Raw genomic sequence first — 58,789 nt, 5'->3', positions numbered from 1 at the left:
AAGCCTGGCATGCTGCAGTCCATGGGGTTGCAAAGAGTTGGAGATGACTGAGTGACTGAACAATGACAACAAATGTGAAGGCTGGCAAGTGTGAATCTATAGGGCAAGTTGTAGGTAGGGAATTCAGAGAGTTGTGACATTGAAGTTTTGAGTCTAAAATCTGCAGTCTGGAAACTCAGGTAGGGTTTCTATGTTGCGGTCTTAGGATAAATTTCTTCCTTCTTTCTTTGGGAAACCTCAGTCTTTGGTCTTAAGGCCTTTGATTGGATGAGGCCCACCTCTGTCATGGAGAGTAATCTGCTTCACTCAAAGGAAGGAAGTGTTAGTTGCTCAGTCATGTCTGACTCTTTGCGACACCATGGATGGTAGCTCACCAGGCCTTCTGTCTATGGAATCCTGCAGGCAAGAATACTGGAGTGGGTGGCCATTCCCTTCTTCAGGAGATCTTCCCAACCCAGGGATTGAATCTGGGTTTCCTGTATTGCAGGCAGATTCTTTACTGTCTGGGCTCTTTCACTCAAAGTCTACCCTTTAAAATGTTCAGTTCAGTTCAGCCACTCAGTTGTGTATGACTCTTTGCGACCCCATGGACTGCAACACAACCAGGCTTCCCTGTCCATCACCAACTCCCAAAGCTTGCTCAAACTCATGTCCATTGAGTCAGTGACGCCATCCAACCATCTCATCCTCTGTTATTTCCTTCTCCTCCTGCCTTCAATCTTTTCAAATGAGTCAGTTCTCTCGCATTAGGTGGCCAAAGTATTGGAGTTTCAGCTCCAACATCATTCCTTCCAATGAATATTCAGGACTGATTTCCTTTAGGATGGACTGGTTGGATCTCCTTGCAGTCCAAGGGACTCTCAAGAGTCTTCTCCAGCACCACAGTTCAAAAGCATAAATTCTTTGGCGCTCAGCTTTCTTGATAGTCCAACTCTCACATCCATACATGACTACAGGAAAAACCATAGCTTTGACTAGACAGACCTTTCTTGGCAAAGTAATGTCTGTTTTTTAATATGCTGTCCTAGGTTAGTCATAAATGTTAATCACATCTAAAGATACCCTCACACAGCAACATCTAGACTGGTGCTTGACCAAACAACTGGACACCATAGCGTAATCAACCAACACATAAAAGTAACTGTCACATATGGAGAACTAATCTGACATTTATGCAAGCTATATGCCTTATTTATGTTTGTGACAAATTACATGCTATTCTTTCTTCCAACTAGGTGACTACTTGAGGGCCTTAGTAAATTGTCCAAAAGTGCAATATTAGAATGAACGAGTCTTTCTATAAAGAGTGCAACATCATGTACAGTTACTCCTTGGGATCCACAAGGAATTTGTTCCATGATCTTTGAGGATACCAAAATCTGTGGATTCTCAATTCCCTTTTATAAAATGGCATGGGATTTGGTTAAAATCTATGCAATCCTCCCATATACTTTTAAATCACCTCTAGATTATTATGATGCCTAATACATAGTAAATGCTATATCAGTAGTTGCTGCACATAGCAAAATCAAGTTTTGCTTTTTGGACTTTCTGAAATTTTAGGGGGAATATATTTGATTCACAGTTTGTTGAAGCTGGGATGTGGAACCCAAGGCTATGGAGGGCTGACAGTACTGTTGTCTTTCAGAATGTCAGTTGTCTGACTCTGCTGACTTCAGGTAACTGTCGGCTGCTGACCTAGTGCAATGATGAGGCCAACAGATGTGCACCTCTTGGGTTTGCAGCAAAAATACTTGATGGGTGGTTTTCTTTTTCCTCCATAAATGCACTGTCTACTTCATTCCGCTGGAGACAATTTTCATTTCTTCAGTTATGTTGCATATTTAATTTTATTCTAGATGATTTAATGTTACTAATATATCAGTATTCTGGGCAGCTCCTAAGCTAACTCAGACTATAATTGGCTCTGTTGTAATAGACTCAGTTGGCAAGTCTGACTAAAACACAAGGATTATTAGTCCTTTCTGATAGCAGAAGCACCTCTGAATTTGAGCCATTCCTGATCTATTTCACACATATCTAAGCTGAAGGCCTTAGGTTCCTGTCCTGGACAGAGGGAACTACCTTAGAGAATTTAGAAGGAGACCCTGTAAAGTCTTCATTTTTTCCCCTCTGATACAGAAAAGCCTTTAACAGACTTGAGTTAGGTAATTTTAGTGAAAATTTAGCGACCAATAATTATGAGAAAACCAAAATTATAAAATAATATACTTATCAATTTTATGTGGACACATCAGAGTGTTTTCATAGTTAATTAAGAGAGGTGAAATAGGGTTTAGAGTCACCTAATCCAGATCCTTTCTTCTTAGATGATGAATCAAGCCTAGAAATGTGGTTGTGTTTTGTCATTCATTCATTCATTGCTAGACAGTGGCCAAAACAAGACAAAAACCAAGCGTCATGGTTTCCAACAAGGACTTTTTTCTACCATGTGCCATGTGAAATTATTCTTCAGTCTATTTAGCATTTTTCTTTCTTAAAATTCCTTTAAGAATTAATTATAAAATTCAGCTTTGCTTCAAATTATAAAACTTTAGATGGAGGGCAAGGACATACAGTCAAAATACTCAAGATGTTTATATTTTTCCATCACTCTGCTTTCTCCAAATGTTTTTATTCTCGTGATTCGAGTGATTCCACTGAATACTTAGACTACATCAATAGACGAGAAGGATCTGAGCATACATTCCACTGAACACACTCATTCAACAAAGCCCAAGCAGTGTCCTAGCTACTGGGATTATAGAGATAATAAGAAGTGATTTTTGCTGCAAATGGGGCTTTGCTGAGTTGGAGACAAGCATATAAAATCAAATATACTATACAGATGATGCAAAAGCTTGGTAATAAGGGCCCAATATAGAGAAGGCGATGGCACCCCACTCCAGTACTTTTGCCCTGGAAAATCCATGGACGGAGGAGCCTGATAGGCTATAGTCCATGGGGTCACTAAGAGTCGGACACGACTGAGCAACTTCACTTTCACTTTTCACTTTCACACGCATTGGGAGAAGGAAATGGCAACCCACTCCATTGTTCTTGCCTGGAGAATCCCAGGGACGGTGGAGCCTGGTGGGCTGCCATCTATGGGGTCGCACAGAGTTGGACACGACTGAAGCGACTTAGCAGCAGCAGCAGCAACATGAATAAGGATCTTGACTCTGAATAAAAAATAAATGCCTTCAAGAGTGCCTTCTTGCAAGTACCGATTTGGAACAGTCTAAGAGGATGAATGTGGTTTACCAGGTGAGGGAGGGAGAGGCCTTCAGGGTATGAGGAAGGGGCCCACAGGGAGATGCATAGAGCATGGCTGGATTGAGAGACAAGCAGATGATAAGGTGGGAGAAGAGGGTGGAGAGGGAGAGCTTGGAGTCAGTGGGGGAAGGTCTTAGGTTGCATGCAGAAGAGCACTTTTACTATGGAGGGTTTTATTGTGAAGGTAAGAATATATCTAATACAATGTCCCATCTCAGAGACTTTCAACTGAGGGGACAGGGTTTGACACAGTTAGGTTTACTTTTCTGAAAGATAATGCTGATCCTCAGCTACTTCAGCTAGAAATGAGATAAAATATTCCTGCTATGACAGTTGATGTAGGAATCAAATAGTGTATGTGAAAGTGCCTGGTAAGTTATACCTCAGATATCACGTGAAATATTTATTCATGTCACATGATAGGAAAATCAAATGGTGAAACTTTCGTGAGGATGAATATTGGACGGACAGCACAATTCTGAACCTCTAAAGCATTTAGTCCTGAGGATATTTCTATCAGATTTTGCAAGACGTGACAAAAATGTAGCACTGATGTCTCTCTCAAAGTCACCTCGACTAAATAGAACCCTAATGTTCTACACTTGGCTTTAAATTAGGGTCTTTACAAGAAACAGCATAGAAACAGTGTCTTCATTGGCTGTGAAACCTGTTTCAAACTTTGGCCATTAACTATCTCAGTTTTTTTTTAATTTAGTAAGTGCATTTAATTAACTAATCATCATACATCATAATCATAATCATTAGTATAAGTTAATATCAATTAAGGAAATAACAGAAGATACACATAAAGATTTGTATATTAGAATGCTCATTGGAGTGTTATTTATAATAAGGTAAAATTAGAAAAGACTTGAATGCTTCTTGTAGGAGTTGAACTCAATTATGGTTTGTTTACATGGTGAAATGTTTTTAATTATTGAAAATCATGACTGCAGAGGCTAATGATATGAAAAATTATTCCTAAATTTAAGTGAAAAAAAATGGTAGGACATACCATTTGCTCCCTGCTGCTGCTAAGTCACGTCAGTCGTGTCCGACTCTGTGCGACCCCACAGACGGGCAGCCCACCAGGCTCCCCCATCCCTGGGATTCCTCCAGGCAGGAACACTGGAGTGGGTTGCCATTTCCTTCTCCAATGCATGAAAGTGAAAAGTGAAAGTGAAGTCACTCAGTCGTGTCTGACTCTACACGACCCCATGGACTGCAGCCTACCAGGCTCCTCCATCCATGGGATTTTCCAGGCAAGAGTACTGGAGTGGGGTGCCATTGCCTTCTCCCACCATTTGCTCCCTAGTTGAGGACTAAAAAAATAGTCAATTTTTACCTAAAGATTGAAAAGAATAGACAAGATTATAATGTTTAATTTTTCCTGCATAAAATTATAAAAGATTTTTCTTAAAAAATTTTATTTCAAACTTCAAAAAAATTGTTCCTAATTCTATAATGAAGAAAATAAGTACAGTTTAAAAATGTTTAAGTAACTTGTGCTTAAAAATTATTAGCCTTGATTATTCTTCTGTGGTTTACATTTTCCTATTTTTGATGGGGTTTCTGCTTCAACTATTACTTCCAGTCTGGGAGATTTTACTCTAGTATTAATAACTAGAAGTTTCCTGGGTTCCTCAACTCCATTTTCTCTGAAAGAAATGAAGGATCCCTGTACTTTCTCACCACTTTACTGTCAATTGTTTTATTAATAAAACAGTAATTTATTTCAAAAAACATTTAATCTGGCCTGCCAAAATATTCTGAGTGATATAAAACCAAAGATGCTGAAGACACAAAAGAAGTTTAATATGTTATTTCTGCATATAAAGAGTTTGTAATTTGTGTGGGAAGATGAAACAAATTCAAGGGACAACTAGGAGGTAAGAATCATAATAATTTCATAAGATTAATAGTGATTTTCTAAGATTAGTCCACCACTCTAATTTGGTAGGTGGTGAAAATGAAGCTGAGAGAATAAGTGATTTTTCCAGTATCACACAAGGATGTAGGAACAAGGACCCAGGTCTCCCAGTTCCACTGAACTGTAAAAATGCCATGTATTACAGAAAATCTAAGAGGAAACCCATGTCAGCCTCTGTGAAAGAGTTAAAGGGAGAAGGGAAGAGGAGGCTCGTTAATAACAATCCCCTGGGCTGTGACCCTTCTTTGGTAGGTGACAAGTCTGTGGAGTCCTTCAACCATTGAGACCAGTGTCATTGGTTGTGTCCCACTGACTATAGTAGTTAGTCTCCTACAACTCAGGAGATGCAGGAGACACAGGTTCGATCCCTGGGTTGGGAAGATCCCCTGGAGGAGGGCGCTGGCAACCCACTCCAGTGTTCTTGCTTGGAGAATCCCATGGACAGAGGATCCTGGCTGGCTATAGTCCATGGGGTTGCAAAGAGTTGGACATGGCTGAATCAACTTAGTACGCACATATAGTAGTTATATCTGTGATGTCAGACACTACATGATGTTATCCATGTATATCACTTTTTTAAAAATAAAAATCGAACGTTCAATTGGACTGTGAATTAGGATGCTTTCAGTTGTAAGCAACAGAAACTCAACTCAAATCATAACAAAGCAAAGAGGGAAGGAATTTGTTGACACATAATTGGGAAATCACAGGCTTTAAGACTGGCAGATTCTAGAAACCTAGATGCTGTTGTCAGGGCTCTGGTTACCTCTTTCCGTCTCACCTTGTCTCTGCTTGACTTCATTCCTTGGGCAGGTGTTCCCCAGGTACTTGACAAGATAGCTTCCAGATATCAAGACTCATACCTGACTGTTTAAGAACTCCTTGGAGATGTGTCTTTGGAAAGCTCTAACAGAAAAGTCCCTGGAAATAAAGATGCTTATTCTCCAGGCTCTGCATATGCTTGCCCCCAAGTCAGGCTCTTTTGGAAGAGAATCTGGTTCTTTGAGGATTCCTAACCACCTGAAAAGGATTTCCCTTGGTAAAGAGGTATCCTATTAATAGAATGGCTGGGAAAAGCAGAGAGGGTTCTCGTCAGGTGTGCACTGTGGGATGTAGTGCCGATGACCTAAGTACTGGCCATGTAATATAGATGATAAACACAAAAGGAGACAGAAGTATAATAATAAGGCTGCTAGCTCAGTTTTCCCAGAGAATTTAGGTGATGACACACCCTGAAAGTGTGAGATTTTGTTGCTCAGTCGTGTCAGGCTCTTTGTGACCCCATGGACTGTCGTGGGCTCCTTTGTCCATGGACTTCTCCAGGCAAGAATACTGGAGTGGGTTGCCATTCTCTTCTTCAGGAAATCTTCCCAACCCAAGGGATTGAACCCAGGTCTCTTATGTTGCAGGAAGATTCTTTTCTGTCTGAGCCACCAGGGAAGCCCATCCTAGGGTAATACAAAATTCTGTTAATAACAGACTGTGCTGTGCTGTCGCTTCAGTCATGTCTGACTCTTTGAAATGCTATCGACTGTGGCCTTCCAGGCTCCTCTGTCCATGGGGATTCTCCAGGCAAGAATACTGCGGTGGGTTGACATGCCCTCCTCCAGGGGATTTTCCAACCCAGGGATTGAACCCATATCTCTTGGATCTCCTGCCTTGGCAGGCAGATTCTTTACCACTAGCACCATCTAGGAAGCCCTAATAATAGACTTAATGAAGTCTAATGGAAAAGGAAATCTCCTTTTAAGAAAACTCACACTATATTCACAGAGACAGTATGTTATGACATATGTTTCTAGGGGCAGTTGTAGTGACCAGGGGCTTCCCTTGTGTCTCAGATGGTAAAGAATCTGCCTGCAGTGAAGGGGACCTGGGTTTGATCTCTCAGTTGGGAAGATTCCCTGGAGAAGGGAAAGGCTACCCACTCCAGTATTCTTGCCTGTAAAATTCCGTGGATAGAGGAGACTCGTGACTAAGTGGTAAAGAATATACTACTGCCAGTTCAGGAGACATGGGTTCAATCCCTGAGTTGAGAAGATCCCCTGGAGTAGGAAATGGCAACCTGCACCAGTTTTCTTGCCTGGATTATCCCATAGACCCAGGAACCTGAAGGGCTACAGTCCCTGGGGTTGAAAAGAGTAGGACATGACTGAGCACGTATGCAGTATGTAGTGACTAACCCACTGCACCTACAGCTATTAGGAACAAGATACTTTTTTTTGAACAAACAAATTGGAGTCTACAAGGCAGAGTTTTGATAGCAAATCTCTTTAGATAATGACTCCAAAAACTAATACCATTAATGGAGATTTTAATTAGGCAGCATAATTTCTAAAAGCAGTAGAAAAAAAAAGCCCCTGGCATTACCAGTAAGTGAAAGCAAATTCTCTTATCACCAATGGGGTAGTTGCAGAATTTATCACAATAATAATTCCTCCTGACATTTGCATTATGCTTTCCACTTGTCATATATTAACTTGGTTGATCTTTATAACATTCCCAGGAAGCAGGCATTATTATACTTGTTTACACTTTATAGATAAGAAAACTGAGGGATAGAGAGGTCACACAGCTAATGAGAGGTAGACTTGAATCCTCCCATTGGTGCTTTTCCATAGATGTAACAGGAAGAAAACAGGTCTGATGAAAGAGAACTGAGTTTGAATCCTGCCTTCACTACCTACTAACTAGGTAACTATGTCCTTTTGACCCTTCTTTTCTCAGGAGTAAAAAAGTGATAATCATATCTAACATAATGGGTGTGATATTAAAAATCATTTCTCATCTGAGGTACTCTGTGGGTTTTCTTCCCCCAACTCCATGTCCTTAAGTTTAGCCTTGAGATGGAAGTGGGGAAGAAGAAGGAATACAGGCTGTCCTTCTGGTGTGGGTGTAGCAAAGGAAGAATCTCTCATGGGAAAGGGAAGTAAAAATGTACCCTGCATCTTCTGGCTTGAGGGGTTAAAAAGGGAAATGGAAGTGGAGGGAAAGGCCAGAAGCAAAGTTTTCCTTTTCTTCTTCCATTTTCTTAGGGTGGAAGGGATGTGGGTGAACCCAGGGACTGCGGGTCTTCTGTCTGCCTCCATTTACTTTCACACCGGAAGGAAATCCCCCTGAAAGCTGGTCTAGCCCTGTCCTGAGTGGTCCTGTCAAAGAAGCTTGTGCACATGTAGTCAGGCAAAGCCCCTAGGCTGCTCATGGTGGGAAGATGTGTATCTGGGAATTTTACTAGTTTCCCCAAAATTGCGGACTCCAGGTGGACAGAGGTACCTAAAAGATGCATAGGAGTCAGAGGTGGAGATTTAGATTTGGAAATTCTATATCTGATTGAATATGCTTGCTTTTCCTTGTGAAAATAGATTTGTGTTTTTATTAGTGAATTTTCTCTTTTAGAAAATCTTTTGGGGGCCATTATTTCTTTACTCTGAAAACAAGAAATTCCATAATGTCCTTCAGAAGGATTGACTCAGTTCAGTTCAGTCGCTCAGTGGTGTCCGACTCTTTGTGATCCCATGAACTGCAGCACGATAGGCCTCCCTGTCCATCACCAACTGCCAGAGTCCACCCAAACCCAAGTCTATCGAGTTGATGATGCCATCCGACCATCTCATCCTCTGTCATCCCCTTCTCCTCCTGCCTTCAATCTTTCCCAGCATCAGGGTCTTCTCAAATGAGTCAGCTCTCCCCATCAGGTAGCCAAAGTATTGGAGTTTCAGCTTCAACATCAATCCTACCAATGAACACCCAGGATTGATCTCCTTTAGGAGGGACTGGTTGGATCTCCTTGCAGTTCAAGGGACTCTCAAGAGTCGTTTCCAACACCACAGTTCAAAAGCATCAATTCTTCGGCATTCAGCTTTCTTTATAGTCCAACTCTCACATCCGTACGTGACCACTGGAAAAACCATAGCTTTGACTAGACGGACCTTTGTTAACAAAGTAATGTCTCTTCTTTTTAATATGCTGTCTAGGTTGGTCATAACTTTCCTTCCAAGGAGTAAGCATCTTTTAATTTCATGGCTGCAATCACCATCTGCAATGATTTTGGAGCCCAGAAAAATAAAGTCAGCCACTGTAGCATGGAATAAATAGTAGGTTATAAGGCAGGACAAAGGATACACACTTTTAAGACTAGCACTGTATGATTTCATTTATATGTGGAATCTAAAAAACACCAAACTCCTAGAAACAGAGGACTGGTGGTTGCCAGAGGGGAAGAGATAGAGGTAGGGGGAAAGGTGAAGGTATCTAAAGGTACAAACTTCCAGTTACAAAGTAAATAAGTTCTGAGAATGTTACATACAATGTGGAGACCATAGTTAATAAAACTGTATGGTATATTTGGGGGCTTCCCTGGTGTCTTAGATGGTAAAGAATCTGCCTGCAATGGAGACCTGAGTTCAGTCCCTGGGTCAGGAAGTTCCCCTGGAGAAGGAAATGGCAACTCACTCCAGTGTTATTGCCTGGAGAATCCCATGGGCAGAGGAGCTTGGCCAGCTATAGTCCATGGGTTTGTGAAGAGTAGGATACAACTGAATGACTAAGTACACACACCGTATATTTGAAAACGGCTGAGAGAGTAGACCTTAAAACTTCTAATCACAAGGAAAAACAACATGCTTTTCTGATGTTAACAAAGTGATGATGTTGACTAAGACCTACTGTGGTGATCATTTTGCATATCATTTTGCATATTGCAAAATATATATATATATATATATATATAATCGTTATGTTCTATTCTGTAAACTAATACAATGTTATGTGTCAATTATATCGCAGGAAAAGGGGGAAAAGAATATATGACGCTTCCCAGGTTGTGCAGTGGAAAAGAATCCACCTGCCAGTGCAGGAGATGCAAAATATGTGGGTTTGATTCCTGGGTCTGGAAGATCCCCTAGAGTAGGAAATGGCAACCCACTCCAGTATTCTTGCCTGGAAAATTCCATGGACAGAGAAGCCTGGCAGAGTGGCAGTGCATGGGGTTGCAAAGTTGGAACACAAAAACACAAAAACAACAATGTTCTTTACAATCAGTTATAGTGATTTAATGCCTATGTGTGGAAGGCAGTGATGCTGTTCCAAAAAAAAAAAAAAAAAAGTTGTTACACTTCTACCTCTGTTCTGATGGCTCTGCATTTTGCTCTAAGGGCTGGTGTGCCCAGGTTCTAGTGGGAATGGTTTGTACATAGTTAGATTGTCAGAGTCACCAAGTCAAAAATCCAAACAATTACCAGCAGACAATATTTTAAATATGCGTGTCTTTCCAGACTTCACTTTAACAAAGTACGGTTCCTTTGGCCAGACTGTTATTCACAGACAAAAAATGTTCTTCTTTTGAACATGATCTCTCCTCTCAGTGTATGTTCATGGAGGGCAGAGTTTCTTAACCTCATCAAGGTGGCCGTTTGGGGCTGAATAATTCTTCCTGTGGAGAGCTGGTGTGTACATGGTAGAATGTGTAAATAGCATCTCTGGCCTTCACTCAGGCTTCCCGGGTGGCGCTAGTAAGGAACCCGCTTCCCACTGCAGGAAACATAAGAGATGTGGATTCAGTCCCTGGGTTGGGAAGATCCCCTGGAGGAGGGCATGGCAACCCACTCTAGTATTCTTGCCTGGAGAATCTCAGGGACAGAGGAACTTGGCAGGCTATGGTCCATAGGGTCACACAGAATCAGATGCAACTGAAGTGACTTAGCACACATGCATAGCCTTTACTCATAGATGCCAGTAGCAACGATCGAAATGTCTCCAGACATTGCTAAGGGTCCCATGGCATGGAAGAGAATAGGTGCTTGGAGGAGGGTACAAAGCCATTGGATTGAGAATCATTGAAGCACAGTGACACCTGCGTGTTCTTTGTCACATACAGTTCATTGACCATCATCTTTGCTGGGGGACCCCACCCATCTGTGATCCAGACTCAGCCTTACTGTAGAGCTTCAGCCAGTAATTCAAGAGAGTCTGGCTAGCAGGTGGTTGTGGGTGTACATCGCTGTGATGCGGGTGCAGTGTGGGGAAGAGGGTAGAGTCCCAGCTTCTAGCAAAGTCCATATTTGCTTCTTCTCTGCAGAATTCAGTTAATTATGGTAGAATTACCATGATAATCCAGGAATTTTCCTCCCCTTGTTACCTCAGTTAACCCTTAAAAAAAGTACATTTCTTCATTCCAGTGTGTGGTGCAAAGACTCATTTGTAACATGTGCCACGACATCAACAAGACGGGGAAGTGCTGCGACAGCTGTTTAGAAGGATGTCTTTCACACTCAGAGCTCAATGCCAAGTGTGTTGAAAATGCAGGTTCCTGGCTCTCATCCTAAACCTACTACAGTAAGATCTCCTGTTAGGAGACCTGGGAATCTGCATTTTTTAAAACTTGCTGATCTAGAATTTTCTATAGTATGAAAAAGACATTTCTACTTTCCTTCACAGTCCAGTGACCAAAACCAAAACCACGGGAGAGTAATGAACAAAGAGAGGTTCCCCTAGGGTATTCTTGACCTCTAGTTTCTAAGGGAGCACTTGCTCCAGAGAGGAAGGAAAATCATTTCCTATTCATTCGTCAGTCCACTGGAAGGAGGGATTTATCACTTTCCAATAAAAATCTGAAGAGATGGGGACTCTCACCCAGAAATGACTTGTTGGTTATTTGATTCAATTTCCCTCCCCAAATCAATACCCTGGGCTGTACACATTTGTAACCTTTATTTCCCCTTGAAAATTAATGTGCTTGACTCAACCAGTTAAAAAATGAGAACTGAAACAAACAGCTGGGTTCATTTAAGACGCTTCCTTTTTATTTTTATTTGAAAGAAACCTTTCGGCAGATCGCCTTTGTGGCAGTTGAAGGCCAACATAAGTTTAAACAGCGGGTTGCTTGCCTTTAAGAAACTAAGACTTCCTGGTGCCCGGGCCAACAAAGCCTAGCTGTGAGTTAGCAGGCAGCTGCAAGTGCAGAATTCCATCAGTTTCCCACACAGAAGGGGGATGCCTGCTGTTGGGGAAGATGTGACCAATTCAAATCCAACCTGGTGGGGGGACTCTGAGGATGGGCTCAGAAGTTGTCAATTGATCCCATACCCTGCTATTCACCATGGCCCCCTGACCAGTCCCTGGCCATTTCTGTCCATTGCATACCTCCTACTTGGGCAATAGCAGATTGCTAATTTTCCAAAGGGGAAAAAGTAATAGCACACTGTGAAAATCTCTGTTGACTCTTCAAAAGCCATGTTTGATTTCTCAAGCCTCAGCTATTGTTCAGGTTTATCATTTTCTCAGTGGGGACAAGGCTGCTTAGATTACCAAAGGATTTTTGTCCTGAATCCAATGCAGGTATACTTGGGATTGTATCTAGGGACACCAGCCAACAAAGCGAGATGAGAAAGTTTGAATGGGTATAGTGATCTTGTCATTTGTTAATTCATTCAATGAATCCGTAGCTTGAATAGTGATTATGTGACATACTCTGTGCTGAATGCTGGAGACACAACGGAAACCAGACTGGGTTTCTGCCTTCATTGTGCTCACTGATATTATATAATCATCCAAATAGGTGTATCAGCACAGGTGTGCATGGAAATGTGGGAGACCTCTTCAGGGAATTGGTCACACCCAGGGGCCAGACCGCACAAGTTCACATTTAGTTTTAGGTCTTTTGCTACAAGCAAAGAGCTTATGGGAATGTGAGACAATCGTATTTGTTTTAGCTCACTCTGTGCTCATGAACAGAAACCCAGGTACACTTTAGGACTTGCTGTTTGATTTATGTTTGATGCAGAAGGTATAATTGTTAGTGCTGCAATTATTTACCTGTCTGACTTGGAGAAATTAAGATAGTAATGTCCTTTAAACCATCAAAATTACTGACACTCAACATGTTAAATCATCTTGTCACCTTTAGCAGATGAAATGAACTAAAGATATGAATTCAGATATAGAAATTGCTTTTATTTTGGTTTCTGTAGGCTTCCCTGGTGGCTCAGTTGGTAAGGAATCTGCCTGCAATATGGGAGACCTGTGTTGGGAAGATCCCTTGGAGAAGGGAACAGCTACCCACTCCAGTATTCTGGCCTGGAGAATCCCATAGACTGTAGAGTAGGACACGACCGAGTGACTTTCATTTTCATTTTCATACTCTACATGCAGTACTTATTAAATACAGATGTTGTTGCTGTTCAGTGGCTCAGTCGTACCTGACTCTTTGCCACCCCATGGACTGCAGCACACCAGGTTTCCCTGGGCTTCATTATCTGCTGGAATTTGCTCAAACTCATGTCCATTCAGTCAGTGATGCCATCCAACTATCTCATTCTCTGTTGCTTCCTTCTCTTTCTGCCTTCAGTCTTTCCCAATATCAGGATCTTTTCCAATGAATCAGCTATTCACATCAAGTGTCCAAAGTATTGGAGTTTCAGCTTCAGCATCAGTCCTTCAAATGAATATTCAGGGTTGATTTCCTTTAGGACTGACGGGTGTGATCTCCTTGCTGTCCAAGGGACTCTCCAGAGTCTTCTCCAAGACCACAGTTCAAAAGCATCAATTTTTCAGCACTCTGCCTTCTTTACGGTCCAACTCTCATATCCATACATCAGTTCAATTCAGTTCAGTTCAGTTGCTCAGTCGTGTCTGACTCTTTGCAGCCTCATGGACTGCAGCACACCAGGCCTCCCTGTCCATCACCAGCTCCTGGAGTTTACTCAAACTCATGTCTATTGAGTCGATAATGCCGTCCAACCATCTCATCCTCTGTCATCCCCTTCTCCTCCTGTCTTCAATCTTTCCCAGAATCAGGGTCTTTTCAAATGAGTCAGTGCCATACATGAGTCATAGCCATACATGACTACTGGAAAAACCATAGCTTTGATTAGAGGGACCATCGTTGGCAAAGTGAAGTCTCTGCTATTTAATATGCTGTCTAGGTTCAGCTTAGCTTTTCTTCCAAGGAGCATGCATCTTTTAATTTCATGGATTCAGTCACTGTCCACAGTGATTTTGGAGACCAAGAAAATAAAGTCTGTCACTGTTTTCATTTTTTCTCTCTTTATTTGTCATGAAGTGATGGAATCAGATGCCATGATCTTAGCATTTTTGAACGCTGAGTTTTAAGTCAGTTTTCTCACTCTCCTCTTTCACCATCATTAACAGGCTCTTTAGTTTCTCTTTGCTTTCTGCCATTAGGGTGGTGTCATCTGCATATTTTAGTCACATGGACCACAGCCTTGTCTAACTCACTGAAACTAAGCCATGCCATGTAGGGCCACCCAAGACAGGCGGGTCATGCTGGAGAGTTCTAACAAAATGTGGTCCACTGGAGAAGGGAATGGCAAACCACTTCAATATTCTTGCCTGGAGAACCCCATGAACAGTATGAAAAGGCAAAATGATAGGATACTGAAAGAGGAACTCCCCAGGTCGGTAGGGGCCCAATATGCTACAGGAGATCAGTGGAGAAATAACTCCAGAAAGAATGAAGAGATGGAGCCAAAGCAAAAACAATACCCAGTTGTGGATGTGATTGGTGATAGAAGCAAGGTCCGATGCTGTAAAGAGCAGTATTGCATAGGAACCTGGAATGTTAGGTCCATGATTCAAGGCAAACTGGAAGTGGTCAAACAGGAGATGGCAAGAGTGAACGTCGACATTCTAAGAATCAGCGAACTAAAATGGACTGGAATGGGGAATTTAACTCAGATGACCATTATATCTACTACTGTGGGCAAGAATCCCTTAGAAAAAGTGAAGTAGCCGTCGTAGTCAACAAAAGGGTCTGAAATGCAGTACTTGGATGCAGTCTCAAAAATGACAGAATGATCTCTGTTCATTTCCAAGGCAAAGCATTCAATATCACAGTAATCCAAGTCTATCCCTGACCAGTAACGCTGAAGAAGCTGAAGTTGAATGGTTCTATGAAGACCTACAGGACCTTTTAGAACTAACATCCCAAAAAGATGTCGTTTTCATTATAGGGGACTGGAATGCAAAAGTAGGAAGTCAAGAAACACCTGGAGTAATAGGCAAATCTGGCCTTGGAGTACAGAATGAAGCAGGGCAAAGGCTAATAGAGTTCTGCCAAGAGAATGCACTGGACATAGTAAACACCCTCTTCCAACAATACAAGAGAAGACTCTACACATGGACATCACCAGATGGTCAACACTGAAATCAGATTGATTATATTCTTTGCAGCTAAAAATGGAGAAGCTCTATACAGTCAGCAAAAACAAGACTGGGAGCTGACTGTGGCTCAGATCATGAACTCCTTATGGCCAAATTCAGACTGAATTGAAGAAAGTGGGGAAAACCACTAGACCATTTAGGTATGACCTAAATCAAATCTCTTATGATTATACAGTGGAAGTGAGAAATAGATTAAGGGACTGGATCTGATAGACAGAGTGCCTGAAGAACTATGGATGGAGAGTTGTAACATTGTACAGGAGACAGTGATCAAGATCATCCCCAAGAAAAAGAAATGCAAAAAAGCAAAATGGCTGTCTGAGGAGGGCTTACAAATAACTGTGAAAAGAAGAGAAGAGAAAAGCAAAGGAGAAAAGGAAAGATATACCCATTTGAATGCAAAATTACAAAGAATAGCAAGGAGAGATAAGAAAGCCTTTCTCAATGATCAGTGCCAAGAAATAGAGGAAAACAACAGAATGGGAAAGACTAGAGATCTCTTCAAGAAAATTAGAGATACCAAGGGAACATTTCATGCAAAGATGGGCTCAATAAAGGACAGAAATGGCATGGACCTAACAGAAGCAGAAGATATTAAGAAGAAGTGGCAAGAATACACAGAAGAACTGTACAAAAAAGATCTTCATGACCCAGATAGTCATGATGGCGTGATCACTCACTTAGAGCCAGACATCCTGGAATGCAAAGGCAAGTGGGCCTTAAGAAGCATCACCATGAGCAAAGCTAGTAGAGATGATGGAATTCAGGTTGAGCTATTTCAAATCCTAAAAGATGACTCTGTGAAAGTGCCACATTCAGTATGCCAGCAAATTTGGAAAACTGAACAGTGGAAAAGGTCTGGAAAAGGTCAGTTTTCATTCCAATCCCAAAGAAAGGCAATGCCAAAGAATGCTCAAACTACCACAAAATTGTACTCATCTCACACGCTAGTAAAGGAATGCTCAAAAGCCAGGCTTTAGCAATACGTGAACCATGAACTTCCAGATGTTCAAGCTGGTTTTAGAAAAGGCAGAGGAACCAGAGATCAAATTGCCAACATCCGCTGGCTCGTGGAAAAAGCAAGAGAGTTCTAGAAAAACATCTATTTCTGCTTTATTGACTATGCCAAAGCCTTTGACTGTGTGGATCACAACAAACTGGAAAATTCTTCAAGAGATGGGAACAGCAGACCACCTGACCTGCCTCTTGAGAAACCTGTATGCAGGTCAGGAAGCAACAGTTAGAACTGGACATGGAACAACAGACTGGTTCCAAATAGGAAAAGAAGTACATCAAGGCTGTATATTGTCACCCTGCTTATTTAACTTACATGCAGAATACGTCATGAGAAATGCTAGGCTGGATGAAGCACAAGCTGGAATCAAGATTTGTGGGAGAAATAGCAATAACCTCAGATATGCAGATGACACCACCCTTGTGGCAGAATGTGAAGAACTAAAGAGCCTCTTGATGAAAGTGAAAGAGGAGAGTGAAAAAGTTGGCTTAAAGCTCAACATTCAGAAAACTAAGATCATGGCATCTGGTCCCATCACTTCATGACAAACAGATGGGGAAACAGTAGAAACAGTAGCAGACTTTATTTTGGGGGGCTCCAAAATGACTGCAAATGGTGACTGCAGCCATGAAATTAAAAGACAGTTATTCCTTGGAAGGAAAGTTATGACCAACCTAGACAGCATATTAAAAAGTAGAGACATTACTTTGCCAACAAAGCTCTGTCTAGTCAAGGTTATGGTTTTTCCAGTACTCATGTATGGATGTGAGAGTTGGACTATCAAGAAAGCTGAGCACCGAAGAAATGATGCTTTTGAACTGTGATGTTTGAGAAGACTCTTGAGAGTCCCTTGGACTGCAAGGAGATCCAACCAGTCCATTCTAAAGGAAATCATCCCTGAATATTCATTGGAAGGACTGATGTTGAAGCTGAAACTCCAATACTTTGGCCACCTAATGCGAAGAACTGACTCATTGGAAAAGACTCTGATGCTGGGAGGGATTGAAGATGCGAGGAGAAGGGAATGACAGAGGATGAGATGATTGAATGGCATCACCAACTCAATGGACATGAGATTGAATAAACTCTGGGAGTTGGTGATGGACAGGGAGGCCTGGCATACTGCAATCCATGGGGTCACAAAGAGTCAGACATGACTGAGCAACTGAACTGAACTGATCTGCATATCTGAGGTATCAATATTTTTCTCAGCAATCTTGATTCCTGTTTGTGCTTCATCCAGCCCAGCATTTTGGATGATGTACTCTGCATGTAAGTTTAATAAGCAGGGTGACAATATACAGCCTTGATGTACTTCTTTTCCTATTTGGAACCAGTCTGTTGTTCCCTATGTGTCTCTAACTGTTGCTTCTTGACCTGCATATGGGTTTCTCAGGAGGCAGGTAAGGGGGTCTGATATTTTATCTTTTTAAGAATTTCCACAGTTTGGTGTGATCCATACGGTCAAAGGCTGTAACCACAGTCAATTAAATACAGATAGCTAATAATATTATCCCACAAGTTGTCAGGAGTTGACTATTGTTCCCCAAAACCCATGTCCACCCAGAGTCTCAGAATGTGACCTTATTGGAAACGACATCTTTGCAGACAGAATTCTTGAAGGTCTCCAGATGAAATCACACTGGATTTAGAGTGAGCCTAAATCCAAAGACCTGTCTTTTAAGAGAAAGGTGAAAGAGATCTGCACACAGAGAGACACAGAAGAATGCCACATGAAGACTAAGGCAGAATTATGCTGCCACAAGCCAAGGAAGGCCAGAAGGTACCAGAAGCTAGAGGAGACAAGGAAAAATTCTCCCCAAGAGTCATTGTAGGGAGTCTTGCCGATGTCTCAATTTTGGACTTCTGGTCTCCAGAACTGTGACAGCATAAATTTCTGTTGCCTTAAGCCACCAAGTTAGTGGTGATTTGTTCTGACAGCCGTATGACACTAATACAAGGGTGCAAACAGGCTTCCATGTCCAAGATTACACTGTAATTATTGAAAGTTTTTAAGCTGCAGCTGAATCATTACGATTCAGCTTTGTTGCACAAATTTTTTGCAACAGTTTTTCTTCACTCATTTTTAGAAAGAAAAACAAAGATAGATGTCTCATGGTTCTTGCTGCCCACTTTAGCAGCATTTGAGGGAAGATTTTTACACATTTGTAATATACTAAAAAAAAAAAAAAAAAAAAAAAGAAAGGAACCAAACCAAACCAAATTCTGTTAATTTATTTTAAACATAACAAGATGTTGTAGAATTAGAAAAATATTCTTTTGTCTCTGACTTTATTCCCAGGCTGGTGTGGCCTGATTTTCACAGGTTCAAGAATGAATCCAGGTTTTAGAATGCCTGCATATTAGGCAGTGGGGAAGTTCTCTTTTAGAATAGGAAAGTACAAATGCGAAATTCAGCACAGGGCCTTGGAGGAGGCTGTGATAAGTGGCTTCACTATTTTTAGTATCTTTGCCTTTGCAGAGATGGGAAAATAATCAATAATACACAGTATAGTTTTCTCAACTTGCTTCAAACCCAGCTGTTTTTTTTCAAAGGGTCTTGTCCTGAGGAAGAAAACAAAATAAAGCATAATTGAGCTTAAGAGTCAAGTCACAAATGGTGTTCTCTTCCATAAAGCTTTGGTGTGTTGGGTAGTGAGGAAAAGCTTACTAACTTCATGGTCAACTCCAGTAGAACTATGCCCCTAACATCTTCCATTGGAAACTGTAGATACACTCTGCTAAGTTGTAGACTGAAGGTGAGGCCAAGAGAAAACCAATCATAAAGTGTGAGATGCATTACTGCTTAATACCTTTTATAGACATAAGGCAACTGTTCCTGAAAAGACACATTTGCAATGTGAAAAAGCACTTAAAAAGATGACCCTATGGATTATCATATAGTTTAGATTTCCTGTCTTCTTGGAGAATCTTAAATTGAAGAAATTTTCCATTGAGCTTAACCTGAAAGCTAACGGCACAAGAATTCAGATTTGGTAACTGTCAATGACAGTTCATTTTCTTTCTCAGAAGAAACTAATCCTGTGGATACCTTGATCTTGAATTTCTAGCCTCCAGGCTGGGAGAAAATAAATTTCTGTTGTTTAAACCACCCAGTCCAGAGTACTATGTTATGGTAGCCCTGGCAAACTAATATAAGCAAACAATCAGCTCTCGCCAGGAATGAACAGTAATTCCACACTCCAAAGAAAATAAATATTTTCCTGGAGAAGTCAAAAGCAAAATCTCAGAATTAGCTCTGGCCACACACACAGGCACACACAAATACACTTTAGCAAAATGAACACTTTCTTTTCAGTTTACAACATCTGTTCTTCCAGCTGTTTAACAATTTTCTCAAAGACCCACGTGCACTACTTTAAATTAAATTTGTAAATAAAAGGAGTGAGGTGTGTGTCGGAGCAGGAAGGGGACTCAAAGCACACTGGGGAGACAGATTGCACCAGCTGAAGCCTGTTGAACCTCAGCCTTAGCCGGTGGCCTATCAAACTTCTAAACATAGTGCTTCTGGAATCTTCCATGGGACCCAAAGAGTTGCTCAGCTGACTCTGAACTCCATTCATTAACATCATTTATTTTCCCTTTTATTTCACACTGCCTTTCATTCCCACTCCCTAGAGAAATGTGTGTGCGTGCATGTGTGTAGGCTCAAATCCTTACTGAAGTTTTATGAAGGGAGAGGCTGGCTACATTGCTAATGACTACAAAACACACCTGCTCCAGAAGTGCATGGAGAGAAACAATGATGACATGCCTTCCTGAAACAGCAGAATCTTCCTGGGTGAAAAGCAAAGTACTTTTCAAGACCATGTTTAAGGTCCCCTTTAACTTTCAAAATTCTCCAAGCCAGGCTACAGCAATACGTGAACCGTGAACTTCCTGATGTTCAAGCTGGTTTTAGAAAAGGCAGAGGAACCAGACATCAAATTGCCAACATCTGCTGGATCATCAAAAAAACAAGAGAGTTTCAGAAAAACATCTATTTCTGCTTTATTGACTATGCCAAAGGCTTTGACTGTGTGGATTACAATAAACTGTGGAAAATTCTTCAAGAGATGGGAATCCCAGACCACCTGACCTGCCTCTTGAGAAATCTGTATGCAGGTCAGGAAGCAACAGTTAGAACTGGACATGGAACAACAGACTGGTTCCAAATAGGAAAAGGAGTACGTCAAGGCTGTATATTGTCACCCTGTTTATTTAACTTCTATGCAGAGTACATCATGAGAAATGCTGGACTGGAAGAAACACAAGCTGGAATCAAGACTGCCGGGAGAAATAGCAATAACCTCAGATATGCAGATAACACCACCCTTATGGCAGAAAGTGAAGAGGAACTAAAAAGCCTCTTGATGAAAGTGAAAATGGAGAGTGAAAGAGTTGGCTTAAAGCTCAACATTCAGGAAACTAGGATCGTGGCATCCGGTCCCATCACTTCATGGGAAATAGGTGGGGAAACAGTGGAAACAGTGTCAGACTTTAGTTTTTTGGGCTCCAAAATCACTGCAGATGGTGACTGCAGCCATGAAATTAAAAGTCGCTTACTCCTTGGAAGGAAAGTTATGACCAACCTGGATAGCATATTCAAAAGCAGAGACATTTCTTTGCCAACAAAGGTCCGTCTAGTCAAGGCTATGGTTTTTCCAGTGGTCACGTGTGGATGTGAGAGTTGGACTGTGAAGAAGGCTGAGCGCCGTAGAATTGATGCTTTTGAACTGTGGTGTTGGAGAAGACTCTTGAGAGTCCCTTGGACTGCAAGGAGATCCAACCAGTCCATTCTGAAGGAGATCAGCCCTGGGATTTCTTTGGAAGGAATGATGCTAAAGCTGAAACTCCAGTACTTTGGCCACCTCATGTGAAGAGTTGACTCATTGGAAAAGATTCTGAACCTGGGAGGGATTGGGGGCAAGAGGAGAAGGGGACAACAGAGGATGAGATGGCTGGATGGCATCACTGACTTGATGGACGTGAGTCTGAGTGAACTCCGGCAGTTGGCGATGGACAGGGAGGCCTGGCGTGCTGCGATTCATGGGGTCGCAAAGAGTCGGACACGACTGAGCGACTGAACTAAACTGAACTTTCAAATATTATATCTCTGCATATAATTGTGGGTAAATGCCTTTCACTTTGCTCCTCTCCTCACCCTATTTGCAGAGAGAATGAATTAGGAGCATGGCTGGTTAGGAAATCATTCTTGTTCATGTTGTTGGAAGGGAAAAGGGGTGTGAAGCCCCAAACAAATTAGCAGGCCCTAATAGTGATCAGCATTGAGGCTGCTCTCCGTGAAATTTGGAGGGAGGCTGTGCTTAGTGAAGGTGGCCGTGGGCTGCAACAGACTAGCCTTGGGAGGCCTCACTGCTGTTTGCCCATGGGACAATTTGAGTGGAGAAAAAGCAAGTTGTCCTAATAGTTTCTTTATAAACATGCAAGTGTGCATGCTAAGTTGCTTCAGTCATTTCTGATTCTGTGCAACAGCATGGACTGTAGCCCACCAGGCTCCTCTGTTCATGGGATTCTCCAGGCAAGAATACTGCTTGCTGCTGCTGCTGCTGCTAAGTCGCTTTAGTTGTGTCCAACTCTGTGCGACCCCACAGACGGCAGCCCACCAGGCTCCTAAGTCCCTGAAATTCTCCAGGCAAGAACACTGGAGTGGGTTGCCATTTCCCTCTCCAATGCACAAGAATGAAAAGTGAAAGTGAAGTCTCTCAGTTGTGCCCGACTCCTAGCGACCCCATGGACTGCAGCCTACCAGGCTCCTCCGTCCATGGGACCCTCCAGGCAAGAGCACTGGAGTGGGTTGCCATTGCTCCAGATAAAAGGCTGAATACTAAACAGGGTATAAAATGACTGATTTTCTTTTCAGCCATAGGCGCATTTTGCTACAGTTTCCTTAGCTGAACTTGAAGTCTGAGAGTTTATTTCTAAAGATGTCCCCCCCACCCCCGTGGCTCTCATGTATTTATAAATATGCAGACAGTATGGCATGTCCCTGAAGAACCCTGTGTCCTTTTCTCATGATTAGAGCTGAAAGACAGGCCAAAGGATTTTGAATGTAAATTCTTTGCCTTTTCATAGAATAAGCGCCTTTCGGTTTGACTTCTTTGATCAAAAAGTCAAGCTGTTATTAAACAGTGATTGTTGATAGTCTAAACAAGGAGGGAGAAGTATCTAGAATCACTAAATGTTTAAAAAATATGAATCATTGAAAAAAAACGTTGACGGAAACAGATACCTTGAATCCTCAAAGTCACTGGAACAGAATTGTTGTGAATTCAAACAGGTGTAATTCCACAAAAAAAGGTCTGTGAGGGTGCATTTCAGCTCCACAGCAACACCTCCAATAGAAGCAAACAGGTTACTTGTTTAGCCAACTTGGATATGGGACAATGTTGTCTGTTCATACACATGCAGCAGGAGGCCTGATTCTCACATTGCAAACACCGACTTGGGAACCAGGGAAAGTCATCTTCGAAGGTGGGACATGCAGTCTGAATTGTCTACCAGCGAGAGTGGCGCAGCAACTGGTGAGGGCATGGAGCATGTGGTCAGCAGGGACACAGCTTGGGCTCTAGGATGCAGCACATCCCTGCAGAGTTGGGGCTGGTCCACACCCAGGGAGCTGGCAAAACAGAGAAGGGACATTCGGGGTAGAGGGAGGGAGGAGACTCAAATTCTTATGTGTAAAATGAGGACACTGGATCATATTGGTGTTTCCTAAACTATGAGTCATAAAAATCCGATTCTAGAGGTAAGTTTAAGAATTCGGATTTAGTAAGTTAAATAGGATTTTTTACTTCTGTACTTTTTGGATTTAGTATATTAACGATATTGTGACTTCCTCCCCCCTCCCTCAGTGCAGATAAGACTCCAAGGGACAGTGCTGAACAGATTAGCTTATTGTCTGTGATTCCTGGGATAGGATGAGTCCAGGAAACACGGGAGTGGGGGAAAGAGAGAGATCCTTGGCTCCTGCCTTCAGAATGCCCTCCATGCCTTCCAAAGAGTAGGGGAAGTGGAAGGGTTCTTCGGTGTATTTGCAGTGATGTCAGGGGTTATCAATTTACAAAAACAAATGACACCAAACCTTTCTAATTAAGGTGAAACTTGTGTTTAGGTAGAGTGTTTACAGACCTGTGATGTATTGCTTTAGGGGCTGAAAAGTTAACTCCACTGCCTCAAAAGTCTTTAGCTACTAACAATGAATCCCTTAATTCCAGTCATGTTCTTTGCCTCTTGTTAAAATGCAATATAATGCAATACCTCAGGAGAGACAGAGAAACCCTGAAACCTGCTATCATAAAAGTGTTTGGAGCTGGGACTTCCCTGGTGGTTCAGTGGCTAAGACTCCATACTTCCAGTGCAGCGGACCTGGGTTTGATCCCTAGTCAGGGAACTAGATCCCATATGGTGCAGTCAAATAAATAGATTTTTAAAAAAGTGTAAGAAGCTGACTCTGTCAGATCATTTTCTGAGGGAAGAGCTTGATTAAAAATATAGAAAGAAAGAAAGAAAGTATAAAAAACTGGAATATTTGTTAGCATAGAGAAAAGGAAGCGGAAAGGGGATTGTAGAAATGGTGTAAGAGGGTTTCAGATTTTATTTAGTTGCACTGTCTCAGGTTGGCTTCCTCAGAAGCAGTGCCTGAAACAAGGATTCTTGTGGAAGAGATTTGTTGAGGGAATACTCTCAGGAGAAAGAAAAATTGGGAAAGCAAGAACTGACAGGAGAGGAAGGCTACTTGAGGAAAAGTTCTCCTGCAGACTAGTATCACCTGGGCCCCACAGGATGCTCTGGGCCACAACTGTCCCACAGAGTTTTTCTCACAGGGAGGCAGAGCCCAGCCTTTGTGTCTCCGTGTCAGACAGTCTTTGGTTGCCAGCAGTTGCATCCCTTCCCGGGGTGGGGCACAACCTTCCTGACAGGACACTGTCACTCAGTTGAGACAGCTGTGCTTGGGAAGAGGGCAACCATCACTACCTCCGAGGCCAACGCTTCCAGCAGCTGGGACGTGGGTGCTGCGGTCAGCTGATGGGGGTCTGGGCGGAACCCCGGCTGCACCCACAACACGCATGCTCAGAATTGACTAGCCTAAGAAAATTCCACGTAACTGAAATAGCTTGTGAAATTCCTCATATCCCTCCTTCTCTTGGAGTCCTGGATGTTGAGTAAACATCTTCTCTGGTGATGAGAGGTTGACATTTCCTTGAGAGAACTTGAACAGCACTCTAAGCTTTTCTCTCAGTTCCAGTAATTATTAATTAAGGTTAAAGGCTTTGTGATTTTTTCCCATCTGTCTAGGTTATTTTTCTTTCTTTCAATCAAAAGGATTTTTTTAAAAAAGGTCCCTTGGCAGGTCTATATTTTCTTGAGCAATAGTAAAATTTATATTCCAAAAAGGTGGAGGGGGGGGTGGTATTAGTCCTTTCAAAAGAGAAGCTAATTTCATGGCATTCATTTTTTTCTCACTGATCTGCCCACAAAATAAGAAACCAACCAACCAAACAAACCAAAAAACACAAAGAAAAGGAAAACCTCTGTCTTTCAGAATTTCTTTACCAGAAAGCAATTCTAGACCAGTTTCAAGGAGATTTCAAGGTAATCCTGTATAATTCTTAGAATAAGCAGAGTAGTGTACTTCTGATTGTAAAGGTAATTTAATTAATTTGCCTAATAATTATTACTTAGCTACAAAGGCTTTCAAGCATATGCCTTGGAGAACTGTTAGGGCTTAGGTTTTCTCTTTTAAAAGCCTCCAGTTTGCTGTTTCTAAGTATTCATCAAAAGACAGGGGATGTTATGCTCAATCCATCCCCCTGTTTCTGCTGGTGTTTGATAGTTTATTTGGATGATCTGTGTATTTTGGTCACACTTTTAGTTCTCCTGAAAATTCATCAGGGGAAAGTCTGTGAACATTTCTGGAAAATTTTATCAAAAACTGTATGCTTTCTGGAAGCACAAGCACAGAGCTAGGAATCACAGCAAAGTCTAGGTCAATATGAAGACAAAAGACACTCCTTATATGTCTCTGTGAAGACGGTTTGTCCATCACTCTCTTTGGATTATATGATCCTTTTTTAAAAAGTTATTTTTAATTGGAGCACAGTTACTTTACAATATTGTGTTGGTTTCTGCCATACAACGTGAATCAACCATAAGCATACATATGTCCCCTCCCCCTTGAATCGCCCTTCTCCCTAATTTTCTTTTATCACCTAAGAACCTTGCATACAAGAGGCACTTAAATTATAAAACTCCTCTTCTTTCTGCCTGCTGGTCAGACAGTATTCTTTTTGATGGTGTGTGTGTATATTGCAGAAATGATGCCATGTGGCAAAAACTGTTATTTTGTGATCTTTCTGTTCTTTGTGACTTATTTATAAAATCTATGCTTTTGATTTTCCAGGCTTTGGCACTATATTCAAAGATCAGCCCTTAGAATTCCAAAAATAATATTCCCCACATACTCCCACCCTGCCAGAAGAAAACTCTCCTATTTTCTCTCTCAAAAAAAGCCTGGCTTATGTAAATAAAAAGAGTGCTATGGCTTCCAAGCAGTTGGGTCTGCTGTGAATTTACGAAACCCATGCAGCAATTTACTTGACTAAAGGCTCCCTCCCCTGGAAAGCAATGTCTATCTAAGCATTCCGGGGAAAGCCAGACTGCAGCCTGAATGGTGGGAATGTGCAAGGAAGAGCAGGGAACGGCAGCTTCCTAATGTGGGTGAATTCAATACTATCAGCAGAAATCGAATGTCGTGGAAATAGCTAGAGAGTTCCAGCAGGTGTGGGGAACTGGAAGTCGTCCTCACCAGCTGACAGCACATCTCACTGGAAGATGACACAGCCCAGTGACTCGGTCTTCATCCCTCTTATGTGTCAGAGAGAAAACAGAGGTCCACAGATATAATCACTGTCAATTTTCTTCCTTAATCCCCACTTCTAAACGAACCTCGGTTAGCATACATTCTTTCCTTTTTCTCTTCTGACTCAGATGATGAATAGTTCCTATTTCTGTCTAATGGTAAGCTTGAAAATGTCTAGTTGTCTGTTAGGACGTGACGTAAATGTCCTCTCTCCTGTGACTTCTTGACTGGTTCAGCGTCTGTCACATCTGTCGCTTGCTTCTGTGCTCCTCTGTCTTGGCCCTGCTGTCCCTGCTCTGGGTCTCTAGACACATCTCTCCCTCCCTCTGGAACATGAGCTACTCAAGCATGGAGACTGCTTCACTTGTTTTTATCTTCAGATACTTGTATAAGATGCATGCTCCTTATAGGATTATAGAATAAATGATAGATTAGACACATGCTTCAAGGAAATTAATATGAGAAGGCTGCATAAAATGGACAGGAGAATGGAAAAATTGGAGATGATGATAACTATTGTAATAATCTAGTTGATAGGTGATGGGCATTTAAATACACAGAAGTGACAGGTAGTAGGGCCATGCTGCAGACATGTAAGGAGGGGATTGGAGTCAGGGGTGATTGCAGGTTTGGGGGGCCATTGACAGATCATGATAATATACATTTATTCATCAGGTATACAATGCCCCTTTTCAAGCCAGGCACTATTCTAGGGACTGGGGATGCAAAGATAAAAGAAATAAAACTAAAAATAAAAAGACTATAAATGTGGTTAGAAGAATCAAATTTAAGAGGAAAATAAAATTAATATAGTCAATTGGTTTTAGCTTGTCAAATTTGACAGGTAGGAGGCAGTTGGAAACCTAGTCCTGGAGCTTTGGAAAGAGATCAGATACTTAGATAAATATTTGGAAGTATTTACACAAAGGAAATAGTTAATTTAGGATTCCCAAATTAACAAGGGTTAAGATTGTGGGAAGAATTAATGAGATGACATAGTCTTGTGAAATTTTAAAAATATACATTCTGAAACAAAAAATATCCTATAAACATTTGAGCAAGAGAAAGAGAGTTTACCTTTTTGGGGGGAGCACAAGCTAAGGTATACTAAGCCAGAAGCTAAGATAGTCTTTAGGACTGGTCACAAATATTCTGGGTTTCTCTTCCTTCTGGGAACACACTAGGATTATCCATCCTCAACCCTCTTTGAATGAGGTGAGACTGTGTGACTTGCACTGTTGAGTGGAGTGATGTGGTTGATTCCCAGCTGGAAACTTGAAGCGACAGAGCACGGTTGGCCTCCTGTGTGTTCATTAAAGAGCATATTTAGATGAAGCCTTCCGTTAGGCTGGGTCCCTGAGCAGAACCACTCTACTGATTTGGGTTGGACATGGAGCATAAGTGAAAAATAAACCTCTGTTATGTTAAGCCACCATGCTTTGAGATTTGTTTGTTACAGCATCACCCAAACTATTCTGAGTAATGCACAGCTTAACCTGTTCAAATATCCGTAGCACCTGAACATTCAGAGTCACAGGTTTCCTTCCATTTTATAGCCTTCCCATATCCTCATCCACATGGTTAAACATTATTTTCTAGCTCCACTTCTGCATTCCAGGCCTAAGGAAGAAACAAAGGGCAATCAGTTTACTTCTAGGGAAGTAAAGTTATAGTTAGTAGCTCTGTTGTGTCCGACTCTTTGTGACTCCACGGACTGTAGCCCACCAGGCTCCTCTGTCCATGGAATTCTGCAGACAAGAATACTGGAGTGGGTTGCTATCTCCTTTTCCACGGGATCTTCCTGACCCATGGACTAGGTCTCCCACTTTGCAGGCAGATTCTTTACCATCTGAGCCAGTAAGTTAAAGTTGCACATATTGCTCTTTCTCACAATCCAGTCACAAAAATCTGGCCACAGGATCACATCTAATGGCATGGGAGACTGACAAAAGTCGTCACTAGCTTGGTGTCCTGTGTCATATTAAATCTAGGGGTGAGTGGGGTTGGTTCTATTACTAAAAAGAGGACAATTGATGCTGGGGACAACTTAGAGTGTCTGCCTAGGTGGCACATGGGTAAAGAGTCTGCTTGCCAATGCAGGAGACATGGGTTCAATCTCTGGGTCAGGGTGATCCTCTGGAGAAAGAAATGGCCACCCACTCCAGTATTCTTGCCTGCAGAATCCCAGGGACAAAGGAGACTGGTGGGCTACAGTCCATGGGGTCGCAAAGAGTCACACACAACTGAGTGACTGAGCACAACACACACACCATAGGGTACATGACATGCTTAAAAAACTGAAGTGTCGTGTAGCTATGGCTGGAGAATCTAGTGAGACGTGGATGTGGAGGATGGCTCAAGAAGAGGCACCAGAGGTAAACGGGGTTGAGATCAAGACAGGCCTTCCAAGATTCACTGAAATGTGATGGAAAGAACTAAAGAGTTTTAAGTGGGGAAGTAACACAGTAGCTTTGCATTTAAGAATATTCTTCTGGTTGCAGGAAGGAGAACACACTGAAGGGCAGTCAGGCAGCTTTCGTAGGATCCAGTGAGAGTTGGTAGTCAGCCTCAGGCAGGGGCTCTGGCAATAGGAAGATGAAGCTGAATTCCACCATGCTGTGGGACACAGTCAAGAATTCTGGAGTTTTGGGTGAGGGACACAGGGGCTGAGGGAAAGGGGAGAGTTAAAGATGTTCCAGAATTTCTGGCTTTAGGATTGAAGTGGATGAAGCTGTCATTACCTGGAGGGAGAATTCTGGCAGAAGATCAGGATAGTGGATTTTCCAGAGGCCTGGGGTAGAAGGTGGGGAGCCTGCAGATGGACTTCATCATAGTGGAGCCATATCTGAGTTCTTAAGTTAGGTAATGGTTTCATTAAAAAATAATAGTTTGCAACTTACTTCATTAGTTAGTTAGTTCAGTCACTCAATCGTGTACGACTCTTTGCAACCCCATGTACTGCAGCACAACAGGCTTCCCTGTCCATCATCAACTCCCAGAGCTTACTCAAAATCATGTCCGGAGAGTCGGTGATGCCGTCCAACCATTTCATCCTCTGTCATCCCCTTCTCCTCCCACCTTCAATCTTTCCCAGCTTCAGGGTCTTTTCCAATGAGTCAGTTCTTTGCATCAGGTGGCCAAGTATTGGAGTTTCAGTTTCAGCATCAGTCCTTCCAATGATTATTCAGGACTGATTTCCTTTAGGATAGACTGGTTGGATCTCCTTGCAGTTCAAGGGACTCTCAAGAGTCTTCTCCAACACCACAGTCCAAAAACATCAATTCTTCAGCGCTCAGCCTTCTTCACAGTCCAACTCTCACATCCATACCTGACTACTGGAAAAACCATAGCTTTGGCTAGACAGACCTTTGTTGGCAAAGTAATGTCTCTGCTTTTTTAATATGCTGTCTAGGTTGGTCATAGCTTTTCTTCCAAGGAGCAAGCATCTTTTAATTCCAGGGCTGCAATCACCATCTGCAGTGATTTTGGAGCCCAAAAAATAAAGTCTCTCACTGTTTCCATGGTTTCCCCATCAATTTGCCATGAAGTGATGGGACCAGATGCCATGATCTTAGTTTTCTGAATGTTGAGCTTTAAGCCAACTTTTTCACTCTCCTCTTTCACTTTCATCAAGAGGCTCTTTAGTTCTTCTTCACTTTCTGCCATAAGGGTGGTGTCATCTGCATATCTGAGGTTATTGCTATTTCTCCCAGCAATCTTGATTCCAGCTTGTGCTTCTTCCAGTCCAGCGTTTCTCATGATGTACTCTGCATAGAAGTTAAATAAACAGGGTGACAATATACAGCCTTGATGTACTTGTTTCCCAATTTGGAACCAGTCTGTTGTTCCATGTCCAGTTCTAAGTGTTGCTTCCTGACCTGCATACAGATTTCTCAGGAGGCAGGTCGGGTGATCTGGTATTCCCATCTCTTGAAGAATTTTCCACAGTTTGTTGTGATCCACACAAAGGCTTTGGCATAGTCAGTAAAGCAGAAGTAGATGTTTTTTTGGAACTCTCTTGATTTTTTGATGATCCAGCAAATGTGGGTAATTTGATCTCTGATTCCTCTGCCTTTTCTAAATCCAGCTTGAACATCTGGAAGTTCATGGTTCACATACTGTTGAAGCTTGCTTTGGAGAATTTTGAGAATTAATTGCTAGAGTGTGAGATGAGTGCAATTGTGCGGTAGTTTGAGCATTCTTTGGCATTGCCCTTCTTTGGGATAGAAATGAAAACTGACTTTTTCCAGTCCTGTGGCCACTGCTGAGTTTTCCAAATTTGCTGGCTTATTGAGTGCAGCACTTTCACAGCATCATCTTTTAGGATTTGAAATAGCTCAACTGGAATTCCATCACCTCCACTAGCTTAGTTAGTAGTGATGCTTCCTAAGGCCCACTTGACTTCACATTCCAAGATGTCTTGCTCTAGGTGAGTGATCACACCATCACAATTATCTGGGTCATGAAGATCTTTTTTGTATAGTTCTTCTGTGTATTCTTGCCACCTCTTCTTAATATCTTCTGCTTCTTTTTGGTCCATACCATTTCTGTCCTTTATTGTGCCCACCTTTGCATGAAATGTTCCCTTGGTATCTCTAGTTTTCTTGAAGAGATCTCTAGTCATTCCCATTCTGTTGTTTCCTTCTTATTGGATACTTTCTGTACTTATAAAATATACTTTTAGTTAACTGAATGAGTTATGGATTCAAAATGTTAAAAGTTAATTTCCAAAAATTGCAGCTTTTGCTTTGGAAATATTTGGCTTTAGCTCTTATTTCTAATTAGGCTATACATAGCAGGGCCAGGCTCTGTTAAGAGAATACTGTTTTGTGACATGAATCACGTTGCCTGCACGTGGAAGAATGCTTATTGTTTTATTCTGTATGCATCCAGCTCATCCACAAGCGTGATCTCAAGTTATTTGGGTCCTAGGAGCAAGGCGTGCCCCTTATGTTCTCAATAAACATTGTTATCAGACCCATGTGTAGAATGTTCCCAGAGGCCCTGACACTTGTACTGATAAGGAGCTAGTTCTCCATTAAAATCAATAGTTGAAGTTATAGTTGGAATTCAACGAACTTAGTTCATACTTGATAGCAGCCCATGGCATCAAAGCTGAGGAAAGATCAGCAAAACTTGACCAACCTTACTTCTTTGGCAAGATTTTTCCCTGAGGTGCTACTAACAAGAGAATGGCCACAGCTATTATCTTAAGAAGCCCAAATTTACAACTTATTTAGAAGGAAATTGATGTAGACATATATCACCTGGAATGTTCAATGGGTTATTGGTTAAAATATAAAGGCAATAGAGGTTTCCCTTTTATCTTTTAAAAACAGGGTAGGTTATATTATATTCCCAAGTGGTGCTAGTGGTAAAGAACCCACCTGGCAATACAGGACACATAAGAGATATCGGTTCTTTCTCCAGATAGGGAAGATCCCCTAGAGGAGGAAATGGCAACCCACTTCAGTATTTGTGCCTGGAGAATCCCACGAACAGAGGAGTCTGGCAGCCTACAGTCCATGGGGTTGCAAAGAATCGGACATGATTGAGCAACTTAGCACATGCACACAGGTTATATTTTATGTCCAAGCAAATGACGATTATAGAGAGTAGATGCATGTTCTTAATAAAGGTCTGGAGGCTGAAAATGCTTCCAGAGGACTTTATTTTTCTAGAGGTTTTCATACAACTTCGGGAGAATTTTTGAATCCAGTTGGAAAGAAATTTTAGGTTTTTAAAAATGTTTTTCAGCATTTCATGAATCTTAGATAATAAACACATTCATCAAATGTCATTTCCATTTTAAATCAACCTCCCTCAGTTGAGTCAGCATGGGGTTTTGACCTGGAAAAAAAAAAAAAAAAAGCTGAAAATACAAATTTGAAAATGTGAAAAGTGACAGAAGAAGAATCGTATTGATTCTGGATGTCATGACGGCTGGTGCTGACTGATGCTTTCTGTGGGCCTGGCTCTAGGCTGAACACCATTCTTCCTTCTCTCTTTCAAGCCTCAGATCACTATGAGGTCTTTTCTATTATTATCCCTGTTTTATAGATGAAGTCTAGAGCCTTAGGGGCTAATAATGACCTTGCTGGATCCAGAGCCCGGCCTCTTCACCATAAATGAACCGATACAAAATGTTAATCAGTGCAAGACAATGGATGTACAGGTGTGGAAAAATTCAGCCTCTATCCATCCTATCCATGGTTGAGTCCTTCCAAGGATAATAAAAGTCAGAGGAATGGTTCAGAAGACCGGACACCCCTCCTCTTTCTCTTGCAGGTTTCCTTTCTACGTCTGACCATGAGAAGTATAGTTGTCACCCAGCTCCTTAAGGACCATGACTCAGGTGCTAAGCAATCACTACCATCCCTTTGTCCATCTGGTCATCAGTCTACTAAGCAAGTCAACAAACACATGTTGAGGGACTTCACTTTCCAATGCAGGAGGTAGGGGTTCAATTCCTAGTCAGAGAGCTAAGATCCCACATGCCCGTGACTGAAAAAACCCCAAAACCTAAAGCATAAAACAGAAGCAATGTTGTAAAAAATTCAGTAAAGACTTTAAAAATGGTCCACATCAAAAAAAATCTTTAAAAAACAAAAACACATTGAATTCTCATTCTAGATGAAGGATAAATAAATAAACAAGGCAGGATGCCCGTCTAATTGGGAGGGAAGATGTTAGATAAGAGATGCATTAACATATATTCTATTAGTGGCCCAGTGCCCTCTCCCTCCTGAACATGCTTCATGCTCCTTTTGGGGCTTATATCTGCCTATGACAGATCTCGAAGTGTTTACATTTTCAAATGTGCGTATCTTTTATTCTCTTAGATGCTGCAGACTCCTTCATGTTTAAACAAGGTGATGCTTTATTCTGCGAGATGCTTTCTCCAAAGCTAAGCATCTTCACGGCCTTGACTAATGAGGCGGGGTACTTGCAGATATCTATAGCAAAGTCTTGAATTGAAAAGAACTTACTGAGTTTTTGAAAAGTGTCAGCTTTTGATACTTGCGACGCCAAAATGAATTCTATGTGACCAAAAGACAACCACAACCCTAAAATATTACATTTTGAAATGGAAAACTATGTCAATTTACACTAATTTACAAATCCTAATTAATATAATAATTTTGCCATATATATAAGAGTGAATATTTTGGATATTTGACAATTACTACCATTATTTTAAGATGGTATTTTATAAACAATAAGAGTTTAAGAATTTTCACTATTAGACATAGTTAAAAATTCCAGATCCTTAGGAATCAGCATTTTCATTTGTATGAAACAGTCTTAAGGAAATAATCAAATATGAGGACAAAAATTTGTGTAAGCATTTCAACATAGTAGTATTTATATAATACTAAATATACTTGAGGTTAAAAATGAAATAACCAACAAGAGGGGAATGGACAATAATGCAGACATATGCATAAAATATTTTCATGAAATAGTTTATTATGTGAGCCAATTTTAATGCTAAGTTAGAAAGAAAAGGTAAGGACTAGTAGACAACCATGATGTTGAACTCAATTCTGTAATAACCATGCTCTCAGCTGCACAGGGATGCCCTTTAGCAGCCATATTTAGTTTCTGTGACTCTGACTCACTACCTATGGAGTTTGTGATTAGGATTGCGATTAAAGGATAGTTTTCTTGATTGGCCAAACAAGTAGCTATATGAACATAAAGCTGGGAGGGGGAGAGAGGGTGGAGGAGAAACACACAGATGCTTGGATTCCCTGAGGGCTTCAAGTGCTATTTCCAGGTCGTTATAGGTCAATGCTTTCCCTTTCCATGTAAGCTGAAGTCATTGCATTGAAAATTGCTCACATTACAATTAGATAAGCAGAGAAAATATAGATACTTTTCATCTTGAAAACAGGTCTAATCTTCTTTAAGAGTTTCCCTGGTTACTGAGAAAACTGTGTTTTAGACATATTCAGTAAACTCAGTGTAATCTGATGACTTTATTAAAGAGACTACAGTTATCATATTCCACAAATGTCTTGGTGTTTTATATTTTAGATTTGCTTCCCCCTCACTCCTCTTTTTAAAACAGTGTCTGGGAATTTAGAAGGCTTACTCAACTCAGTGTCCTTCTGGCATCCATTGCTGAAATGTGCAAGCCAGCACAGCTCAAGGCCTGTTTTGGCGTTGTTTAGCTAGCCTGGTGTGTGAGTATTAAGTCACTTCAGCTGTGTTTAACTCTTTGTGACCCTAAGGACTATAGCCCGCCAGGCTCCTCTGTCCATGGAATTCTCCAGGCAAGAATACTGGAGTGGGTTGCTATGCCCTCCTCCAAGGGATCTTCCCAACCTGGAGATGAATCTGAGTCTCTTATGTCTCCTGCATTGGCAGGCAGTTTCTTTACCATTCTTTACCACTAGTGCCACCTGGGAAGCCCTTGCTAGTGTGGTAAGCCCTGCCTATTGACTCATTTCTTCTTCAGCTCTTGTTCTTGTGGGCAGCCCTTGAAATTTTTGTTGTGTTTCCCATTCTAGGTCCAGGATCTCTTTATACTAAAGATGGTGATTTCGTCCATCAAGTATCTAGATAAAGGCTGACTACATTGCAGAACACACTTTGGGACATTTAGGAGATTCTGGGATCCCATCCATGCCATGTAGACACTGAGGATGGCTTGGGAGAGTCAAACTCAGGTCTGCCGTCTGCCTGTCAGCAGGATGTGGGGACCACCTGTAGGATGGCCTCTCCTACACTTCCAAATGAAAAGGGGCAAGGGTCCTGCTCTTCAAGTCCACTCTCTTGCCCCTCCTTCCAGGACTTTGGCCAGAGAGGAGGTGCAGCATTCTGTCTTACCAGGGACTTGCTTTTTTCCCTTTCTACTTCTCACAAGCCATCATAATGAGAAGGGATGGTCTTTCTTCTCTCCATCCTTCTTAACACCCTCCTACATCATATATTCCACTTTCCACTGGTCATACATAACCTGTTCCTTTCTCTGGAGCTATAAGGTTGGGGGGAAGGGGAGGCGGGGGGATAAGCCTCCAATTTTAAAAAGGTATCAGGATTGGATGATATATATCAGAATGAGAAAGTAGATTCTTAGTGCTGGGAAATCAAAAGATATACAACTGTGTGCTGAAGATTAGATCTGCAAACACATGTACACACACACACACACACATTCACTCACTCACTCACAGACTCTTTAAACCATTATCTCTGCTTTATCTAGATTTGGAGTGGGGCTATGCTCCTTATTAACTGAGAGTCTTTGTTAAAAAAAAAAGTTCAATTGAAAGGCTCACAAGATGAAGTTTAATCATGCTTTGAAATGTGTTCATGTTCACCCTCATACATCCTAGCCTCCTAGTCCTGACTAGGGTGACTGCCAGTGCTTTCTTGTAATTACTTATCTCCTGTAGATTAGATAATGACCTCAGCTTCTTTACAGAAGAGAGACAAAACATTTTAAAACATACTATGAAAGATCTTTCCAGTTACATTGCCCTGCAACTCTACAAAGTCTGAATCTGGGGGAATGTTGAATGAGGAAAAAAACTGTCATTGACACTTACTTTTATCTTCTCCAGATCAGATCAGATCAGTCGCTCAGTCGTGTCCTACTCTTTGCGACCCCATGAATCGCAGCACGCCAGGCCTCCCTGTCCATCACAAACTCCTGGAGTTCACTCAGACTCACATCCATCAAGTCAGTGATGCCATCCAGCCATCTCATCCTCTGTCATCCCCTTCTCCTCTTGCCCCCAATCCCTCCCAGCATCAGAGTCTTTTCCAATGACTCAACTCTTCGCATGAGGTGGCCAAAGTACTGGAGTTTCAGCTTTAGCATCATTCCTTCCAAAGAAATCCCAGGGCTGATCTCCTTCAGAATGGACTGGTTGGATCTCCTTGCAGTCCAAGGGACTCTCAAGAGTTTTCTCCAACACCACAGTTCAAAAGCTTCAATTCTTTGGCGCCCAGCTTTCTTCACAGTCCAACTCTCACATACATGACCACAGGAAAAACCATAGCCTTGACTAGACGAACCTTTGTTGGCAAAGTAATGTCTCTGCTTTTCAATATGCTATCTAGGTTGGTCATAACTTTCCTTCCAAGCAGTAAGCGTTTTTTAATTTCATGGCTGCAGTCACCATCTGCAGTGATTTTGGAGCCCAAAAAACTAAAGTCTGACACTGTTTCCACTGTTTCCCCATCTATTTCCCATGAAGTGATGGGACTGGATGCCATGATCTTCGTTTTCTGAATATTGAGCTTTAAGCCAACTTTTTCACTCGCCTCTTTCACTTTCATCAAGAGGCTCTTTAGTTCCTCTTCACTTTCTGCCATAAGGGTGGTGTCATCTGCGTATCTGAGGTTATTGATATTTCTCCCGGCAATCTTGATTCCAGCTTGTGTTTCTTCCAGTCCAGCGTTTCTCATGATGTACTCTGCATAGAAGTTAAATAAACAGGGTGACAATATACAGCCTTGATGAACTCCTTTTCCTATTTGGAACCAGTCTGTTGTTCCATGTCCAGTTCTAACTGTTGCTTCCTGACCTGCATACAAATTTCTCAAGAGGCAGATCAGGTGGTCTGGTATTCCCATCTCTTTCAGAATTTTCCAGTTTGTTGTGATCCACACAGTCAAAGGCTTTGGCATAGTCAATAAAGCAGAAATAGATGTTTTTCTGGAACTCTCTTGCTTTTTCCATGATCCAGCAGATGTTGGCAATTTGATCTCTGGTTCCTCTGCCTTTTCTAAAACCAGCTTGAACATCAGGAAGTTCACGGTTCACATATTGCTGAAGCCTGGCTTGGAGAATTTGGAGCATTACTTTACTAGCATGTGAGATGAGTGCAATTGTGTGGTAGTTTGAGCATTCTTTGGCATTGCCTTTCTTTGGGATTGGAATGAAAACTGACCTTTTCCAGTCCTGTGGCCACTGCTGAGTTTTCCAAATTTGCTGGCATACTGAGTGCAGCACTTTCACAGCATCATCTTTCAGGATTTGGAATAGCTCAACTGGAATTCTATCACCTCCACTAGCTTTGTTCGTAGTGATGCTTTCTAACACCCACTTGACTTCACATTCCAGGATGTCTGGCTCTAGGTCAGTGATCACACCATCATGATTATCTGCGTCATGAAGATCTTTTTTGTACAGTTCCTCTGTGTATTCTTGCCATCTCTTCTTAATATCTTCTGCTTCTGTTAGGTCCATACCATTTCTGTCCTTTATCGAGCCCATCTTTGCATGAAATGTTCCTTTGGTATCTCTGATTTTCTTGAAGAGATCCCTAGTCTTTCCCATTCTGTTGTTTTCCTCTATTTCTTGCATTGATCGCTGAAGAAGGCTTTCTTATCTCTTCTTGCTATTCTTTGGAACTCTGCATTCAGATGTTTATATCTTTCCTTTTCTCCTTTGCTTTTCCTAAACAAATCTGATCAATCTTCCTCCAACTTAGAAGATCTTTAAATGCTTTTCTTGGTTTCCCTTCCTGGTCTAGTCACATTAAACAAGTGTGTAACTGCTCATCCGTAAAAGGATGGTGATAATAGTGCATAACTCAAAGGATTGTTGTGAAAGCTTGACTGGAAGTAGAAAAACTTTTAGATCTGGGCACCGCCTGGTCACCATTCTGGACAGGATTTGCCAGAACCTCAAACAGACAAGTCACTTTCTACATGAGTGTCTGAGATAATCATCCCAGATGAGGAGGTTGAGGACAGTGAGACAAAAAGGATTAAAATGGATTGATCATGGTCTGGAGAAGTGTTGGGAAAAGAGAAATGGTTTGAAGGGGGAAGCTGAGGTTACATCCTGCTCGAGGTTCCCTCTTGTTCTATGAGTTTGATCAGATCACTTGGCTCCTCTGAGCCTCTGTTTCCTAAGTGCAGACAGTAAACCTTCCAAGTAGATTTGGAAGCAAATAGACAGTTTTCAGAAAGGAAAGCAAAAACAAACCTGAATGGTGAATAAACATGAGATGATAACCAGCTGCACTGATAAGTAGGGAAGCAAAGTGAAGGTTGCTCAGTCGTGTTTGACTCATTGTGACCCCATGGACTGTTGTCCATGGAATTCTCTAGGCCAGAATGCTGGAGTGGGTAGCCTTTCCCTTCTCCAGGGGATCTTCCCAACCCAGGGATCGAGCCCAGGTCTCCCGAATTGCAGGCAGATTCTTTACCAGCTGAGCCACCAGGGAAGCCCAAGAATACTGCAGTGGGTAGCCTATCCTTTCTCCAGCAGATCTTCCCAACCTAGGAATCCAACTGGGGTCTCCTGCATTGCAGGTGGATTCTTTACCAGCTGAGCTATCAGGGAAGCCCAAGTAGGGAAGGGCACATTCAAATAATACAGTTTGCCTCAGATTGACAAAGATTGTGAAGTATGACAGTATTGAATATTAGTCAAAATGAGGAGAAATAGGAATTTACAATCGCTAGTAGAACTTAATTGTATAATTCCTATGAAGCTAAATTTGTTTATATTGAGTAAATTTGAAAATGTATTCATCTACAACCTAATAACTCACTTCCTGCGTACTCTGTAAAATATCTTTTGCATGCAAGCAAAGGAAGCATATACAAGGATATTTATTTGAGGATTTCTCATAATAACAAGAATCTGACACTCAAAATATGTCAAAGAGAAATACATAAATTAAAGATTCGTACAACTGAATACCACATAGCAGTTAAAAGAGATAAGATTTAATACATAATATCTATTAAATAGCTCATTTTACTTGGATAAATTTTTAAAAACCTAATGTTTTTGCCCAGGTATATCTATCTATTACTATTTATGTAAATTAGAAAGACTCTGTCACACAAAGGTATGTAAATACCTCTCCAAAATAGAGAGATGCTAATATACATAGAGATGAAATGAAAATGTAATAGTTGCCTCTGGGGAAGAGAAAGGAAATGAGACTGGAAGTTGGTGTTAAGGAAATTTCAACTACATTGTGATATTTTCTTCCTCTGATGAGATAGAAAAGCAAATATGAGCAAATGCTAACAGTTCTTAATTCTGCATGTGACTGTCTTTTTAATTTTCTTAAAATAGAAGATTATCATTATTCTTGACTAATACCTAGTAGTCATCATTACCATGACTTCAAATAGATCCGTGAAATTAAAGAAAAACAATGCAAGTGAACCCACCACTTACATAATTAATCTGTAAAAGCAATTTAAATGTAATTTCTAGGGCTTCTTACTTGTACAGAAGTTACAAGAAGACTCAGGCAGAGGTGGCAGGCCAAGTGGTATCCCACGAAGTCAACAAAGGAGGCAGTTAGAACAAACCTCCTCCTGCATCTTTTACAGACTTACACTACTTATTTTGTTTCTTCATGATGTCTTTGCTCCCTCCTTTTTCAAGACCACTCCAGATGGTTGCATTAAGCTTCTTCCATCTGTATAAAAAGGTTGAAGTTGGGAGGGAGGGCTGAAGAATGGCTTTGACATCCCATACGTCCCTAGATACAGACTGAGAAGCCTCACTGCCCACCCTGCCCACCCTAGCCAAACACTCCTCACATTTGTTTCTTTATCACGCTTGCAGTGATCCCAGATTTGCAAGGTTATCAGCCATTCTGCAAACACAGTTTATCTGCACTGTTTGCACAGTGTAGTCTCAAGTTTGGCATGAAATAAGAGAAATATTGAAGTTTAGCACAAACGTTTAGCCCTTTCCACAACTCAGCCCTCACCTTTATTAAGCCATGTGGTTTTCCAAAGTGAATTTTCAACCAAGGCCGTTTTTACCCCATCAATTATTAAGCGATTAAATGAATAAAGGGCATTAAAAAATGGAGATAAGATGTTCGAGATATTTCAAGTTCTTGAACTTTGTATATTCAGTTAGCAGTGATAAGAATGGAGGGAACAGAGAAATTTGGGGAAAGGACAAATTAAAATCACTGTGACAACTACAATGACACAGGCTTTAAAGAAATCACTGAGGTAACTATTCAAATTAACTGTGGCCCCAAGAGCAATGTGGGAATGATATTATCCCACACCTAAAATAAAGCACTGCTTCCCATGTGGCGCAGTGGTAAAGAATCCGCATGCCAATGCCTGGAGACAAGAAATGCAGGTTCAATCCCTGAGTCAGGAAGATCCCCTGGAGGAGGAAATGGCAACCCACTCCAGTATTCTTGCCTGGAGAATACCATGGACAGAGGAGCCTGGTGGGCTACAGTCCATGGGGTCATAAAGAGCTGGACATGACTGAAGCGACTTAAGACACACATACAAAATAAAGCACATAGGAGACAAAAAGGGATCAGAATGGCTATTTTAAATTGTAGCAAGTGTTTCTGTGTTAAGCCTTCTTTTCCTGAGTTACTCATTGATCCAGCCTTAGGATATATTATGATTTAACTCAGTCTTTCTTCCCTTCTTTGTCTGAGATACATACAAAACATGAATTGCATATGGAAAAACACTACAGTATTTCACAGTTACCACGTCCATTGGTTTTCGTGGCTTTGATTTTACTGGCTATATCCTGTCACCATGTGACTTAACTGGAACTCTGCTCATTGATTGCTCTTAAGAAAGAACACTCGAAGATGAGGAACAACATTATAGAAGAACTTTGAATTTGTTAGAATTTATTTTTTAAAGAAACAATGGTCAAAAGCTGTATTTCTAATTTGTAACAGATTATAGACGTCAAACTCAGCAACCATCATGACAAACCAGTTTCCATCAGTAGGTGAATACTGAAACCCGATGATCTAGATTTCTGGTTGCCAACTTTAGGTTCTGGGGTAATTAAGAATTTCAGAAGAGCAAAAGAACAGCCTCACAAAGACTTGTTGTAAACTATATGCAAGAAACAATATAATTGCTGCTAACATGACGAAGAATCAATATTTTAACTTTTAAGAAGTTGAGATACAAACATATTCATTTCAGATGTATAGCATAATGATTCAAATATTGTAAAATGATCACCACAATAAGTCTAGTTAACATCTATTACCACACAGAGTAAATTAGTATGTGAATACATAGTATTTTCACAATGTAAAGAGTTAATATGTTTTGATGGGAAACACTCTAAGCTCCTTAATACTTCATTGAGGAAAAGTTTCTGAAAAAATAGAAGAGTCAACTGGAATTAGTGATCAATATAGGAACACTTTAACTAATAATACAAAAAATGCAAATTAAATTTAGGCCCAGTAGAGACTTTCCTGGTGGTCTAGTGACTAAGACTCCACACTCCCAGTGAAAGGGCCTGGGGTTCTATCCCTGGTCAGGGAACTAGATCCCACATGAGGGACTCCACACTCCCAGTGAAAGGGCCTGGGGTTCTATCCCTGGTCAGGGAACTAGATCCCACATGAGGGACTCCACACTCCCAGTGAAAGGGCCTGGGGTTCTATCCCTGGTCTGGGAACTAGATCCCACATGAGGCCACTAAGAGTTTGCACGCTGCAACTAAATATCCTGCACACTGCAATGATGATCTGGTGCAGCCAATAAAAGATAAATAATAAATATTAGAAAAACAGACCCAGTAATTGCTTGCATCAAGTTATATTCATGCAGATGTCTGTCACAATGTAACTTGAAATAAAATTAGGGATTGATGATTGAATTAAAAATTGGCAATAACCAACTTGGATTCGGTAAGTGATCTTTGGTCCACTTATAAGAGGGCCAGCTATTTAGCTATTAAAATCATGTGTATTAAAGACTAGGTAACTAAATAAAAAGCCTAATAAAATAGTATTAAGAATAAAATCATTGATCCACAAGTGGATACACAAAATTGCCACAATTTAGACCAAAAACTCAGGCATTAAAAAAAAACAGAGAAAAACTCCTGAAAAAACAAAAATGAGCTCTCACTGAGAAGGTACTCATCCAGGTGGAATGGAATGACAGATACAGATCAAGATCAAAACAGCAGCTAAGTTAACAGAAAATGTTTCTCCCAAGGCTATGCTGCAGCTATAAATGTCTTAACAGCTCCTTCTTCAAGGGACACTTACTGACTTACTGAAAAATCTTGCTTTCTAATGTCTAGACAGTCAGAAAATTCGCTCTTTGAAATCGTAAGAATGACAATGAAGTGCCCCATTCTCCTAGCTGGAAAGATTTCCGTCCTTTGACCCAGAGAAGCAGCCTTGACGTCCAACCCATGTGCTGTTTCAGATAAGGGATTTCTGGACACATCATTTCACATCTATCTTCACTTTGTGGTTTTCAAGGAAAAAGGACTCTGGGTCTACTTTGCAGACCAGACTTCATGTTGACTCTTTCATCCACAGCTCTGCTTTTCTCTGAGCCTATCAAAGCATTGCTTCTCTTAAATCCCATTTCTTTCTTTCCTCGGTGAGTCACCCCCATGGTTCCTGTGGTTTGTGGTCTCCCTTACTGTTAAAAAAAAAAGTCAATAGATGTGACTTTTCAGACTACAGCTCTATCTGTTAGCAGCCTTTGGCTGATTGGGTTAGAACACATACAAATGGTAATGGGGACAATTTTCATATGAGGAGATTGCTCTATGTATATTGTACTTTTCCAATGCAAAACTGTTTGTTTCATAATGTAGAAAAGTTGGGCGCTATGGTTTTTGACTAAAATTAATCAAGTAAGTCTCACATTAAGCAGAAACATCACACTACTAATCATAATTATATCTGGATGGTAAAATTATGGGTAATTTATTTTTCCTTCCTTGAACTTGTCTGTATTTTTTTCTAAAATCATTATAATAAAAATGTGTTATTTTTTAAATTAGAAACATCAGTAGTTACAATTTTAAAACCTTTGACAAAAGTCTGCTTATTAACAAAATGAAAGCTATGATTCTTGATAATTATACTGCAGAGTGGGAGAGGGAAACCAACTTAGGGCTCAGCCAGAGAAAGAAGGATGTGATGCTTCCTCCAATCAGATAGGGGTGGAAATCTTCATCACCTCTGACAAGGCAACTTGGCCTCTGTCTTCATTTCCCACTTGGGTACCAGTAATCCAGAAGTTATTGTTCTGTTTAGCCTTTTAAAAAACACCCTTATTTTAGGGTTTTAGCAAGAAAAGCTGCTGCTGCTGCTGCTGCTACTAAGTCGCTTCAGTCGTGTCCGACTCTGTGTGACCCCAGAGATGGCAGCCCACCAGGCTCCCCCGTCCCTGGGATTCTCCAGGCAAGAACAGTGGAGTGGGTTGCCATTTCCTTCTCCAATGCATGAAAGTGAAAAGTGAAAGTGAAGTTGCTCAGTCTGTCCGACTCTTAGTGACCCCATAGACTGCAGCCCATGAGGCTCCTCCGTCCATGGGATTTTCCAGGCAAGAGTACTGGAGTGGGGTGCCACTGCCTTCTCCGAAGAAAAGGCTGGAAGAATTTAATTTAGTAATACTAAAGAATAATCTATTTATCAACTCTCTTTAATGTTCTAATGATATATTAACATCCCCTGATTGATAACTAAGGCATCAGGGAAGCTCTTGGAGTACAGAATGAAGTAGGGCAATGGCTAATAGAGTTTTGCCAAAAGAACACACTGGTCATAGCAAACACCCTCTTCCAACAGCACAAGAGAAGACACTACACATGGACATCACCAGATGGTCAACGCCAAAATCATATTGATTATATTCTTTGCAGCCAAAGATGGAGAAGCTCTATACAGTCAGCAAAAACAAGACTGGGAACTGACTATGGCTCAGATCATGAACTCCTTATTGCCAAATTCAGACTGAAATTGAAGGAAGTGGGGAAAACCACTAGACCATTCAGGTATGACCTAAGTCAAATCCCTTATGATTATACAGTGGAAGTGAGAAATAGATTTAAGGGACTAGATCTAATAGACAGAGTGCCTGATGACCTATGGACGGAGCTCCATGACATTGTATAGGAGACAGGGATTACAATCATCCCCAAGAAAAAGAAATGCAAAAAAACAAAATGGCTGTCTGAGGAGGCCTTACAAATAGCTTTGAAAAGAAGAGAAGCGAAAAATAAAGAAGAAAAGGAAAGATATACCCATTTGAATGCAGAGTTCCAAAGAATAGCAAGGAGAGATAAGAAAGCCTTTCTCAGTGATCAGTGCAAAGAAATAGAGGAAAACAATAGATTAGGAAAGACTAGAGATTTCTTCAAGAAAATTAGAGATACCAAGGGAACATTTCATGCAAAGATGGGCTTGATAAAGGACAGAAATGGTATGGACCTAACAGAAGCAGAAGATATTAAGAAGAGGTGGCAAGAATACACAGAAGAACTGTACAAAAAAGATCTTCATGACCCAGAGAGTCATGACGGTGTGATCATTCACTTAGAGCCAGACATCCTGGGATTCAAAGGCAAGTGGGCCTTAAGAAGCATCATGATGAACAAAGCTAGTAGAGATGATGGAATTCAGGTTGAGCTATTTCAAATCCTAAAAGATGATGCTGTGGAAGTGCCACATTCAGTATGCCAGCAAATTTGGAAAACTCAGCAGTGGAAAAGGTCTGGAAAAGGTCAGTTTTCATTCCAATCCCAAAGAAAGGCAATGCCAAAGAATGCTCAAACTACCACAAAATTGTACTCATCTCACACGCTAGTAAAGGAATGCTCAAAAGCCAGGCTTTAGCAATACATGAACCGTGAACTTCCAGATGTTCCAGCTGGTTTTAGAAAAGGCAGAGGAACCAGAGATCAAATTGCCAACATCCACTGGATCATTGAAAAAGCAAGAGAGTTCCAGAAAAACATCTATTTCTGCTTTATTGACTATGCCAAAGCCTTTGACTGTGTGGATCACAATAAACTGTGGAAAATTCTTCAAGAGATGGGACTGCCAGATCACCTGACCTGCCTCTTGAGAAACCTGTATGCAGGTCAGGAAGCAACAGTTAGAACTGGACATGGAACAACAGACTGGTTCCAAATAGGAAAAGGAGTACGTCAAGGCTGTATATTGTCACCCTGTTTATTTAACTTACATGCAGAGTACATCATGAGAAATGCTGGACTGGAAGAAGCACAAGCTGGAATCAAGATTGCTGGAAGAAATAGCAATAACCTCAGATATGCAGATGACACCACCCTTATGGCAGAAAGTGAAGAAGAACTAAAAAGCCTCTTGATGAAAGTGAAAGAGGAGAGTGAAAAAGTTGGCTTAAAGCTCAACATTCAGAAAACTAAGATCATGGCATCCGGTTTCATCACTTCATGGCAAATAGATGGGGAAACAGTGGAAACAGTGAGAGACTTTATTTTGGGGGCTCCAAAATCACTGCAGATGGTGATTACAGCCATGAAATTAAAAGACGCTTACTGCTTGGAAGGAAAGTTATGACCAACCTAGATAGCATATTCAAAAGCAGAGATATTACTTTATCAACAAAGGTCTGTCTAGTCAAGCTTATGATTTTTCTAGTACTCATGTATGGATGTGAGAGTTGGACTATAAGGAAAGCTGAGTGCTGAAGAATTGATGCTTTTCAACTGTGGTGTTGGAGAAGACTCTTGAGAGTCCCTTGGACTGCAAGGAGATCCAACCAGTCCAACCCAAAGGAAATCAGTCCTGAGTGTTAATTGGAGGGACTGATGTTGAAGCTGAAACTCCAATACTTTGGCCACCTGATGGGAAGAGCTAACTCATTTGAAAAGACCCTGATGTTGGGAAGGGTTGAGGGCAGGAGGAGAAGGGGATGACAGAGGATGAGATAGTTAGATGGCATTACCAACTCAATGGACATGAGTTTGGGTAAACTCCAGGAATTGGTGATAGACAGGGAAGCCTCGTGTGCTGCGGTCCATGAGGTCGCAAAGAGTTGAACATGACTGAGTTACTGAAAAATAAAAATATCTGTGAGACTTTCAGTCACTATACATGTACAATTAGTGGTATTAGTGCATTGATCATGTTGTATGACCATCACAACTATGTATTTCTAAAACCCTTTAGGTATCCCACACAGAAACTCTGTATCCATTGGTTAATAGCTCCCCATCTCTTTCCCTCTAACCCTTGGTAACCTCTAATTTACCTGCTGTCTCCATGACTTTGTTTATACTAGATATTTCATATAAGGACAATGTTTGTCCTTTTACATTTGGATTAATTCACTTAGCCTTATGTTTTCAAAGTTTATGCATGTTGTAGCACATATCATGGCTTCAGTCCTTTTCTTGCTGAATAATATTTCCTTGTGGGTATATACTTAACTTTTTTTATCCGTCTGTCCATTGATAGACTCTTAGATTGTTTCCACCTGTTGGCGACTGTGAAGAATTCTGCTGTGAGCACTGGTTTACATGTATCTTTTGGAATCCCTATTTTCAATTCTTCTGATTATATTTCTGGGAATGGAATTGCAGGGTCATGTAATAACTCTATGTTTAACTTTTTGAGGAACTGCCATACTGTTTCCACAGTGGCTGAATCATTTTACATCCCATTAACTATTTACAAGTAGTCTAACTTAAGGAAGAAGGTAAATTTGGGACCCAACCCCAACTCTTCCAAGGGTTTGGTTTATTGTTTAACAAACTGAACTCTGTGTATCACATCTCATTCTTTGTTGAGTCATTTTTTTCTTTTTCTTCTACTACTACTAAGTCACTTCAGTCGTGTCCGACTCTGTGTGACCCCTAGATGGCAGCCCACCAGGCTCCCCTGTCCCTGGGATTCTCCAAGCAAGAACACTGGAGTGGCTTGCCATTTCCTTCTCCAATGCATGAAAGTGAAAAGTGAAAGGGAAGTCGCTCAGTCATGTCTGACTTCGTGACCCCATGGACTGCAGCCCACCAGGCTCCTCCATCCATGGGATTTTCCAGGCAAGAGTACTGGAGTGGGGTGCCATCGCCTTCTCCGCTTTTTCTTCTATTGGATTACAAATGTCAACTGTCTCTGAGGACAGATAGGAGATTAATTCATCACTTGCTTTGGTATTTTATGCCTCTAGATTATTGGGTGATTACTCTGGTATTTCAATAGCTAAAATCTTTTGGCTGGATTTCAAGATGGATCTTCTTCACATCCAGTTCCACATTTACAAATAGGATTAAAGTACTGTATATTATAAATTATATTTTTTCACATTTAATTAAATTACATATTTAATGTGTATTTCATTGTAATAAAAATCACCTAGAAATAAAGGTGACCTTTGTATTAAATGTAATGAGATACTGTTATGCCATTCTGTTAGCAAAGGCATTTGATATGTATATGTATATTTTTTAAGAAGAGACATATGCTTGAAGATTAGCTAATTTTGGTTCCAAATGTGAGTACAGGTCACCCTCACTTTCCTAAAAAGCATATGAGCCCTTCCAGATGGTCGTTGTCTATCCTACTCCTAATCATTTTTGGCATTTGACAGTAGAGTGTCTGGAGTGTTAAAATTAGTAAACGCAAATGTCATACAATCTAATCAGTAGCTAGATATCTAAAAAGCACACTGTATCTAAATACTGAAGAGACCTGCCTTTTCTTTTCCGCCATGGTTATTATTATCTGGTCATCCCAAACTTCCAGAAAAAGTGAAAGTGTTAGTCACTCTGTCGTGTCCGACTCTTTTTCTGGGTTGGTGAAGTCAATGGGGAGCCAGGAAGGTGGTCAGAGGGAGAAAAGAGAGCACAGGTTGTTACTTCTCTGGCTCCCTTCCTGAGCAGTCGCCTCAGGCTGGCTGGGACTCTTAACAAAGGTCACTCTCAAGGACTTCTCTTCCTGACAATCTCCCCCTTTCTGGCTTCTGTCATCACTCTCCCTCTGTTCCTAGGTTCCTGCACTATTCCTCATGGTTCTCCTGCTTCTGTAGTGAGTTTCTTTGTAAATAAAGTCTTCCTGATGTAGTTTCACTTGACTGTTCATCTTTTTTCCTTTGGAACCTTGAGTGTTATGGGCAAAGAAAGGGTTTGGGTGTTGTTGTGTCTTTAAATAAAGATTGCCCTGGCTAAACTAGTGATTTTCTGTCTCAGATTGTGACACTCAGGGTGACATTGCTTATTTCAATAGATGTCATGAAATTCTCAAATGATTTCAACTGTAATTCAAAACCCCAAAGTTGACATTTAGCATTTGTAACAGGTGGGAAAGAAGGAGTGTGATTGTTAGAATCATTGGCTCTGTCATTCTTGAGTTGATAATTGGCCATTAAAAGAGGCACATTCCAGGTGGCTGGGCATGAGGCCAAGGAGTGGGAGACACACATGTCCAAGAACATCTCAGGGGAAGATAAAGAGGAAATATCGGATGCTGTGAGTTAGTGGGTGGATGCTTTGCCTAAGGGCATTCACATTCAAATTAATAAAAAACATGGAAATACTAGCAAAGCTAAGCTATATATATACTTTTTGGATACGAGCACAGGTGTGATTTTTTTGGATGCAAACATAAGTGCAATAAAAATTGACGACATGTTTACTGATGATGATAAATCAAATTAGTGACATATCACATGTATACATGTACACTTACACATATATGTATGTGTCCATGTACACATATATGTACATATACATATATGTGTATGTGTATGTACATACATATCACATGTATATGTATGGCTCAGATCTATATATTACAATATAAATACCCAAATATGAAAAAAAGCTTAAAAAAATCAGTGACCATGTCTGAAGCAGGGGAGGGAGGCTGTTGTCATTTGAAAGGGCCACAAGGGTCCTTCTGATGGTGCTGTGTTAGCTTGCTTGGACTACCATAAAGAAATACCACAGATTGGGTGGCTTAAAAAGCAGAAATTAATTTTCACACAATTCTGGAGGCTGGAAGTCCAAGATTGAAGTTGTTGGCAAGTTTGGTTTCTTCTGAGGCATCTCTGCTTGGCTGCAGATGGCTGTCTTCCCTGTGTCCTCACGTGGCCTTTCCTCTATGCCTGAGTGTGTGTGCTCTCTCTGTACCTCCAGAATCTCTCTCATAAGGATATCAGTCATACTGGGTTAGGGCACCACCCTAATAACCTCCTTTAACCCGAATTATCTCTTTAAAGTCCCGATCTCCAAATACACTCACATTATAAAGTATTAGGGCTTAGGGCTTCAACATAAGAATTTGGGGAGGGTATAGTTCCTCTTATAATAGACACGGAGATGCTGATGTTCTGTTTCTCGACCTGGGAGATGGTTGCAGAGGTCTGTAATTTATGATTATTCATTGAACTATGTTTCCATGTATTATGCATTTTTATGATGCTTATGTTATATTTCACAACTGTTAAAAATTAAGTGAGTATACCATGCTGGCCAAAAGAACAGCTCTGGACCACCCTTTCAGACTGTTTTGTGTAGGTCACTAACATCCATTTCTATTAAGATCATAAAAATACGGCATATACTAGGATAAGGCAATTCATCTTAAAGGGTTATTTTTCTTCCTCAAGAATGTTTATATAGTACAGAATATTTCAGGATACTTATTCGGAATGCACAATACATGGATATTTTTCCTGATTGTATTTTACGTCTTCTAAATATTAAAACTGTGTGTGGGTATTTTAACAAACTCTAGTTCTGTATAATCTCATCTCCCTGCAACCTGTAGGCATGAATTGTGCTGCCCTCCTGTGCATTATGCTTTGAATCTGTCCTTGGGTTGTGGATGACCTTGTTCTAGTAATGAAGCTGCCCTACTAAGAGAAGGGCGTTTCTAAAAGGAGCAGAATATTACTATTCAGAAGGGGGAGAGGTGTTTGTTTTTGATGCTCATTGAAGAAAAAGATGTTCATCACCAAACAGAAGTTTATCAGTATGTGTTCATTTCCACACTGTGCCTTTGAGATAACTTAAAATATAATTGAATTGTTCACTATCTGTTCTTAGTAGGAAGGATCAAAAATTAGGTTGTGTAGTGTTATTTGAAGGATTAAGAAACCTCCCCTCACCCCCCAAGAGCTTCCTCATCAGCCTGCAACAGAATGTGAGATTCCCAACTTCCAGCTACTTATCTATTTATTTTCCAGCAATGTGCTGGGTAACGGGAAAGACGAAACAGACACAGTTGCTATCCTTTGGAGTTCTTTGTCTAAGTGAGGGAATCAGGTAGGCAAACTGGTAATTATATTACAACATTGTGAAGCAGTAATAGAGGTCCAGGTCTGCATAGGGAAATGTAGAAATAGCAGGGAGTACCCAAGACAGTTTGAGGATTCAAGAAACTCTTCCCAGAAATGATTCTGTGCTTTAACGTAGAGGAGGATTAAAAGTTAATCAGGTTAAAAGTCAGGCGACAACGTCTTGAGGAGATGGAACCACATGAAAAAGTCATAGGGTTTGCCTTGTGTACCTCAGGGTGTATAACTAGGATCATTTCCATATTCCAAAGTAAAAGTGAAAAATGTGTCTGGAGAGGTGGGTGAGAAAGGAACTTTTATTTTAAGAATGATGATGTTATATCTCTTTTGGATGCATTAATTGGGCTGCTGTAGCAAGGATGTACTTGAAAAAGAAAACAGAGAAGGCAGAATGGTCATTTAGGAGAGATGATGAGAGTCTGAACTAAGGGGATAGCAGTGGGGAGGAAGAGGTGGGGGGATTTGTAAAATTGGCAGGATTTGGGAGTGAGTAGATGTAAAGGTGATGGAAGAACTAAAGACGTACACACACTTGTAGGTTAAAAGGGCAGGATGTTGAAACAGACCATGCCTAGTGGCCTCAGTTATCATCTGTGGTGGAGCAAGTGGTAAAGAACCCGCCTGCCAGTGCAGAAGACTTAAGAGACTTGGGTTCAATTCCCGGGTTGGGAAGATTCCCTGGAGAAGGGCATGGCAACCCACTTGAGTACTCTTGCCTGGAGAATCCCATGGACAGAGGAGCCTGGTGGGTTACAGTCCATAGAGTCGCAAAGAGTTGGACATTACTGAAGCGACTTAGCATGACAGTAAGCTGGGGGAACCCTGAACAAAGGGCTTAAAGAAAGTGGCAAAGCTCTAAAAAGTTTCTAGAGGAGATGGACAAGATAAATGACCAAGGACCAGTAAAAATATTGATGGTTGGTAGTGATGAGAGTTCACTTACGGCAGGGAAGTGAAGTGAATGAAAATATTACCTTTCTTTCCACCCTACACCTGTCCCCTCTTCAAAAAAGGGATGGGAGGGTGCTCCTCAAATCAGAGACTCTGGCAATATTCATGCAAGGGAATGGGAGAAACCCAAAGAGTAGAGAGCAGAGAGTAAAGATTAGAGTGGTGATACAGGGTGAGATTGTCTTTCCTTGACTGTGGAGTGAGAGGCAGGGCTGGAAGAAACTGCTGCACAAAATTTAATCCTGATACATACTGTAATAGACTATTTATTCCTTGAAAAATATGGCTACAACTCAGCGAAGACAAGTAATTTTAGCTGCTTTACAATTTGCCAAAACTGTTTTACATCTACTGTTTTATTTAAAGTCAAGAACCATATCACATTAGAACTCAGCACATGGAGGGGCTCAAAATAAACTTGTTTCTTGTGGACTGAAATATTTCATTTGAAACAAAGAACACCATTAGTTATGTCTATGGCAACACACACTGGAATCTAGGGAAAGAAAGAGACACAGACAGGTTCATTTTAATGGGAGGTGGAGGGATAGAAGACAGCTAGCTGATGAGAGTTGCAAAATGTAGCAGAAAAGAGCTTGTCATCTGGAGCCAGACACTCTGTTGGATTTGTGGTTTCTGTCTGTCTGTGTGTGTGACTGGGGATGGGGGCAGCTGGAAGACTCAGCTTCAAACCCTCAAAAGTGATGACCAGGGTGCCAAATTGCTCCCTGGGAGGCTGAACACAAACTGGGATGTGTCAGATTTTGGCCAGCATGGAGCTTTCTTAAAAGTTGATTTTGACAAGGTTCTGTCCATTTGTTGTAAATGAAGGGATGGGGAATTACCATGTTGCTATAAAGTTACTGAAACTGACTTATGCAGAAATGACCAGGTTAAGTTTTCCACCATCTAGCAGTAATGGAGGCCAAGAAGAGAGTTATGTCCAGTTACAAAGAATTGGAGTTACATTTCCTAAGCACTTCAGTTTATAGCCTATGAAATTGATACCCACACTGTTAATATTAATTATTACATTTGGATCTTCTCAGTTCCTTAAAAGTTATGATTGTGGGTATAACACTAGCTTAAAGGCATGGAAAATCCTATGGATGGAGGAGCCTGGTAGGCTGCAATCGATGGGGTCGCTAGAGTCAGACACGACTGAGTGACTTCACTTTCACTTTTCACTTTCATGCATTGGAGAAGGAAATGGCAACCCACTCCAGTGTTCTTGCCTGGAGAATCCCAGGGACGGGGGAGCCTGTGGGCTGCCATCTATGGGGTCACACAGAGTTGGACACGACTGAAGCGACTTAGCAGTAGCAGCAGCAGCAATTTTTCCTTACTGTTCTTGCTATAAACAGATTTTCTTCATTCATATATCCTCTTTCCCCTCCCCTCTGCCATTTTGTCAGTAACATTTGGTTTGGTCACTTAGAGTGATTGAAATTAAGGGCCAGTGCTAATATAACTTAGAGAAAGGGAAGGAAAGAAAATGAGACTAATTAAAAAATCTATATCTAATTGTTAATAAAAGGGAGAAAAGCTTCTTTAAATATCAGAGGAAAAACTGTTTTCTGTAAAGCAATCCCATGCTATTAAAATGGTAAAAGCTCCATTCTTAAGTCTCCAGTTTGAAGAATTCACTTTAAACTCTTCCTGAAACCTACCAGAAAATTTTCAGGACAGTAAATAATAACAGTACTATTTTTACCATTTCAAAAAGCAGTAGAAGGTAGGATAATTAAGAGTTTCAAAGCAGACTGACGTGGGTGGAACGGACTCTCCATTTATGAGCTGAACACACTTGGATAAAAGCCCCAGTTAATCATCTGGGAGATGGGAGTCGCTGGCTGCATCTTAGAGGATGTTCTCAGAGGCTGTTCCTCACTTCCTCCTCCCTAGCAAAGCACCGGAGGACATCAAGTTCAGGAAATGAACCATCTCCAGCTTCAATGGAGGAATCTTGATTAGTTGACTGGTAAAAATGCCAGCATTTCCCAGTGTATTCTGTGGCACACTAGTTCACTGAGAAGTTCACTTTCATATAATTTGGGGGAACTACTTCATGCTCTGCCATTACCTTCTTGGAGACTCACAATGTATATTTTTATACTCAAGTCTGAGATGAAACCCTTACCAAGAAGGTTGTCCAATTTAGTATTTTCCATTTATAGTTGGTCACAGAACTCTGTTTCCACATTCTACTTATTACCAACCATAAAATTAATCTTTCAAGAAACACTTTGAGAAATGTTTCAAAGTATTTATTTATTGCTTTCAAATAAGTTATGTTGAACAGTAAAGCCCCGAAAGACAGTTTCATATTTTATTTGTATCCTCTTTTAGGCTAATATCAAAATTGTCCTTAGCATCCTTCTTTCCATGGAGAATGATTTAATAAAAATTCTGTGCCAAAGGAAATTGGCTGAGTTTTAAACATTTTCTCCATGACCCACACAAAGTAAATAATCAATAATGACAGTACACAGACATTTACAGGCCACTTATGAGGTGCTTATATGACTTTAAACTGTAATAGCTTTGTATAAACACAGATTATTCCTAATATTTTTCTAGATAGACAAACATAACTGCAATATTATATTAGCCATCTGTCAATATGATTTCTAAACCAATTATAAACACACAATATACCTTTAGGCTGCTGAAAAGTTTTGTAAATTGAACTTCATTCAATGAACACTGAACAAGAAAGTAAGAAACAAATAGTCACAAACATCCAAACAGAAAACATATATGTACACTTTCATATTCGATGCTGATCACGAAATCCTACAATTATAACTAAAAATAACAGTGCATGATCTTATTATTTTAGCAGGTGTTACAAGAATGTTCCCTGAAGAAGGAAACGGCAACGCACTCCAGTATTCTTGCCTGGGGAATCCCATGGAGAGGAGCTTGAAGGGCTGCAGTCCATGGGGTCACAAAGAGTCGGACACGACTGAGCAACCTAGCACGCACGCATAAAATGTATGTCATGGGCATTAGAGACAGTAACTTCTTGGGAAGACCTTGAAGCTTCATTCCAGGCAAAGTATTTCTAGGGCCACTAAATGGAGGACAGAGGACAGAGACAAGTCTGAGCCCCTGAAGGAGTCAGTGACCTGGTAAAGACAGGATGTACCTCCACCTCATAGGTGCACAGGGTCCCTTCACAGTGATGACATGTCCAAGCCTCACATATCTTACATTCATTTCCCATTTCAAGCATTACTGACATCTTAACTAGTGAATGCTGATTATCAAAACACTTGATTATCAAACCATCATGATAATGTTAGTAGGTTGAATAATGCCCAGCAAAAATATATCGAGTTCTGGTCTTAACCTCTTGAGCTTGTAAATGACATCCTAATAGTAAACACCAATACAGTATACTAACACATATATATGGAATTTAGAAAGATGGTAACGATAACACTGTATGCGAGACAGCAAAAGAGACACTGATGTATAGAACAGTCTTTTGGACTCTGTGGGAGAGGGAGAGGGTGGGATGATTTGGGAGAATGGCATTGAAACATGTATAATATCATATATGAAACGAATTGCCAGTCCAGGTTCGATGCATGGTACTGATTGCTTGGGGCTGGTGCACTGGGACGGCCCAGAGGGATGGTACAGGAAGGGAGGGGGAAGGGGGTTCAGGATGGGGAACACGTGTATAACCTGTGGCGGATTCATGTTGATGTATGGCAAACCAATACAATATTGTAAAGTAATTAACCTCCAATTAAAATAAATAAATTTATTAAAAAAATAAGGGGATGTCAGAATGGAAAGAGATAATTTAATCTGAAGCAATTATAATTAAAGTAGCTTAATGTTGCAAAGCATATGTCTAATTAATACTTTGCTAAGGTCTCCCCCAGGATGCTGGAAAGGGCTCACCAAGTGAGGGATGCTGCTGTGTAAGTTTCATTAACCTCCCAGTGAAGCCATCCTGCACCCATGCAATCTCTTTTCTTCTAATTTGAAGAAGTAGTTCACTGACTAAACTTATAAGATGTGATCCAAGAGAGGATTCCTGTATATTTACTTGTACTCTACTCTTTATACTACTTTATCTTCTACTCTACAGCTGATGGTGACTGAGGATAACCAATTCTTATTTTAAGCCATTATTTTCCTCAATTAACTGTAGATTCTAAAGAAGTCACCTTTTAACTGCTATTTCATCTGCTTTCAGCTTTGAAAAGGGAGATAAAAGTAGTACATCTGCCTTCTGTCCCCTTCACCATCCCCCACACTTAGTTGTTTTCTTAGATCTAAAACCACCTTCATGTGAAGCAGATATAGTATTATTGACAGCATTTCAAAACGGAAGGATTTTGCACCAAAAAACGCTTCACACCCTAATGGAATATCTGTCATCAACTATTTCACCTAAGGTTTCAAACCTTGGAGTATGAATTATGCAATGATGTTTGGGTTGAAAAATATGCCATTTTCAAGAATATTTAAAATTTCTGAGAACCTTACAGATTTCAAGCTTTATACTAGTCTATGATACAGCTGTAGAGTGTAAATCATCTACCTTTTTGTTTTGTTCATCATATGGCTCTGTTTTTTATCTTCTTGTTGCTTGAGAGTATTAATGAAATAACAAAATGAAAATTGAGTTCTTTTATCCTTGAATCTGATAAGATGCCAAAGCCATAATATTGCTGAAACACTTAAGCAGTCATGCAAAACTCATAAGAAATTTTAATAATTTTCAAAAATTGAGAAGCAGAAAACTTAATTAAAATTTCTGCATAATACATGCTCAATAAATACTTATTGACTCATATTTTAAAAAGAAAACTATAAAAATGCAAAACTACATTTGAGGAATGCCCTTTTGCAGTATTTCTGCAGCAGTTGAAACTGGTTGATGAGTACAAGGACATCCATTCTACCATTTGGTCTGCTTTATAAATGTTTGAAATTTTTCTTAATAAAATATTTGTTATTTTTTTACAAAAACTTCCCAGGTGAATTCCATGTGCAATCACAATCTACGTTCTGGGGATCCAAACCTGTGAAAAAATATGAAACTAGAATCTGTATTTTCCTCTCTTTTAATTCTCTAATAACTAACTAATCAGGTAATTAATTAATTAAGCAGATGTTTATGAATATTTGTTTTGGGTTGGAATAGTCCTAGTACTTGTCAGGCCCTGGAGATCCCTTAAGAAGCTTACAATATAGTTAGATGATACAAACTATAGGTCCTAAGAGTAGACAATATATTCAGTGAAGAGTACGGCATAAAGGAAGATAAAGGAAGTGTGTGTGTGTGTGTGTGTGTGTGTGTGAGTGTGTGTGTGAAGGCAGGTCAAATATTGTACCTCAGGGACGCATTAGAGACTGCTTCATGGAAAAGTGACTCTGAATAATTAATCAACAAGGACCTGTTGTATAGAGAACTCTGCTTAGTATTCTGGAATAACCTAAATGGGGGAAAAATTCAAAAAAGAATAGAAAAAGAAATTTAAAAAAGAAAAGTGACTCTGAAGATGTGGTTGGTGAAATCCTGCTAAGCCGCTAAGTCACTTCAGTCATGTCCGACTCTGTGCGACCCCATAGACGGCAGCCCACCAGGCTCCCCTGTTCCTGGGATTCTCCAGGCAAGAACACTGGAGTGGGTTGCCATTTCCTTCTCCAATGCATGAAAATGAAAGGGAAGTCGCTCAGTCGTGTCCGACTCTTAGCGACCCCATGGACTGCAGCCCACCAGGCTCCTCTCTCCATAGGATTTTCCAGGCAAGAGTACTGGAATGGGTGCCATTGCCTTCTCCTGGTGAAATCCTACCTACTCTTTAAATCCAGCTCAAATTCTATTTCCTATATCCTTGATTTCTGTTAGCAAACAAAAATACCTATTTCCACTGTGTACAGTAACACTTTGCTTCTACATGTTTCAATTATATCTCTTGTTATTGTACTGTAAGTCCTTTGAGATGAAGAACTGTTTTATGTATGTTTGCAACCTTCAGACCCTTCTAGAAAAGTGACTTGAATATTACAGGGACTCAGTAAAAGTATGCTGAATAAAATAAAACAGATCATCCTTCTACTTCATTGCTACATAAAATAATTTTGTTATATCATTTGACATTTGAGTTTACACGTGTGCCTTAACTGGCAGTCAATAGTGATTTAAAAAGAGTGCTGGTCTAAAAGAAAAGTACGTCGAGTTGGATAGAGAAACTTTTTTGGCAAAAATGGACACTGCTCTTTTCAAAGAGCTATAAATAAATGCCCTAATTTTTCTGCTCACTGAAAGAGGCACACTGTCTTGCTCAGTACAGTCCTGAATGTTAATTGTGTTCTCTTAAAAGCACCTGGGATCCAAAGGCTTTTCCTTCTCAGGCTTGCACAAGAGATTTTTTATCGGCTACATAGAATTTGGAATAACCCAATTCTGTCACTTTGGTGGGAACAAATAATTAAAAGAAAGTTGGCTGACAGAGATAAGAAGCACAAAAAAAGGAAAAAGCAAAGCACAGGAAAAATATGGTCAGTGAGGCACTTTCCTGACACTTTGTTAGTTTTGAATGAGGTGGTATTTTTTTGCTTTGAACTTGATCAATTCAAGGACATTCCTAACGCCTGGTTTAAAGTTCTGGCGCAGCTAGTAAAGCGCTTGAAGGCCCACACAAGAGAGTATATTAGTAAAGCTTCTAATGGAAAACAGCAAAAGCACAAGGAATGACTGGACTCCACATGCTTACTGGGAGTAGATCCTGACGCCTGCTATTCCTTTAACACTTAAATCTAACCATTTTGCAGCCATTACACTGAAACAAGCAATTTAGAAATGAATTCCACTGTGAAAAATAAACAATAATTCCCAAATAAAGGTTTCTGCTATCAATAATAGAGTATTTGCTGATTTTTTTTAAACAAATCCAGTGAAGACAGAACCACAAACGTGATGAGTCAGGGTTCAATGTAAGTATAACTAGTACACAAAACTGTTTTTTAAACACTAGAAAACCTGGATTTTGAGAAAATTTTTGGAGATCATTGAGGCTTATTTTATTGTTTTGTCTGTTTTTTTCCTAAGAACAACTAGAAACACTGGATGAAGTATCACAAAATACCTCCTTGAAAGTGTCAGAGACCTACCAAGGTGGCTCTGGCTTCAGTTCAGTTCAGTTCAGTCTCTCAGTCATGTCCGACTCTTTATGACCCCATGAATCGCAGCACTCAGGCCTCCCTGTCCATCATCAACTCCTAGAGTTTACCCAAACTCATGTCCATCGAGTCGGTGATTCCATCCAGCCATCTCATCCTCTGTCGTCCCCTTCTCCTCCTGCCCCCAATCCCTCCCAGCATCAGGGTCTTTCCAATGAGTCAACCCTTGACATGAGGTGCCAAAGTACTGGAGTTTCTGCTTTAGCATTAGTCTTTTCAATGAATACCAGGACCGATGTCCTTTAGAATGAACTGGTTGGATCTCTTTGCAGTCCAAGGGGCTTTCAAGAGTCTTCTC

At 40.7% G+C, this 58,789-nt stretch overlaps 1 long non-coding RNA gene across 6 annotated transcripts; it reads right to left on the bottom strand.

Moving 5' to 3' along the window:
• Positions 1 to 18,619: 18,619 nt before the first annotated feature.
• On the bottom strand, positions 18,620 to 39,798 carry LOC113888807. 6 transcript variants are annotated; one of them, XR_003510059.1, is made up of 4 exons: positions 39,495 to 39,798; positions 27,801 to 27,903; positions 22,654 to 23,040; positions 20,322 to 20,361 (listed from the first exon to the last, which is right to left on the bottom strand). It is a non-coding gene; the product is annotated as an uncharacterized LOC113888807 (long non-coding RNA). The 6 variants fall into 6 exon arrangements; XR_003510061.1 differs by lacking the exon at positions 39,495 to 39,798 and having other exon boundaries at positions 22,654 to 22,756; positions 22,852 to 23,040; positions 27,801 to 28,018; XR_003510058.1 differs by lacking the exons at positions 20,322 to 20,361; positions 39,495 to 39,798 and adding an exon at positions 18,620 to 18,965 and having other exon boundaries at positions 27,801 to 28,018.
• Positions 39,799 to 58,789: the final 18,991 nt, after the last annotated feature.

Source organism: Bos indicus x Bos taurus, unplaced genomic scaffold (genome assembly GCF_003369695.1).
Source record: "Bos indicus x Bos taurus breed Angus x Brahman F1 hybrid unplaced genomic scaffold, Bos_hybrid_MaternalHap_v2.0 tig00002039_arrow_arrow_obj, whole genome shotgun sequence".
In the NCBI taxonomy this organism is placed as follows: Eukaryota; Metazoa; Chordata; class Mammalia; order Artiodactyla; family Bovidae; genus Bos; species Bos indicus x Bos taurus.
Note: the sequence above shows the minus strand (reverse complement) of the source record. Positions and strands in the feature narration are given on the sequence as shown.